This window comes from Columba livia, chromosome 3 (assembly GCF_036013475.1).
Source record: "Columba livia isolate bColLiv1 breed racing homer chromosome 3, bColLiv1.pat.W.v2, whole genome shotgun sequence".
Lineage (NCBI taxonomy): Eukaryota > Metazoa > Chordata > Aves > Columbiformes > Columbidae > Columba > Columba livia.
This window is the reverse complement of record NC_088604.1, coordinates 40037661-40109749: the sequence shown is the minus strand read 5'-3', so window position 1 is coordinate 40109749 and position 72089 is coordinate 40037661.

Here is a 72089-nt window from a genome sequence, read left to right as displayed (position 1 = left end):
AAATAGCCTAGAAGTTGTAGTAGAAGCTTTACTTCTTGTTAAGCTTACTGTGTGGAGGGTTTATTACTTTTTTCATATCAGGATGTAAAGTTACTATTGATTTGTCTAGAAATCTTCCTTCTGGCAAATTTTGAGGGATTTTTCAAGAAGTAAAGATTGCCAGGGAAGCCCAACTAACTAAAGTTTCTGACTTCTTAAGTTTCCTTTCCTTTGAATAAGGAGGCAATGTATATAGAGATACTAAACAGAAATGTCCTTGCTACTCTAAAGTTTTCTTCAGATTATTGTTAAATACTGAAGAGAAGGAAGGGGAGAAGAAATAAAGGAAACACTTATCCTTTATCTGAAATGTTTTGCACAGTGTAAGGTATTGTCTCCTACATAAATTCTGACAGTGTCCTTTTCTTTACCTCAAAATCTAATCTAACAGATCTACTCTATAGCATTGTCAGACAACAAACGTGTTTTCTGGCAGATCACAGAAAGCATCAAGCTGTTTGCCAACTCTGGAGAAGTCTTCCTTCAGCTGGAAATTGCCTGAGGGAGATATGGCTAAAATATTCGCTCCAGGAAAAAAATATACAGAACTGAAAAACTCACTATCCCCAACCTCATAGCAATCTGACACAGAGGACAGTTCCCTTCCTAAGCTCAAATCTTGCAGTCTGCCAGGCTCTGAGCTGTGAGGAACAGTTACTACCAAAGCATTTAGAAAAAATGTTTTCCATCACATCTCGGATCTGCCCCAGTCATTGTCTCATCTCTATTATTTCAGAAGGAAGAACTTGCAGGGATCCAGGAAGGGGTATATAATTAAAACAGAACTGGAACATATCCATCTAGTTGTGTCTTAGGGAAAGTATTGCTGAATTTGGATGGCTGAAATGTGAGATCTGATCAGTGTCATTATCCCAGTGCAGATCTGCATGTCCTGTGAATCTGTGTTAGCACTGGCATGAAGAGAGGACATGAACACAGGGACTCAAAACATTCACACATGCAAAAAGTAAACCATCATGTTTAAATTATTGCTTGCAGAGACTGTTTAACAACGCCGACAGAATCAGAATGAAGAACCTCTTCAGTCCTTGTGAAAAAAAAAAGAGTGATTACTGCACTTTACTGGTTTGGCACGAAGACCAGAAGATTGAAGATAATGTGCTAGAATAATCACAATAAAAAGAGATTGGCATTTGGAAACAGATCTGTAGGAAACAAAGGACTACTCATGCTCGATCTTATTTGCTTGTATTTATATTCCAAGTTCTGTGTATCACTCTTGTAGAAACACTCTCTCCTATCCAATCTGCATCAGAGATACTACAGAAAATATTTTAGTTAATTTGTGTTCACAAAGATGCTGGTATGAAAGTAGCTAATATTTGCTGTGGGAAAATACACTTGAACATGATTGCCATGAAAACTATGTTGAGATTGTAAACTATGAGGCTATTTACTATAACTCAATAATTATCACTAAGATTCAATGGAAATCAATACCTCTTTGAAGCAATGAAAAAAAATCACCAAGTTCTAGTTCTGCACTTCACTTCATTATGAGCAACTGACATCAATAAAAATTTTGAAAGCAAATTGAAGAATAACAAATCTATCTTTAATATGCACAAAAGGGGATAATTTAATTTCCATCATTTCTGTTACTTATCTATATTAACAATGTGTTTCTCCTATCTATAAGTATCTGCCTTTGTTGTATAAGTGTCTGCCTGTGTTTTATTAGTGCATTTTCTGAATGTACTTGAAGACACTGATATGTACATAAAAGCCTTGAAAGAGTTCTCCATCGCCAGAACAGGGTTTTCCTCTTAATATCTCAGCATCGTCCTCATTAGCATTAGTGGCAGTTAAAAGGGAAGAATAAACCCCAAAGTATTATCTAAATGAAGTCCAGCCAACATTATAGAGATCAACTCTCACAAAAACAAACCAAAAAAGGCACTCAACAGAAGAAGACAGACAGAGAAGGAATGAAGAAAAAAATTAAATTTATTTTATTTTTTGGTTAATATTAATACTCTGCACCCAAGGCACATGTGATCAATTTCAGCTTCGGTGTCCAGTGGTCTTTCAGAGTACACATACAATACACATACACACAGCTCACCAAGGCTTATTTTACATATGTCTTAACTTTAAAAAACTGAGGATTTTGCAGAATTCCAGGACATATGGTTCTCTATCACAGCAGGTTCCCACAAAGTCATGTTACCGAAAAAATACTTATTTTGCAAATGTGAGCCAAGTGTGTAGAAAGATACATATATCTTGTCACCTTTCCATATTAATACTAGACAAAATGATGTATTTTAAACATGGAGGGATTTCTCAGTGTTTTTGAGATTCCATATGAACAGACTAATTTTGCAAGGCTAAAACAATAATCTAGACATGCCTTCTCTATGTTTTGTGCAGTATATGTGGCTGTGCTTGACAGTATTTCCACCACAATCCCCATGCCAAGTCCTGAGCTCATTCACAGCAGATAATGCAGTCCTGCACTGACAGGAAGATTGTTGCCTTGTTAGTCTTCAATCCCACATAAACTTGCACACATGTTAACCCTGAGAATCAGCAGGGAACTCCAGTGAAACCACTGAAGTTGTTCTCTGAGCATAAAGATAAACAGATGGGTGAATATTTGTAAAACTGGGATCTTAAAAGTTATGCCAGTTTTGGATGACATGACAAGGTGATTTCTGTTCAGTCCCACAGAGGACGTGTCAGAGACTGTGTGCTTTATACAACATTGACTGATTCTGAATTTATCGTATGCTTGTAATTCTTTAAAAACATAGGGATAGTGTGGTGATGAATCAAAACTGAGTTTTATCTTACAAAGAAAATGACCTATTTATGCAAGCCTTCATCTTCTCATTAGCAGGAAGACTACTGTTCTCTGCCAACTTCCAGCGCTCTGTCCACCTGGGAGCTTTTGCCTAAAGTCTACACTTGATGTCACCAATGTGTGCTTAGTGCTTTAGGGGAAAAAAGAAATGCTTTTTTTGAGCTGATAAAAGAGGAAATACCTGTGAATGAGACTGAATTATTGGTAGGACTATTTAGGAACAAATTCTGGAATAAATATCAAGAGAATTTCTCAAGAGAGAACATGTTGGCAAATGGAAAAATGTAAAACTAGATAATACATGTGCAAGTGTCCTTGTGTAATCCCTGACAAGCTCCTAAATAACACAAGGAAAGAAATTTCCTTATACTTCAGAATTCAATAGTCATTGAATTCTGTTTGTTGTTAGGCATTTTTTTTGACCAAGGGAAAGAACACATCTAAGCTTCCAGAAAGATATGAGACAGATTAATGTCATCAGTGTCATCCAGTATAGTGATACCACTGACAACATTAGTATATCACAATATCTTGTGCCAGGAAATAAATAACATCACATGTGGAAAAATTACTTTAAAACCAAGTTGCATTACATTGTCTTTAAATTAGGAGACAAGAATAACAAAACCCTATAGCTCATTATTTTTTCAGTGTGAATTTTAATCTGACCAGATTTCTCCACACTATTTGAAACATTAAATGAACTGAAAATTATTTCTTGTCCTTCCTTGCACAATGCCACTAGTCATTCCTACTTCCTGTGCTTGAGAAGCTGTACAAAATATACACATTTTCATTGAAAAGTTTGATTTGTCAAAGATAAAACAATTGAGGAAGGAAAGAGTGTATTTCATTGTGTTGTCTCAAATTGTTTGAGAAAATGGCTGAATAACATATCCTAAGTTGCTGATTAGAAATATTTTTCCATTTCATTTAAAGAACAATTTATTTTAATGTTGACATCTGAAAACATTCTGAAAAATTATCTTAGTTTCACTAAAGATTTGTTTGGGTGCAGTTTGCTTTCATATTTAGACTCTTTTTCTACTTTTGCTTTTGGTTAAGAACAGGAAAGAATTTAAATCTCCACATAATTCATCAGATGAGGAGTATTAATTCAGGCCCAGCTCTGCCCACTCCAGCATATAATTTCTTTAGCTCTCTGGTACAAATAGAGGCACAAACTTGTCGCAAAAATTCCCAGAGCAATCATAGTTCAGACAAAACAAAAAAACCCCAACGTTTACTCTCAGATGGTGCAAAACAGTTTATCTCCTTGTATTTGTGAGGAACTACAGCAATACAACCAAATGCATTTCAAATGATTGGTGTTTATATCCTCCTCTGAGCTGCAGTTACATTTCTGAAATAAGAATTTGCCCCGAAGTACACAGTATTCCCTGTGTGGATTTCTATAATGTTTATTATTCACAACTTGTACAATAGCATAGGATGTGTCATATTATCCAATGTTAGGGATCTAACCCACAACACACATGAAAGTGAATCTCCCTGCTAAGAAATACCCTAGCTCTCAGAGGTGCATGTTGTCTTTCTTCTCTACTTCAAAAGCAAATAATGAGGTGGGCAAAAAGGCTGAGTGTTTCAGAGGCTGTGCATTCATCTGCATATTGAAGGGAAATCAGCTTAGTATCCATTTTCTTAGGTTGCTCACTACAAAGTGAAATCCTGTCATGTAAACTGAATTCTGACACAATAAAAAAGAACCTCTTATTATTTAAGCTCTGAAACCAGTGATTTTTTTTTTTTTTTGGGGGGGGGTGGATTGGGGGGGTACAGGGCTGGTATAGATAGGTTGCTGTTTAATTTTAGGCACAATTTAGCACTAAGAACATTTGGCACATACTGAACACAGGGAATCTCCTGTACAAAAATAGCAATGAAAACTAACATAGCTATAGGACACACTGAAACAGACCATGTTGTTTTTAACTATCAGGTGCGCCACCCTCATCTGGTGATCTGAAGAATTCAGATGAACTCAACCTAACCTGCAAAAATAGCTCCATGACCCCCCGTTTACAGGAAAGAAAGGTTGTGTGGGGAAGCCTCCTGTAATACTTGCATTATCCAAAACATATGTGACTCTTGTTTTAACACCTTTTTAAAACAATGCCCCTTTTAGGTGTCATGCTCAATAAAACACTTGTTCTCCAAAACTCAGAATGAATTAGAGAAAGGAGAAATAAAAGCCACACTTTTTATCATTACATTTTTATTGAAATTTAAACACCCAAGTAAAAGAGATTTACATAAAAGAATTTGACCTACACGATATACCAGACATGACTGAAAATTGCTTTGCTGTTCTTCATAAAGTCTCAGCTTGACTGGCAGATAGAATGTAAAAGCAATATGAGAGCTCTGCTTTCATTTAAATTTGCCCTCTCACGTGTCAAATAGTATTATATATTTTTGCTTAATATTTTGCAATGGCAAGGACATTAGTTCAGTATTCTTCTAAAGAATAACCCAATATATGCCAGAACAGACAGAATTTTGGATTTTTTACTTAAACCTTTATTTAGTCATGCTTTCAGAGACTTAAAATGTAAGAAGTCAATGGGGTTAATTTTGCTGAAAGTCAAACAGACTTTTATCATAATTTTAAATAGGGTTTTATTTATTTAAGATAACTTTTAAAGTATCAGTAAACTTACAAGAAGTTAGGAATCTAACTTCCCTAAGTAAATTTTGGAAACCCACTTTTCCTGAAACAGAGGCCCAAGACATAAAATCTGTTATATTCATGTAATACCAAGAGTGTGATTAATGAGATTTCATCCCATATTTATCCCACTACTGCTTTCAGTGTGATAAACAGATGACAAATAATCATTTTGAATTGCCTTCAAATTGGAAACTTAATTATTTTCTTTTAAATAAAATAGATAATTTTCTTCAAAATATCAATTCATAACAATTCCACTTAATTTACAATTTTTCAGTGAAAACTTTTCCAAACTTTTCCAAAGTTTTTCCAAAAAAATACCCAGGCTAACAAAATATTTGGTCCACTTTCTACATGTAGTAAAAATGACTGTCAGATGAAAGCTGAACTAAGCTACAAATCTTTCACTGCAATGTTCCAAGACTTCCCAGTATCTAACAACAGGATCACAATGCAGCAAGGAATGACTCAACAAACTGATATGTGTTGGAACTTCTTGTAGATCTGGATATGTGTAAAAGATGGCATGCCAGGTAAAACCAGAATAAAGTGAGAAGTATCTTGCAATGGTTGCAATGAATGAAGTACAGCATAAAGCTTCACTCAGTATCACAGAGAACCACAAAAGAATCCATAATTCTGTGGGAACTGTGCATGCAACCCTTACATCTTTGATGGTTTACTCAACACTATTTGACATGACAATAAGCATATTGAGTAAGTGGGCTAGCTCTTTTATCCAGTTCTGGGTAACAGTTTCACAAGCTATTGACAACAGTAAAGAGGCCCTTCTGAAAGACACCCTCAGTCAGTCAGTAAAAACAAAAATTGTTCCTAAAAGTGAGGGAGAGAAATTTGTATCAGAACAGTGATGAGAGAATATCCTTCAGTAAGACTAACAATAAACAACCTCACTAACTTGGGTGAAACAAAACAAAACAAAACAAAATTAGTCCTGTAAGAGAAGCTGGTATGAGCCACGAAAGTGCTAATAATAATTTCTATGGACAGGGCTGGAGAATGTGAGGATAGGGCCAAACAAAGGATACAAGAGTGAGCAGGCAGGACAGAGACCTACGTGTAAGCTGCCAAGCTTCAGTCATGAAGCTGCTTGGAGGAGAAGCAGCAACAGGGGGGACCAGAACTCACTGTAAGGAGCCTTCAAGGGTTGGGTCAATTAATGCATAGCCTTGGAAATAAAGTTAAAAATTAAAGTATCAATAGAGAGCAGAGAGAATAAGAAAGTCATTGGTGGACAATAAAGAAAAAGAAACATAGAAAGATATGTGGCATTTTCTGAAATATCAAAGTTGAATCATTATGTTTTGATCAGTGTGTTGCTAATGAAAGTATAATTATTTTCAGTTACAAAGTTTTGCATCTTAATTCTGATAAAATAATATACATATTAAAAAATGTACACCAGTAAACTACAAAAATTATAATATATGAAGAAAGTATAAATACCAAGTATATAATATATTAATAAAATGCATACATGTATGAATACAAAACAATAATTCCAAATGATAAAAACATGTATTTGGAAAGATTAATAAAAATATAATAATTTGTTTTAACATTTTCACATCCAATTTTAGTGCAAAATTGTCTTATTTGACCAAACATTCTAAAGCAAGCAATACTGCATTTTTTAATGGAAAATTGTTTCACTCTATGTTTTCAATCCCATTAATAATGTTTTTTCTTAAAGTGGTGTTCACTTAGGAGGCCAAATAGGGATTTAAATACATAATCATTCATTATGTACCTTGGCATTTAAAGTCAAAGTTATGAGAAATCTATTTACTGAAAGAGTGGAGTAGCTGCATCTCAGGGACCCTGAAATATTTATTTTTCAAAGTTTCAAGTTTACTGTTCATAAGTGCCCCTCCCCCCATCTTTGAATGGTTTGTGTGGGTTTTTTTTAAAGTAGGGGTAACAACAGTTTAGAGTAGACTATTGAAAAACAAATCCTAGCATCAATTCTACCATTCAGCAGTAAAAAAGCTGTCAAGAGAGTAGTTTCCTTGAATACCTCACATAACTGTCGTGATTATTTTTCTGTTGTGCTCACCACTACCATACTAAAGGGATAACCATACAAAGGTTAGATTCAACCTTCACAAGGTATTTTCTAAATAAATCTGAGATAGGAAAGTTTCACTGGGGTCTCTCTCTTTCATGGGTTTTTCATCAGTGAATCTTTCCTTTCAAATTGCCAAGCCTTTGTTTGCTCCTTTACTCTTTATAGTCATTGCTTGGAATATTTGTATGTGTGTGTCTCTGTGTGAAACATTGTAGGGTATTGGGAAAGCTTGTCTTAAAAAAAAAACAACTGTATTATGCTATCTTTTAGACAGTGAGTCTCTGTGTCTGTCCATCATAGCCAAACCCCTTTAAAAACCCCTATAATCCCTACTCTTTGTATGTGTATCTTTTCTCCTAACTTTGTTTTTTGTTAGTTGCCATGCTCCAGATGATCAAAGCTTTCTTGATGGATCGCAAATACAAAGATGCATCTAGGTTAAAAAGTTATAAAAAGCTACATGATGCAGGTCTAACCCACCCATTAGTGTCTCTAACAGGTTCTCCTGTGAGCTGTACCCCTAGAGGCTACCAGCTTGTCATGGTGTCAGCTGAAAAGCTGGGGATCAAGTTGCTGAGGCTTAGGCCTCTCTGAGATCCCCTGGTTTGTTTCCCAACGTGCCAGAGAATATTGTGGCCTTCACATAAAAGAAATAGATCTGAATTTGAATTACTCCGCACTTCACATGCTTGGATCTGGCTTCTTTTGGTTCTGGGAAATAAATAAATAATTGTTTAATAGGTACTAAAATCGGAGAGAATAATATGTTATACACTTCTTGTATCTTCATTTCCCGCATACCTTCATGAAATTCAGTTCATACTTTATGCAACTGTTTCCCACCAGTCCCCAGTACATTGCCCAAAATGGTGTCTAACGTCTCAGAAGATCAATAGTGCAGTGAGACTGAGTTTTGCGTATGCCAGAGGGGCAGTTGTTAAGGTTTGATCTTGATGCACTGCTAGGAGAAGCCTGTCCACTGCAAATGCCTAGGTTCATCCTATGCTAGTCCTATAGTTCTCTTACTATTCCTATATAATAATATAGTAATCCTGTACTTTCTGTACTACTACTGTTACTTCTTATACTATTAATGGAACTACAGAATCACAAAATGGCTGGGGTTGGAAGGGACCTCTGGAGATCACCTGCTCCAACCCCTCTTCTAAAACAGATACACCTGGAGCAGGTTGCACAGGATTGCATCCAGGTGGGTTTTGAATAAATTCCTGTACTATTTTTTCAGTACAGACAAATAACAAAAACTAGGATGCAAATATCATATTTTCCCTGGAGTGTACTTGATAGTGGTTTCTCTGCCATTTTGGAAGATGTACATAATGAAAAAAAATATAATACCTGGAGAGATCTGCTGAAATAAATGTTATATTTCTGAGGAATTATCAGACCTCTGCATCTTTTGATCCCTGTACAAAAAGTGTGAAAGGAGACTTACCAGAGGGAATCAGGGGGTTAATTTTTCTTCTCTCTCTTCATTCTCTCCTATTAACACCTGCTTGTTTCTTTCCCATGTCACTTCTGCTGCCTGCAACCACGTTACTGTGTAACTCCCTCATTTTAGGTCAAGGACTTCTCCGCCTTGACATAAATATTAATAATTTCAGTTCTTTACAAAGAATGGTGTATACAAAGAATGGTGTATACATTGGGTAATAATTTTTTAAAAGCCAAACACCTTAAAAGCTGATGATCCTATGGAGCAGAGCATCATCTAGTAAAAAGAGTGAAACTGGAATAGACGACTTCTAAGCTCTGCCATTTAATTCTTCTTTGACACAGAAGTAATTTAATTCCTGTGATGCAGTTTACCCACTTGCAGAATTAGTCTAATAATAATTACCTGGCTCACGGCATGTTCCAAGACTTCATTAGTGTTTATAGAGCACTTTGTTTATCAGGTTTGAGTTCTCTGCCTCAAAACTGCACAGTGGGAAAGCGAACTGTAAATTATTATTAAGCAACTGGTCAAGTAAAGCAGAGTTCTTCATTCATACTTTCTCTGTTTGTCTTTTGTGTATAAATGTGCTGTATTGTATCAGATTCTGAATTAAAAAAAAGAAAAAAAAAAAAGCCTTCAGCATGAGGAAGTGGAGCTGAAATTGCCTCAGAGACCTCAGTTTTGGGATGTGAGGGTGGCAGAGAAAGGATATGTGACAAGGAAGTTTGTGTCTTATAGAAGAAAGGAATGTATTCACTAAATTGGGTCCAAAAAATTACTCCTCTTATTATTTTGGCCAGAACCTGGGAATGATAATCTGAAAATAGTTCTAATATCATCCAGACCTTCTGTGGAGCTTTTCTTGCACTGCTGGATTTCTTTGGGGCAGCTTTTTGTTATCTCAGTGGACACTCTAATCTGAACTATGCTAAATATTCACAGCAACACAGGTACTCCAGCCTTTGTGTTCACAGCTGAAATCTCTCTCTCAGGGACCAAATAAACCAAGGGTCTTCCCTGCATACATTCTCAGCCGATTCTTACACTGAAAAATAAATTTGCACTTTAAAAGATAGATAACATGCACTAATCTGTCTCATGGCTGTCATTATATAATTTTTAATAAAATTCTGTTACATTTCAGCTCAAGAATCAATCTGTAGTTTCAGGGGTTATATGTTATCAAAAGACATAGTGAAAAACAAGCAATTCACAAAGCAAATCCAATGAACAAGGACAAAACCAGACAACAGATAATTTGAAAGACCTGGTTTTGTTCTCAGTTTCATCGGAACAAATTCTGTGAAGGGATTTTGCGCTGACAGATATCCTGCAAAAATACATTGAAAATACCCATTGGGATGTCTCCAGTAAGGCCAAGATTCTCCTTGCTCATTTTAGTGGGATAGCTACAATGATATATTTTATTACTGTAACTTTAATTCCCAGGATTCCAATTCTATCCCCATTTTATTTGAATTTCAAGAGTTATTATCAGTATTTTTGGTTAATATTGATTCATATCATTAAGGGTTTGGGGGGAAATTAGTGGGAAAAGACAGACAGTTAAACATTAATTTTCAAGAAACAGAAAAACTAGAACAACTTTTAAAATAGCTTATACATAAAAAGGGAAGAGGTAATGTTCAAAACCATTCACATACAGAAACTACATGAATCCTGCAAGTCTTTCTGGAAATACATCAATGCCACCATCCACAACAAGTAGGATGATACTGGTCTGAAAGGATTTTAGCAGAGATTCACCATAAACAGATAGTTTGTCAGCTGTTCAAGTTTTTCAGAATATGTGTGTAAGCTCAGATGTGGACAAGATTTTGAATTAGTTAATGTACTCACACCATAAAAAAAAAACTGTCTTACAAATGTACTCGTAATATAGACTTAATTCAAAGAGATGTATAATGCATACATATGCAGGTAGCTATGTAGACAAAAGGCAAGTAAAGCCATTTAGATCTAATACTGCTGTATCTGATTTTGGCAGGAGATTCCTGGATTTTTCTAGTGTCTCATCTACTGCAATTTCCAGCTGTCTCACAGTTTTGATATGTTTCCTCTAAGTAACATAACCATTTTTCAAGTCTCTAACCTCACAGCTTCCTATTATACTTGCAAATAGTCAGCTAAAGTACATCTGTTCTTTACAGAGAAATATGGGTTTACTTTTTTTTTTCCCTCCATGGCATTGACTGTGGCATACCAAAATATATACCAAATAAGTTGTATATATATTCTTTTACCTTAAACACTGTATATTCTAGCAAGAAAGCACATACACACAGACACGTATCTAATTTAGTCACTAAAATATTCTGCTAAACAGAAAATATTTAAGAATTAAGTGTATGATACTTTTATACTACACTAGGCTGCTTGTTTTAAATCCATGCAGGTATAAAACTGACATTGATGGAAAACCTCGGAGAAGGTTTTTTGCTCACTAAGCACAGATTTGCATGATGGCAAACAGTTTCTCCATTACTGCTGATATTAAGAGCCTGTATTAATCTACTTGATAATTTTGTTGCTTCCCTCTGCCCCCCTTCCTTGTTTCTCACTGTATCTTGCTGGACTGGATAGTCAAAACCCTTCATTTAGCTGTCATCCATACTCAGTGTTTCAGCCTGACACCCGAACATAATTTAGAAAAATAAGATTATTCAATGCAAAATAATTCTTAGTATCTGCATTTAAGGTATGCAAAATGTACTGCATTTTTAATGGCTTGGTTGTTCACATTTTTCTTCAGTTGCTGCAGAGCACACTTTAAAACATATGTTTTAAATTACATGAAAATATATTTTATGATGGTGCACTGAAAGCAAGGCAATCTGGAGGACAGAATTTCCCAGCAACAACAAATCTGACATAGTGTTATTATTATGTTCTTATATTCTGAAGTTTGTGTTTTGTTTTGCATTTGTATGTTTGATTTTGGAGTGGGAAAAGATAAGAAAGGAACACTTTCTATTAAAATAATGCATCAGACAAATTCAGGATTAAATCAGAATGAAAATGAATCACTATTTATTTTTACCGGCCAAAAAAAGTGGGGAAGTGCTAATACAGGGAGTGTTAAGTTTCTAATATACACTAGATTTAGTAGCTTTCTCTGTTTATACAGCTCCAGCACAATTAAACACTTTACCAATAAGTATCCACAAAATTTTGAACGGCCACATTGAAAATATTCTGATAATTGGTATTTCTGTGCATTCTTGAAATAGCAATTTACCTGTAGCTCTGCTGAACTATTTATTGTGTCATTACACAAAACCAGAGAGTTTCAGAACTATTCGTCTTATCCTTAGTTTCACATATTTGTGCTCAGTATGTAAAGGCAGGAGTTTAACAAACGAGGAGCTACTCATTCCCTGAAGAGAAGAGACCCAAGGGGAGGTCCAAACCCCTGTCAGAAGATGGGAGCTGAGACATATTCTTTTGTTATTTTGAGAGGAAAGCCTGGTGTCATTCACAGATGTTGTATTTGCCATTGACATCCAGCAAGATGTTCAGTATTAAGAAAACCTCAATGGCAAGAGCAAATGACTCAGATTACCATACTAAGCAATCTCCTGCAGTCAGAAATGGCCCAGCAGAGCCCTGCTGGGCTTGGAGGAATTTCACCTCTATTCCAGTTTAACGATGAGTCAGAAAGGAGATATTTGAAGCAATAAAGTGAGGAACAGATGGGTGAGCCAAAGGTTAGTCTTAATATGATCCTCTGAAAATTATCTCTATAGTCATCATTACCACAAACTGACACAACAAGAAATGTCATTGGAAGAAACATAGGAAAGTAGTAGGAGCAAAGAGGGATTTAAAAAACAAACAAACAAACAAACAAACAACAACAAAAAAAGTATTAACTCATGAAAATTATTTATTGCACTTTCAGAGGCCTAGATGGTCTCCAAAGTTATCTGTAACAGAGACATCTTTAGTAAGGATCCCCTAATTGGAATTCCCATTGAGTGAGAGTTGCTAAAACAGACTCATAGGTTTCAAAGGATATTAGTTGCCTTAGGTAGAAATGCATTTTGTTAGACAGCTCTCCCTGAGAATGTTTTCCCCAACTCAGGGTTGCTTTGCCTCAGGGTTGTGATATGCATCACCATAGACAAGCACAGTTGCCTCACTGATTCGTAGACTGCAGTGGGGGCATGATCCATTATCCTAATTACCATGTTGAAAGAAAAAAAAAAAATCTAAAAATATGTCTTTTTAAGCTTCATCCACAGAAATTCATGTTTAGCCAAGTGAATGAATGTACTGAAGTTTGCTGGGAACCTGATATTATACTCATTGGTACAGATTATAATTCCAGTGAAGCCTATGGAAAGATGTCAAATTACACTAGGTGCAAAAAACCCCATGGTCTAGCTGCACATTTCGTATTCTTTTGCTTTCTGCCACTTAAATGAATGTGTGCATTAATTACACGCACAAGCCTTATAATATAAATAAGAGTCTTTTTTCTTTTAAATAGATGACTGAATACAATGGTTCTTGGCAAAGGGCATAAAGAATAAATCCATACAACTCTCAAGAATACAACAGATTTTCACAAAAAGGGAGAAAAATAATTATTTACTTTCAGGTTATTTTGAAGGTCACTAAACTTCATGGTGAAAAGCTCCCAGAGACAGTCTCATTTAAGAGCCATGTTGGGCCTTAAAATAAAAAGAATTGGTATACCACTACCTGAAACCACGGTCTAGGAGTGAGAAAATGTCTTAGTTTCACCTAAAAAAAAACAAAAAGTAAAAGAAGTAGGAGGTGAAAAATAAGAAAGTCCACCTTAAAAAGAAGAAAAGGACACAGAAGGACAACTAGCTATGAACAGAAACAACCCCTTTGAAACTGTATATCTTCATTGACTTTTCTCTCACTGCATCTTATAAAGATATTGGCTTGAAACCTTTCAGAACTCTAAACTCAGTCTTGCTCTAAACTTGCTTGTAATCTTTGAGCAATCATAAAAATGCTTGCAGGTTTACGGCATTTGCGAACATTATCCAAAAATGCTATGCCAATTGGCCACCCAGCATCTTATTTGAAAAGTAATGCATATTTCGCTGTGGAGTGTCTGCGATAATAAAGACCCTTTGTTCACTGACTAAAAGAGCAGTGAAAGAGGCAGGAATGTCTCCAGTTTCTAATGCAGTTTCTATATTCTGTGAACAATTATCTTAATCAACACCCACACCCATGATTTCCCAATCTACTCAATCATTTATATATAGATACAAAGAGAAGAAACTATGTATACTGCTATTTTGGCTTTCAGAGAGACAGACCATTTTTTTTTTTTTTAACTTTCCTGTTAATTTGTTAAATAATCCAAATCTAGATGACAGTGAGACTGTTTTCGTCAGAGCATCATTTAGCAATATTAGAGGAACTGCAGCTGGGGAAAAAAAGACAAAACTGCTTAAGCCCTAAATGACTGTATTAGTTTCCAATCATGTTCTTAATTTATTTTAGCTTTATGATATAAACTTGTTTTCTTGAATAAGTCAGAAGAAATTCCTATGATTCTGGGACAATAAGGGGTGTATCAGCCTCTATAATCCGACACAACACAAACCCAACAGACGGTGACAGTCAGTCAAGTGCAAGAAAGGGACTCTTGCCTTGAATTTAAGATTGAGGATATAGAAGAATTTTGAGCAAATAAAAGATATCTGCCATTAAGTTATTTTATATCTCAGTGGAAAGACACACAGACATCCCTTCTGTTAGATAACGTGGATCCTCCCACTCCATAAAGCCAAGGTTGTCCAAACAGCCAAGCCATAAATGCACGCAAAAATGTGCCTTTCAGAAGACACGGGTTCCCAAGGTGGATGTCTCTCTCCCAGAGGTTATATCTATATACGGGATACAATTTCTCCAGTGTGCCTGTCCTTTCATATGATTTCAAGACTCACGGGTATATATGAAATACAGCCCACTGACTATTTGTCATCTGAGATGAATCCTATGTTGCCCCTCCAACCCCTGCCCCTGTGATCTGAGATAATATTTCACCAAAATATTCCCCTCAGTACCTCTGTTGTTAAATGTTGTCTGGAAAGGGAAAAGGCCTCCACTCAAAATCATAAAAACATAGCAGTTTGATTCTGTGTTCACCCAAAAATTCTTGAAAGTCTGCTTGAACTTCACATTTTAAATATACAATCAAGCCATTTAAACCTTCTGATGGCAATTTGTGTAACACCAGCCAGTTTTGGTTATTATATAGTACTTTAACCTCACATGGTTCTTCTACCATAGGTATAGGAGTTCCCCTCTTCACAGGTGAGAAAACTGAGGAATGGGAAATAAATGATTAATCTCTTTACAGAAGAACAGGGACCAGACCTGAAGCTGACCTTGCTTGTAGTCTATATGTTGACCTGAATGTTCATGATGTAAAACTAAAATCTGTGTGCTACAAAGTTTTATATATATCAAACATATTTTTTTTTTAAGTGAAATAGAGCTGAATTTGGGAAAGCTCCTGGGGCATTTAATATACCAGAAAATTCATGTCAGTCTCTGTAAACCATGCTTTCCAGTGCTAGTCATATTTACAAAGTAGCACAGATGCAATGAGTCTTGTTGAAAGGGATAATGTCAGACAGTTGTTTCAGCCAAGCCTCAGTGTTGTTTTCTCCCTTGCCATTTTCAGTTTGGCCTTTCTAGTCTCTGAACTTTGGCTCAGTTCTTGTGTTATCCGTAACACTTTTACTACTAAGTCTGTCTCTGGAAGCAGCCAGCAAAACTAACAGTGAATCAAATCTCGCTTGCACTGCATTTTTGCATTTTATTCCTCTGCACCCACACACAGACTCCGGTTATTCCTGAAAAAAGTATGTGGAAAGCAAATTATGTATGCGTGCATGCATGTTTCATAGACATGGATAAATACATACTATCATGTAATTATTTTTAAAAATAAGTGATATGTTACAGTTGAAATACATCACTCTCTTATATCATCTTCAGTGAAGGAGAAACATATGTGAAAGCTACCAAAAATTATGGCATCTATTTTCTGGAGCTATCAGCATACACTGTTTAATTAAATTATTTCAGAACCAGTTTTAACTCTGGGCTGGGACCGTAGAGAATGATACATACATCTGAACCACAGACTAAAGAGGAAAAATAAAGTAGTAGAAACTCAAATGAGCAGAATTCCAGACTCATAGGAGTTGGGCAAATTGTCTCATCAGCTTCCTTTTCTGAGATTGCCTATAAAGAGACTATTTATGCAAAAGGGAAAATTCTCAAAGGGAGAAAAAACTAAGCATGTAAATGCTTCACTTTTTATTCTCAGAGCTCAAATTAAAGGCATGTATAAGAAGAATAATACTAATTTAAAAAAAATATATATATAATAAAAAAGCTTTAGAAACAAGACATGCCTATAAATGTGCTATTATTTTACTTGGTGTGTTCCACACACCTCCCCCTTTGCAATGCCCATAACTATTTCTGTGGCTAGCAGAAAATATCTAAAATTATCCTGATAAAAAATGAGTTCCTACAAGCCAGCCCAGGCAAGTACTTTCTTTTCCTTGCACAAACCAAGGATGGACCCTCAACAATAATTCCCTATTTAACATGCACATTAAAAGCACGAGATGAGCAATGATGTTTACAACTTAACATTGGTGATTCTGGAAAGGATGGCTGTGGGCACTTCATAGCTATGTTGTTACTGCCTTGCAATATAATCACAGCTTATGAGAACTTGTGGATCAAGAAAAAAGATGAATGTTGTTAATTATTTAGTACTTCTATACAGTACTATATTGTTTTATTTTGAGTTGTATATGTGTACTATTTTTCTAGTTTCATATGCCCAAAAATTTGAATAAGAGGCACACAATTGCTTTACATATATTTGGAGAGTTATAAGGGAAGATAGTAAAATATTTAACAAACAAAGGACTATACACTCTAAGTATGAAGTGAAAATGAGCCAATTCTTTCTTAAAAGGGTCCTTGAAACATAATTCTCAAACTCAACTTGCAACAAAGAAAGATGAACAAAGGTCTGTGTAGTGATCCAGGCTAGGTTTTGGCCTGTATGAATATGAAAAAAAGGAAAAAAAAGTGGCAAGAATTTTAATGAGCTCTAATGAACTGAGAAAGTTTCTTTCAAATCTTGCAGTCATTGTAGGAAATACCCTGTTCTCAGCTCCTAATGATACTGCCATTTGCATCTTCTCCTCCACATCTCTCTCACTCTCTTTCAAGTTAAAGAAATGGTTTCACTTGAAGATGAGGGATAATTTTGCTATATTTCATGATTTTCAGGCTTAGCTGAACTGGAGAGCCAAATAAAAGGAAGATTACCAACTTATACCATTAACTACATTTTTTTAAATAATACTTATAATATTTTGACTTAGACTCCCTGATTTTAAGAGAAGAGCATGGCAAAAGAAGCAATAACCTGCACGAATACTTTTTTTTTCCCAACCTATTTTAAAATTTGCTACATTTTCCTGTGTTCTGTTAAAACTGACTCCCTTATTCCTTACCCTCAAATCTATTTCATTTTAATTATTTTGAATCACTGGTCAAGCTATTATTTTAAAATACATATGCTCTTATAAGCTAAATTCATGCTTACAGTAACTAACAAATTACCATTTAGAGACACTGCATATCAACTTTAACTGACACACTGCTTTAAATTAATACATATTAATTGAAACTTGCATTTTTTGCAAAAAGTACCGAAACTAAAAGCAATTACCTTAATTTTAAAGTAAGTGATACTGTTACCATTGCAGTCAATATAGTGAGTTATGATTTTAGGAATCACCACACATGAAATTTATTATTCTGTTCAGTTCCTTTTTAAAAAGTTTTCTTCTTACCCACGAATTCTCTGAAAATGTTCCATCATCCAAAAAAAAAAAAAAAGAACATACTTAACTGTCAGAGTTTTGCACTGCATTTCATTAGCCTTAGAAGATAAGCTATAGTAGCCTCAAGGCTAGCATACAACCGGTAGCTCATTTTTATATTAACACATTTTATGTCCAAATAGATGAAGACATCTCCTTATCATGTATGAACACTGCTCAGAAATGCATTTTTATGTGCCTAAGACCTTCAGAGAAAGAAGTAAAGCAATGGTAGAGTATGATACACTAGAGACGATCGCAGCAGCGTGAAAACTGGCTGTGAATGAACTGGCTCTGGCATTGGATGTGGTGTCATACAGCATTAGATTGGTGGTTTGTAGTTGACTCTCTTCTCCCGCCTGCATTGCTTTGACACTCATAGGCTTTGACACTCATAGGTTCATCTTGTGAAAGCTGATGTTCCTTTACCATATCTTCTTGTTTGCCAGATTTACAGATGCTATCTATACAACAGTTAAGGCCTGTTCGCACATTAATCTTTCTGATTTCTGAACATCACAGAGCAATTATCTCTTCCTTTCACTGTACTGTGTGCAGTAGAGCTATGGAGGCTGAAGGAGGGAAATAGGTTGGGAAATTACATATTAGAGAGCAGTGTAGGGGAAAGGGACCTGGGGTTCCTGGTGGACAACAGGATGACCATAAACCAGCACTGTGCCCTTGTGGCCAGGAAGGCCAATGACATCCTGGGGTGTATTACAAAGGGGGTGGTTAGTAGATTGAGAGAGGTCCTCCTTCCCCTCTACTCTGCCCTGGTGAGACCCCATCTGGAATATTGTGTCCAGTTCTGGGCCCCTCAGTTCCAGAACGACAGGGAACTGCTGGAGAGGGTCCAGCGTAGGGCAACGAAGATGATTAAGGGAGTGGAGCACCTCCCTTATGAAGAAAGGCTGAGGGAGCTGGGTCTCTTTAGTTTGGAGAAGAGGAGACTAAGGGGGGACCTTATTAATGTTTATAAATATATAAAGGGTGAGTGCCATGAGGATGGAGCCAGGCTCTTCTCGGTGGCAAACAATGATAGGACAAGGGGTAATGGGATCAAGCTGGAACACAAGAGGTTCCACTTAAATTTGAGAAAGAACTTCTTCTCAGTAAGGGTGACAGAGCACTGGAACAGGCTGCCCAGGGAGGTTGTGGAGTCTCCTTCTCTGGAGACATTCAAAACCCGCCTGGACATGTTCCTGTGCGACCTCACCTAGGCGTTCCTGCTCCAGCAGGGGGATTGGACTAGATGATCTTTTGAGGTCCCTTCCAATCCCAAACATACTGTGATACTGTGATACTGTGAGACGCTGTGATCCCTGCCACTGAAATATGACATAATACAACAGTTTTGAAATTTAAGCTTTTACTTTGTATCCTAATACTGGCCATACAGAATGAGCAAATCTACATTTTCTCTAAGATCTGGTAAGTTCTCAGTGCTGTTGTGTCGAGTTAGTTTTAGGCCTTGTCTTAAAACATTAACTTTCTGAAAGTTAGAGAAAAAGCTGCCATGTTGCTAAACAAGAGTGTCTTCCACTGATGGCAATTTCTTTATAAACAGCACTGGAGGTCTGCAATATTCTCACTCTTTACAGTTCAGACATGTCTAGATAGCTTGTATTTCCAAGAATTAATAACTAAGCATCAAATCAAATGACTGGGTAATTACGTATGTGGTGAGCTGGACACACATGTGCCTACACTATTTTTAATTTAAAACCCTTTTAACTGTATATATATTAATAAGTCCTAAATGTATGCACTTTCACCCAAACTAATATAACTTAATACCAATGCATATTTATTGCTATTAGATTTTTATAACATTTTTCCTGTATAGCACCTCATAGGCGTTAAGTTAGCTGAATTCTCTAAAATCCAGGTTGTTTAGAGAACAATAGGTTCATTCACAGCAACATTAACTGCTTAACAATTTATAGCTCTTATTTACACTTACCTTGTGCAATATAGGTAGCATAAATCTTCGTTGAAACCAAGAAATTAATGTATTTGGATGTAATAAAACAAGAAAATATCTGAGATGCTTTCTTGCATTTAATAAAAATGGTCTTTGGGGTTGGGCATAAGCAAAAATATTCCTATTAGATATAAAATGCAATTTCTGAAAATAGTTTTCTATAATAAGGTTTCATTTAACTTTTTGTTCTCTTTGCTCCTTCCACCTACCTCATTTACTATGTTTAACGGTGAAAGCCTCCAGTGAAGATAAGCTAGGAACAGAAGAGGAAAATCAACCTATTACACTGTAGCACTGACTCTGACAGTGTTATAAATGATGGCAAGGCTCCAATTTTTAAAATTGTTTCATTTAAAATCTAAACATTGAATCCCTGTACAGTGTTTAGAGGCTTCTCAGTCTTCCCTGATTCAATTTAGAGGAAACATTTATGAGGTTTAAATTGTTCCTGGCACTTCTGAGCTCTGTTGCATTTTAAACAAATATATTATACGAAGTTGTGCCACATATAGTCCTGAGAAATCTAAAAATATCAATCAAATTTCATTTGCAAACCAGTTTTAGTAATAGTCAGTGGTTCAATTGTTCTTCCCTCTTGGAATAAAAGGTAGTTTAAAACTGATAACTGTGAAATACACATTTCCAACAACACTCTCATATGAAATGACTGAAAGACTTCTACAATCAAATCAAATAGAGGCTTCAAAACAGCATGTAGATTTCTTGTTCAGTTATTATACATAAGTCAAATACATTAATCAAACATCAGATAAGTTCAGCATGCAGTATTTGGATACTAAAATTCTGGGGTTGTTTACTCCTTTTTTTCTTTTAATTTCCATAACTGTGCCTTTCTGTTTTAGAAATGCTATAATTAGATATGAGATAGATATTCTCACTGTGCCAGCTATTCTTTTTTCTAGGATTTCTTTTTCTTCTCTTGGCAGTTGCTGTACTATTCCTATTCTATATCTGCCTATAGCTGCAGTGTCAAAGTTGTGGTGAGTTTATGCCATTTATTCTACTTTTTCTGAGTTTTATGAAGAGGATAGATCTGTTCTAACTCAAGATATAAAATGTATACACAGATTAAAAGAACACCTAAAGTTTGAATATAGAGTAACTTGGTCCTATTCTCAATGTTTTATTGGCAAGTCTTGCACTTATGTCAATTCTAGTTAGGTACTATGTCAATACCTGTACAATATTCTTAAACTTCCATTAGCTCTTTTAAGTCTTCATTTACTTTGCCATTTTAGTATTTTGCTTGTACTTTCAAAAATTTTCTTTCACTTTTCTGACAATTCCTGCCTGCTCACTTTTTCCTTTTTAATGAACTCATTCTTACAAAATCCAACTTTAATTCTATCTTGTATTTCCTGTCTAACTTTTATAATATTATTTTTCTTTCTTCTTACTACTTTGAATTCTCATACTTGGAAAATCTAATAAGTAGCCTCTCTCTGAAATTTTTCCCTTTTTCTTCCTTCTTTTTTTTTCATTAAGACGATATAATTGCCTATTACTTTGTGTTAACCCATTGAAGGTTCAGATTGTTTGTCACGTTTGTTAGTTGCAGCCTGATTTTCAAAGCTGATAGATGCTTTCAAAATCCACTAACTTCACTCAGACTGAATATTTCAATGCCTTTCTGGAAATCAAGTTCAGAGTTATGTTTTATCTTAATTTACATTTTCTGTTAACCAAAAGTATTTTAAGTACTTACTTTCCACCTTCCTCATTGTGTTAGAGCTTGGTGATTCTTTCAGTTCAAACCCTACTATTCAAATGATTGGCAGTACCTCCAATTAGCATAACTTCAACTAGTCAGGTGAAGAGTTAGAATATTTTTTTTAACTTTATAAACTGATTAAAGTTAAACCAGTATATCATTTCTCTTTCTAGAAATCTAAAAGATTTACACCAAGTGTTTAGAGCAAGCACATTTTTGCTTGCAGCTGTCAAAACAGCCTGTCAGTTCAATTATCTGGAATGCCTATTAGTCAATTTTTAATAAAGCTTCAAGTACTTTTCTCTGCTGTTTAATGAATAAGGTCCTTCTGCACACCTTTTAAATATGTGTTTCATGGCCCCTATGGAATTCAGAAATTATAAAGAAAAAGTGATTTGATTTACTCATACGATGCATTATAATTTCAAGTGTTGCATGCAACTGCCATTATTTTCTGCTTATTGGACCTCCTGTGCTCTTTTGACATTATTAGGCTTTCTGCTGGAAAAAGCATCTTGTGTTGGTAGCAACACTTTAAACAATACGTCATTGGTAACATGTTTTGTTTTAACATCTTCCCATACTCACTAAGTAAAAGAGAGAAAAATAAACTGAGTGCTTACTTACATAGTAATAGTATGAAAGGGCTGGGACATTTTATTTTTCTTAAAAAAAATAATTATTACTAGTAGAGCAGGGGAGGGAAAATGGGGAGGGATAGAACCCTACACACAACTCATATTTGGTTTATGTCCAGTGGGTTCATTTCATCTGACCCACGTGTGGGTCAGGCCTTCTGCCAGAGGGCTGGCCAACTCAGGTTTTTGGTTTCCCGTGCATACATGTAAGGAAAAGACTCTTTACTGATAAGTGCCCTCTATTTGAGAGTATTGTTCAAGGGAACACAGCACTCTTTCTTCCTCCGGTGAAAGATTATCACAAACTCTTTGCCAGAAAGCATGTCCTTTGCCATTTGGCCATGGTATAAATGTGGCTGTAGCACTTGCTCACGGGGTTGCCCTTTGATGATGGTCCTGTCATTCAGCAGCAACAGCCTCCAGGCTTCCTTACTTGCAGGGTTTAGGGGAATTTAGTTGCAAAGTTGTTGCAGTTTTGAGGAGCTGAAATGACCATTGCTTGGCTGGCCTTTCCTGGCAGCTGCTTTCTTGACACAGCTTTCCATGGGATGATTGTCTTTCAGGCTGCCTTCTTCTCAGGCAACAGGGTAAGAGTTTACTCACATTTCTAATGCGAATGAATTTTCTTTCTGTTCCACCTTACACTGCTAATCTCTATGTGAAATGGCACTGATGACTTCACTGATGACAGTGCACCTTATTGCCTGGGTTAAGCAGATAATCCAGCTGTTCAGTTATTAGTTTTGTTTTTGTTTGGTTTGCTTTACTTTACTTTGCTTAGTTTGGGGAGTGGGGTGGGTGGTGTCACTGTTTTCCCCAGTATGAAAGTCATTTCAGTACATGTGAAGTTTGATGAGACTTTCTCATGTAGCCTTTTCTGAACCACTGAGACACAGCAAGTCAAAATCCTTCCCGTAAGTGAATAGCCACAAAAGTTTTAAAATCATACTGAGTTACTGACTAGGTGATATTTCTTCAAAAAGGAAGAAGAGTTTGTATAATAAACATGTCTAATTGTGATAAGGCTGCCAGTGAACATGAGATTTGTGATTAAATAGTATGAATCTTTTGTTTAAAGTGAGCATACCAAGACATCATCAGGACTTTAAAAGCAAAGTTTTGTTTCAGCATTACCATAAACAACAAATCCTAAATCTTCTCCTTGTGGAAAGAAAAAATAAAAATCTTATCCTTCCTCCCATGTGTACTGTCCTCTATTGTCCTCTAAAAGTAGATATCCTTCCAGTCCTGATCTTTGTGCCGAAACTTTCAGCAGTTTCTCAGCTTCCAGCAGCTTCTGCCCCTTCCCTGTTCTAAGAAAAATCTTTTTATTCTTCTGTCCTCTGGGAGGCCTGGCTGCCTGCCTGCTCTCTGATCCTCTCTGGGGCTGCCCAGTCTCTGTTCCTGCTGAGGACCCTCTGCTTGCTCTGTGTCCTTCACACTCTGCTACACAGGTCCTGCTCTCCAGAAGCTTCTCCCAGCTGAGCAAGGTCAACTGCTGTCAGGGAAAGCAGCATATCCTCTTCTTCCAGAGGTTTTCTTCTAAACAAGGCTAGACCTTCTGAACAATGCAAAGTAAACAGCTTTTCTCTCTGTTGCCTGTCTATATGCCTAAAAAAGGTACGGAATTTAAAAAAAAAATAAAAAAATCATAGTTGCAAGTGGAACAGATAAACATCTGTTACACTGATACACTAACGTAAAGTCTAACTCCACAAGCAGCCTGTAACCTTGGATGCTTGGAAGCCTAAGAACTTGAAAAGAAATGCTGGTTTTAAAATTACAGCCCATGTCAGAGATAAACAGGGTCATTTGAACAGAAGATTAGTGTAACCTGTTGAGAATAAAACAAGTCATGAGCATCAAAATGTGTCTCTAATAGATTGCAACATTTTAAGTGGTAATATGTCATATTATTTTTATCTATCTTCTTAGATGCTACTATCATCATCACATTAGCTCTGTATATCAGTCATCTTCGTAACAGCTGCATACCACCGAGATAAATTATTGATGCTATACATGGGGAAATCGAAACACTAAAAGACTAGGGGTGAGATCCAATACAGTGCATATGTATCTAAAATAGCATTGTACTGGAACTTGGGTTTTTAAACCCAAATCTGTAATCAAAATCAATTCTCTGTGGTGCTTAGCCCTGGAGGTGTCTAAATTTCATGAACTTCCTAGTCCTTCACCTGTAGGCTGTTCGGTACTTAGAGAGCCGAACTACTCAAGCACAGAATGATTCCAATGTAGGTGTCTTGTAAGTGTCCAGTTAGGATGCCAAAAACCCTGCCTTAGCCTGTTGCAGGGTTTTATCCAACAGCAACTGTCAGGAACTGTGTCAAACAGTTGAAATAAAAAGGTAGCCTATACTTTCTTTAACAATGAAAGAAGAGTGCTGCCACCCTTTGCTGGCATTTTCTCCCCTTTCTTGTTTAGTAGGAGATGAAACGTTTGCCTAGAATGCAGAAGTTCATTAATTCCCTTCTCTGTCTCTTTGAATTTAAATACACACTTTCCTGTTTTCCAGATAAATGCCCTTATCATCAAGCTCATGCTTCACCCCCAGCCCTCAAGAGCTTCTCTCTCTCTACACAATGACTTTAATGGAAGGTCTAAACAGCCATTTTCCCTGGAGAGCTGGTCAGCCAAGCCAGTTACATAAAAGTCAGTTTAAAAAGAGCTTAAAATTCAAGGTTTTAGTTTTCTGGGGCTTGCTCTAACCTAGAGCATGCTGCAGAAGGTGCACTGTGGAAACACTACAATCAGCACAACGACAATTGCAATTTGTGAAAGTTTTGATGGGTACTTATCCACAGCTAGGCCACACATATTTGATCAAATTCCTCACAACTGAAGTCATGGTGTAGGCTTATGTAGAAATAGGGTGCAGAATGTACAGAAATATATAAATGGATATGAAACCTTCAGGGTGAATGAAGAGGCAGATAAAGACACATAAATGGCTGCTCAGTGGCTGCTGAGATCACAGTTTTGGACTACATGCCTAACATCTACATTTGATATTTATATTTTCTTTTTGATAGTTTTGTAGATTTGGAACTTTAATTCTTTATTTTAGCAGGCCCAAAGTCCATGGCAAAACTTAATTTACTGCATTGAATTTTAACTGTGGGGCACAGGACTTTTCCAGAATGCACATTGCATATAATTAAAAATATACATATTCAAAATATGTGCATGAAAGACATACAGCTGCCTGTTGAACTGAATATTGTCATATCTTGCACTTTGATCCCCTAACTGATATGTTTTTTGAATGGAATACTCTTTTTACGTCCTTCTGTAGCATCTCACTGTGATGTTCCTTGTTCCTGAAGTAACAGTAACCTCTTTCAGCTGAAGACAGAAATGATTGCAAAAGATGTATGAAAATAACTTATTCTGGTATTGTTTATTGCTTTACTTATGATTCAGCATTTGCTGAGAAAAAGAAGTGCAATAAAACCAGGATTCCTTATTCACAATCTTCACACCCTGTGCTTTTTATTGTTTGTAAAATACTGCTGTCACTTTCATTTGCAAAAGATGTGACACTAGGGGGAAAAAGTGATTGTTCATTTAAGTAAAATGCTCACAGGACAGAATAATATTTCAGATCCATTGGTTACCAGGTAAATTGAGATAATTCTAGTTCAAACAGAACCTGTTCTTCCTTATTTTAAATTTGCATTACAAAAATATGAAAGAATCCTTTGGGGAAAAGGAGAGTTGTAAGGGAACAGTTTTTGGACAGCTGAAGGAAAAGATGGGCACCTGCTGTTCAGCAAGTTGAGGGAATTGTTGCATATTGCAAATTTTCCATGTGTTACCAGGACAAGCAGATGGCCAGAGACAGAGTTTTCTCCTTGTGTGCAGTTTATCTCCTTACGTCTTCTAATGGCCTATATTAAAGTTTCCCAGCGTTTCATTCAGTTCAGTTTAACACAGTTAATAGATGTTCAGGCAGTACCAGTTGCTGTCAAAATTGCCTACTAGACAACTCTTTCAAATACTTCAGCAAGGATGGCAGTATAAGGTGCAACACCATTCGCATGTTATTTCAGGGTGCTCACTCAAGACCACTAGAGATGAAGCTGCTGTCTCACATAATATGAGTCACTTGTGATTTTCAAAAAATTACTTTGCCTTCCTGAAGCTTCACAGGGGAAAGGATATAACAGCTTCCATCTCCTGAGAACTGTCGCAAGGTCTAATTTGTGCTGGCGGTATGCAGAAATAGTCAATACTGGTTTTCTTCTTTAATGCTACACCACCTTTTTGATTTTTGAAAATGTTTTTTGTTCATAAAACTGCAGACTATAAAAATATCTGTGTGGAAAACCTATTCAGGCCTTTATCAGTTTTCTTTTTTGTTGTTGTTAGAAACTACTGAATATTAGCGATATGCATATTTAAATTATTAAGTTGCATTTAAAAACTAGGGGATGCTCTTAAGCAGAGAAAGCAAGAAGTATGGATCTACATTCAGTACTGCCTAAGTATCTTCATGTGGACAAATAAGGGATTGTTTTGTTGTTTTTTTCCCTGATATTTGCTCCTGCTTAGACTGTCTCTTTTCTAACAGCTGCTAAAATTAAATACAACAAAAATGATCTGTGAAAATAGAGGCTGGACTACATAATTTCTTTATAGTTCACATTTTTACTTTCACTTTGTCTCTTGTTCTTGTTAGTGAATCCTATATTCTTGTTTCTACAGTAATGCATTTGAAACAATAGAGTGAGATTTAGGTATCTGTACGATTAAGTGGTCTCTGAGTTGTTGTATTTTCAGTTTCATTTTAGGACAGAAACCACGTAACATCTGTTTTGGACAACTATGTCTCTTTTTGAAAGTAACTTTTAGTGTGTGGTCATAACCACAACCACAAACAAGGTGAACTGAAAATAGACTCCATTATTTCTCCCTTTGTGGGATTTCACACATGAAATATTTGCTGCTCCAGTGTCCAATTGCATATTCTAGTTTTTAGTTTTAGTTATTTTTTTCATCTGTTAATCAACATTTACAGTAAGATCTGATAACTAGATCAGATTGAAAAAAAAAAAAAGATTGGCGAATAAAAGGAAGGATGTCTGAGAAATAGAAATGTGGTGTGGTTTGGTTTGGTTTGGTTTGGTTTGGTTTGGTTTGGTTTGATTTGGTTTCTTAATGGCAATGTCACCTACTCAAGGCAACATGATACCCGAGGCTTTTCAAATTGTTGTTGGAGTTTGGAGGTTTAGTATCTTATCCAAAGGAAACTTAGTCCCCTGGTCAGTTCAAGTGACTTTCTCGAGAAGTGGGTACAGAGCAGATCTATGTGAAACTTTGCCGATGAATCCCACAATCAACTGAGATTTGAATCGGGGATGTATGAATCATTTAGGAAACCAGGGAAGAGTTTCTAGCAGAACATTTCCTTCTTTGTCAGTTACAGGGTGGGCTGACCTTTTTGATTTGATTGCCAAGCATCAGACCTTTCAAAATTAATCTAAATGATGGCTAAGCCATTCCCTAGCTACAGGAGCTCACAGATCATCCTCACAAAACAGGTAGTTCACATAGTTTGGGAGTGCCTGGCAGAAGTCAACAGGCTGTAGGTGAGATGTAGTTTGATTTATGGGGTGAAAGTAACCGAAATGAGTATCTGGGGGTAGGAGAGTAGTCACTGAAATTTGTATGCTAGAGCTGCGGATGGGGGCTGAAAAAGTCAGTGTCTGCCTGTAGTCAGAAGGGTTGCAAGCAGAGATAAACGCAAAAGGGCTTTCCTGTTTTGTAAGGCTGTTTTCTCCTTGTTCATATTGGGGTGATACAAAACACTTTAATCTTCTAATTTTAATAGCAGAATACTACAGGTGAAAATACTTCATAGTGACGAAGGCACTGGCTGCCAGCTGGGACACCAGAAACCAAACTCTCTCTGCCCAGCCAGGCTGCAAACACAATTCCAAACCCATATTTCCCTTTCTTTAGAAGGATGCTCAGCTGCTAGGCCATTGGCTACCCCACAGTTATTTTTTCTGATTTTTCTTTTTAGTAATTACTCCACACTCTCTGAATAAATGAAAATACTTGGTTAGCCAGGGAATCCAACAGTATGAGGTGTTCTTCCTGTCATGGGATGAGAAACTATCAGTTCAAACCCCAGATATAAACAACTCTTACGTCCCAAGTAAGTCTATTGTAAGAATTAACATTTTCATCATTTGTGATTTAAGTCTTTTTTTGGTCATGTCAGAGGCTAAGGAAATTCTCTAACACTTTAACTAAATATTTCACTAATCTGTGAAGAGTCTTATATTGGCCTTCTCCCATGAAATCCTGTTTTGCTTATCATCCACTCCCATAAGGAAGGCTATGAGGGAAATAAGTGAGTGTTATGAAGGTGGAGTTAAAGAAACAGCACGTGAAGGCTGATATTGGTTTGGGGACAGTAAATTAGATTTGTGGGTTTTTGTTAGAGAGAAGTGATGTCTCCTTGAATGATGAAGTCTTCAGTGTTTTGTTTGATGCTTTTGCTTAGCAGTAAAACACTAGATGCAATGACAGAGATAACAGAAGTGATATGCTATTGACAATATCTACAGTTCATTTAATATATTATGTTACCCTTTGAGCTTGATCTTGGGAGGATGAATCACTATTTATTTTTATTAAAAGTATGTGTTTTTAACATTATTTTAATTTGTTTCTCTATATAAATAATGTCATGTAAAATGCACTATAGTTCTGGATATAGGAATTAATTATTACTTGAAATGAGAAACTAAGTTGCTTATGGACTGTTGCCAAAAAACAGACTCTTACGAAAAAACTCTCAACCTCTTATCTCTGCTTTTTATCATGTAAATTAGTAATACCTCAGTCTTTTTGTTTCTTGTCCATCTCTTATGATGCATGTATAAGAGTGTTGTGAATTATAATAAAATGTAAGTATAGTTTGGAATTAAAAGAATCTTCATGTGAAAATAGGATTTTAATTATTTTTGCCTCCAGTTCCGAGGTTCACTGAAATGCAAAATATTTTTAATTTTTATTTAAGTTGCCATAAAAATGAAACATAAATAGGACTTCAAGGAACAGTTGTATTTGATATGCAAAAGTACCACCTGTACAGCACTGAGTACAATGACATTTTTATCCCAATTGACTCTTTCAGAGATTTGTTACAGTACAGTTTCAGTTGTCAGAAATTAATTGTATTTGCAAAAAAAAAAAAAAAAAGCATCAACCAACCCCATTGCTCCACACTGAGGCTAAATTTAATTTAGGCAGTTCACAAATATTACATAAACATACTGAGTTGTGACTGTGTACAATTATGGCAACCACGTATGCAAATGCTCATTGAACTAAGTGATTCTTTGCTTATACCAGTCACTGTGCTTGAAGGTGGTTATTGTCAGGTGTGTAAACAAGCAAAGTACATACACTTCTGCATAAAGCAAAAGCTATTATAGACCAGTAGAGTGCTACAAAAGTCAGCTTGAACCACAGAAACCCTTTCACATAATAGTGCTTGAGATGGAAAAACAAAACAAAACATAGAAAATAAAACAAATCCTCACAAAACTAAACCAACTACTAAACTGTTACATTATTAGTTGGCTTGGTTTTGATAATCATCCAAAAATCCCACTGCTCATTTAAATTTTGAGCCTGCAAAATTGCTTTCATTGCATTCTGTCATTTTTCATTGATTTTTTTTTTTCCTTTTTCTTTTTCTTTGGAGAAGGTCTGAGAATATCCTTGTTGTCAGAAGGGTCAAAAGAGAGTAAAATATGCTGAAAATGTCAAAACGTGGAAGAGGTTAAATGACAGAATTGAATTCTATACAAACTTCAACAAATAGACTGTATTTTACAGTATCTTCATTTCTGGAATTTGAGGAAGTTCAGACAAGTTTTTTTTTCCATTAATTGTTTTGTTTTATCACTAAATTATTTTTAACAGAAATGCTGACTTTCAGGTAAGCAATTATTTTTATCACTTCAACTTTAGTGATTATTTTTAAGTTATGCAGAGTACTAGTGCTGGCTGAAAAGTATTTCAAAATGTTTTATTCCTTGTCAAATGCCAGTTTTCAAAATATTTTTTTCACATAAAGGAACTGGCTTTGTTATAAGGTGTTAGGTGTAGGATTGCATTTCTGCTGGAAATTAAAATGGTACAGTTGGCACAGGTTATTAATATCACTTCAAGCTTTCACCTAAGGGATGGGAACAAATTCAGATCACAGTATGCAGGCAGGATAAAGACCTATGACATCCCAGACAATTTTTCTGATGCAATATAACATGGAACATTTTAGACTTTGAACAAGGGTGGGTATGTTAGAACAAGGTCTTAGTTTCATCCTGATACAGAGTAAAAGCTGCCGGTCCAAATTTACATACAAGCATTCATTTATTTTTATTTTTCCTGGACAAATCTAATGAAGTCTTGAGTTCCAAATGACACTAGTAATTTAGTCGTTTATCCTCTGAAATTTTTAAACAAATACAGATTTCAGTATGTTTTAGTGTCAATGCAAAAAAAAAAAAAAAAAGGACTAGTGAAGGTTAAGTTTGGGAAGATTCAAAGACTTTGTTTATAATATACTCACCAACTGAGATTCTTCTTATAAGCTCTGTAATTACCAATCCATTCAGAAGTCTCACTGAGATGATATTTCTCACTAAACAATGGTAATTTTACTTTCAAGCATGGTGGCATGCAAGTGGAAATCGATGTAGTGGACTAGCAGCATGCTCACATTCCATGCTTATTTGGGCTTGAAGTATGTCTGTTTGTTGTCTGGCTTAGATTTCATATCACCCATGATTCTTCATCAGGATATCTAAACGGTGTCTTATTTTTCCTTTTCATTAATCTGAAGGTCAACTACACGAGACTCTGTGCACCTCTTCACTGCCCCTACTACAAGCCTTTCTGTCTGCCAAGTCATTTATTTAGGGTATGAATCTACTAACTTCTCTTGTAAGTCTGGGTATTGTTATACTAGATGGCATTAATTGAGTTTTATCAACTAATTCTTGAATCTTGCATAGTTTCAGGAGCAGTTAAGCCACCAGATGAAAGAGTCCCCCCTTACTCCTCCCTTTATATTTTAAAAATGCAGGCTATCCCTGAAGGTGAGTTTTTTTTTTCTGCTGACATCACAAACAGACACTGATCAGTTCCAGTGTTTCAGGGAATATCTCATTAAAATGCAAAAATAAAAAAGTGCTGATGAATGTATGGCCTCAGCCATCTCATCCAGTGAGTTAAAAGATGCTGGTATAGTCACTTTTTTAACATAGTGTAGCACCAATACGTTGTTGTACACTGCCTGCAGGGACGGACAGTTTCTTCTTTGGAAGTATTTTTGTTTGTTTTTGCTTTTTTGTAAAGCCTGGTCTGAGCAGCTGTCTAACCACAGTTGTTACACAAATTGATACCTCTTGCATTCCACATTACTCCAAAGGATTAGGATTTTCTTTTTCTCACTGTATTCATCCATATTTCTCTAAAAATGAGTACTACTACTACTGTGCTATAGGTGGGAAAAAAACCCAAAAACTTTTCAAGACAGAGGCAACTGAAATAATTATTAAGAGACAGATTAACTATGCTTTACTTTACATCCATTTATTCCTTCTGTGGTAGGTACACCGCTCTACTGAAAACCTTAGCCAATTCATTTGTGGCAGTTTTTTCTAATTCTTCAGTCAACAAAAACAGCCCATGCTCCTGAGCCCTAACTGGAGAACAGGAGAGGTGCTTGAGGATTGGAAGAAAGCCAGTGTCATTCCAGTCTTCAAAAAGGACAAGAAGGATGACCCAGGAAACTATAGGACAGTCAGCCTCACCTCCATCCCTGGAAAGGTGATGGAACAGCTCATTCTGGATGTCATCTCTAAGAATGTGGAGGAAAAGAAGGTCATCAGGAGTAGTCATCATGCATTCACCAAAGGGAAATCATGTTTGACCAACCCGATAGCCTTCTATGATGATATGACTAAATGGGTAGACGAGGGAAGAGCCGTGGACATTGTCTACCTTGACATCAGCAAGGCTTTTGTCACCATCTCTCACAACATCCTAACAGGCACTCTCAGGAAGTGTGGGCTGGATGAATGCACAGTGAGATGGATCATGAACCAGCTGGATGACAGAGCTCAAAGGGCTGTGATCAATGGTGCAAAGTCTGGTTGGAGGCCTGTGGTTAGTAGGACTCCTCAGGGCTCAGTATTAGGTCCAGTCCTGTTCAACCTGTTAATCAATGACCAGGATGAAGAGACTGAGTGCATCCTCAGCAAGTTTGCTGATGATACCAAACTGTGTGGAAAGGCTGACATACCAGAAGGCTGTGCTGCCATTCAGTGAGACCTGGATAGGCTGGAGGACTGGGCAGAGAAGAACCTAATGGAGTTCAGCAAGGACAAGTGTAGGGTCCCTCACCTGGGGAGGAACAACCCCATGCACCAGTACAGGCTAGGGGCAGACCTGCTGGAAGGCAGCACTGCAGAGATGGACTTGGGAGTTCTGGTTGACAACAGGTTGACCATGAGTCAACAATGTGCCCTTGTGTCCAAGAGGGCAAACAATATCCTGGGATGCATCAAGAAAATTGTGACCAGTGGGTTGAGGGAGGTTACCCTCCCCCTCTACTCTGCCCTGGTAAGGTTGCGTCTGAAGTACTGTGTCCAGTTCTAGGCTCCCCAGTTTAAGAAGGACCAGGAATTACTGGAGGGAGTGCAGCAGTGGGCTACAAAGATGATTAGGTGGCTGGAGCACCTTCCTTATGAGGAGAGACTGAGAGAGCTCTGTCTGTTCAGCCTGGAGAAGAAAAGGCTGAGAGGGGATCTTGTCAATATTTATAAATATCTGAAGGGTGGGTGTCAAGAGGATGGGACCAGACTCCTTTCAGTGGTGCTCAACAATAGGATGAGGGGCAATGGTCACAGACTGAAGCACAGGAGGTTCCATCTGAATATGAGGAGAAACTTCTTTACTTTGAGGGTGACAGAGCACTAGAACAGGCTGCCCAGAGAGGTTGTGGAGTCTCCTTCTCTGGAGACATTCAAGACCCGCCTGGACACATTCCTGTTGTAGGTGAACCTGCTTTAGCAGGTGGGTTGGTCTAGATGATCTCCAGAGGTCCCTTCCAACCCTAACCATTCTGTGATTCTGTGGAATATGACTTTGTAAGGCAGTGTTAACAACTTTATCAGCTCTGTGGTTAAGACAAGACTCTAATCCTCAACATCAATTTAGAACTAAGTTCTTCATTCCTATTTTTTTCATATGTTACTTAACACAGAACTCTTGAGAAGAGATTACAAAGCTTAAGTAACCAAAGGAATAGATAAATGAACATAAATTCTTCAAAACTGTTGAAATGGCCACCAATCATTAACAGTAATACGTTGGTGCTCTTGAACATCTTGCTATAAAGCAGGGTTTCAGCATTCACTGTTTGGTCACCACAACATACCTGCAGTAAATGAGCTCTTCATACAAGTGTGAAGGAGATTTACTAGGTTATTTCATCATGTTCATGCCAGCATGGGAGTGCTTCAACCTATGACTTCTGGACTGGACTGCAGAGCCCAGACTTGAGCATGTATACTTCCTGTGAAATATATGTACTCCATAGGGTCATTGAGACACCTCTGAAAGGTGTCCTGAAGGAACGGAGAGCAGAGGTGTTTTTGAAATGCCATCTATCCTCTAAGTGGGGGAACACTTGTGTGGAGAAATGTAACAGGGTTTTCTCACACAATAGTCCCCATTGCTTTCAGTACTGAGCAAGGGTACTGCTGTAGAATGGATGAGCATACATGTCCTTTCCTTATTGCCCTTCTTGCTACAACTCCAATTTTTTTTTGTTAGCCTGTTATTTGCAATCAGACTGCATCTGAATTACTAATGTGTAGCCAATAACCCTTCTGAGTTTGTGCTTGATGAGAAACAGATTTAGATGTTGCTTTCTCTGCTTCTGTGGTACATGAATTCTTCCTCTGAGAACAGAAGATTTACTGCATTATCTCATTCACTCCTTTACCAGGACAAGATAGCCTCTATCTCTTAATTCCAAGTGACTTATCCACTACACTAAAAAATATACAGATGAAAGGTAATAAACAACACAGCCAGTTTCAGTCATGCCTAAATTTGGACCATTAAAAATATAAAATTAAAAATAGTAATATACCAATTGTTGGCTATTTTAATGGATCACACTGCTTCAGAATTCTAATCCTTTATAGAATATTTTTAATATAGACCTAGAAGAAATAGCACCAGCACAATTTTTCTGACCATTTCAACAAAAGCAGGGTTCTGGAAATGCTAAGATCTTAAGGTCATAGCATTGTCTGGCTGGCTGTCCTAAAATATCACAAAAAATTATCTGTAGATTTGGACCGCATTTATCTAGGGGATGAAAAATACCCATATGTTCACCAGACAACTACAGAGCTGGGTTGATTGAATCAAAGTTCAAGGCCGCAACAAAGGATAACTTGTTTCTTCAAGACTGGCTTTGATTAGATTGCTGTTTACAAACAATTTTTTAAAATAATGAATATTCCAAAATATGTGGGAAGATTATTATTCCTCGCTCTCTTTTTATTTATTTTTTAGATATGTTATTTTAAATGTAATGGTTTTATGGGCTATTTTTGTTAAGCATTTATTCCCGTTGGAATAACTCACAGTTGGAATTATAGCATGTGTAGTTCTCTTAATTCAGAAGCCAAAAAACTGAAAAATAATTTTGAATAAAAATGCAAGGGAATATGCATGTTCACTCTCATAATCTCACTCTGTATACATATACACCTTCATATGCACACAGGTATAAAGTAAAAAGAATCTTTTTATTAGTTAATCAATGCTTGCATGCACATACACACATATAATTGTGCATATGCAAGTAGTGTGCATACATAAGTAGTGATATTTAGAGATATAGTACTGATATTTAGATGTATAAATATGTGTGTGTGTGTGTGTAAAATTACAATCTTTTGTTCTTCATCCATTAAGTTACTTACATTTTGAAAGGAAAAGACAGAAGGATCTGGGGTTTGTTTCCGGTTTTGTTTATTTGTGTTTTTTTGTTTTTGTTGTTGTTGTTTGAGTTGGGTTGGGTTGTTCTTTGTTTTTTGGGATTTGTTGTTTGGTTTGCTTTTTTTTTTTTATCTGAAATGAATGGGGTGGGAATGTTCTGCATCATAACATTCTTGTGCAAAATGTTAAGATTCTTTTTTGTTCCCAAGTGTTTTTCTAAGACATAAATATTATCTATATCAAAAACATTAGAGACTTTTAACAATTTTCCTTTGATTAATGTGTCCTACGTACTTCCTAAAAATAGTAATAACCTGGACTCTGAACATATTTCTTTTATGTTTATGTAAATGGAAATAATGCAAATTAAAAGTGTCTTTATTCTTTTTGCAGGCCACTTACACCTTGAGTATAATGGAGCTACATTGCACCTTGAACAGGAAACAAATGACAAGAGGTAGGCAGGGAATTGATCCAAAATTTTTGCTCTTGATCTGCAGAGTATTACAGGCTGAGAAACATCTTTTCCCACAGAGGTGGAAGGATGCAGCATAGACTCCTGTGTTTCCATGGATCAAATGACTTCCAAGGTCTGCACCTGGAGTGACTTGCTGAAGGAAAAATCTTTCCCAAAGAGAACAATAACCTTGCAGAAACTGGAAGAGAGGCTTGCTGTAACATTGGTACACATTGGTAAGTTTGCTTAATCATTACCAAAGGTTTAATTAAAAAATTGTTTTTCTTTGGAGTAGAATAATTTAATTTATTAAAATAATGTTTATTTAATTAAAAATGAAATTATAACGCATTATCTAATACAAATATTCTAAAAAGCTGGCTAGAAGGGAGATGAGAAAGCCCTGTAAGTTTGAGAAAGCTACTTTCATGACACTCACAAAATACTCAGATGCTTTTACAAGGTCATAACATGTTACTAGGTAAGTGTCTAGATGTCTGAGTCATGAACAGATCAAAGTATTTTCCATTACCAATGTTGTATTTATGTATCTCAGTTGGTGTGAGAGGGACATATTCCAATTCAGTGGAGCTACAAATATCAAAACAATGCATGATTTTCTAACATCATAACAGCAAAAAGCCCACCACAAAATAGTGTAGAACTACTCCTACATTTATACAGTCCTAAAATTACATTCAGCCATTTGAAGGCAAACACAAAGCTGATGTGCCCCCTGGTGAAAATGAGTTTGACACCCCTGGTGTAGAATAAAAGAACACAATCCAAGTCACATAAAAATCGTTATTTCTTGGAATATCGGAATTTTAGTCAGACATTAGGATTTTTTTTATTATTATTAGTATTCTTTAACCATGAGAGTGAGAAAAACCTGTAGCAGGCTGCCCAAGGAGGTAGTGAGATCTCTGTCTTCGGAGATGTTGGGCAATCTGCTCTGATTAGACCTGTTTTGAGCAGGGAGTTGAACTAGATAACCTCTGGAGGCCCCTTCCAGCCTGAGCTAATCTGTGATTCTACGATGGCATGATTCGGACCAACCATCAAAAGGTTTTCGAACCAAGCAAAAATAGTGAAGATATAATCTCGCTTCTCTTGTGTTGTTCAGGCTGTTGATTTACAGTGGAATTTTTAATATTTTTATGCACAAGGGTGACATAGGCTTTGTTGCCTTCTCTATTTAGCTGCACCCCTCTGCTCTATTTGGATATCACCACATTAGTCCCATGCATCTTTTTGTGTACTGGTGTCTCAGGCGACCTCTGTTTATCATCAGTTAAGGGTTTGTCAGCTATTACTTCATGCACAGAAGACCCCACATTGATCAATCCTGAAATATGTTGACTTTATTATAAATAAATAGTTCTGTCTGTTACAGGACATCAGTTTTTCTACAGTTATTTATATATATATTGCAGAAAATATTTGAATACCAATAGTTACTTGAAGTAATATGAAAAAAATCATTAGGAGGAAAAAATACCATCAGGACAGTAAGAGGAAACCATGAGGGAAAAAAAAAAAAAAAAGCCAACAACAAGTTATTCTGGAGACAAATCCTACTACTGACAAAACACCCAAACAATGAGATGCATATGATACTTATCTGTCATACTAACACATATAATCCATTGAGTTTCTTTGGTCTAGTTACATGTTTTTCCTCATTCAGTGCTTTCGATGTTAGGAGTTTTATCAAATAAAGAAGCAGAAGTCCAATCTTGCAACAGGAACTTCCGTGTAATATATTTCTCATGTTACACCAAAATTCTGCCTTTTCTTATATTTGGAATCCAATGGAGTACACAAAAAATATCAGCTGAATGATAATGGAGAAACTGAAATCATGGTAATGGATTAGCCAATATTGGTATACATATACAGAACAATATTGAATGATAACTTTTAACATATTCAAAATATTTACTAAGTCAGTTAAAATTTGACTTAGAACTAGCCTTCAGTTTTATTAAGGCTATATAAAATACGTGAAAAAAAATGACATCCAAAATTTTTTAATATATTTTTATCTTCTGCTGCTTCAAGCAAATGTTTCTAAAAAGTACAGAAAGATGCGAAGTCACCTAAATCTTGTGTATCTTAATAGACACACACAAAGCAGTGAACTCATGTCATCACGCATAACTATGGCTAATGTTTTGGAAGATGATGTCATATGGCTACTATACATTTGCTTTATCAAACAGTGACAGAATTAAAAAAAAAAAAAAAATTTCAAAAGCTTTTTTATCCTGTGATTTTATTTTCTGATGCATTATAATAGCCAGACAGCGATTTTAAACAAAACAAACAAACAAACAAGTAAACAAAGAATTTAAAGCAGTTGAAACAGGTATTGCATTTAACCTGTTTATTTTCTTTTCTCTCTTCTGAAACAAATAATTTCAACAGCCTGAACAAAATTTCCAGTTTTCTGTTTTAAATGAAGGTTGCTTTCATTGAAGCTTATCCAATATGCATGCTCATAAACCTACAGTTTAAACTCAAATCCAAAGGAAAGTAGTTTCCAGGCCCCCTTTCTTCTATCTTTGTGTCATCCATTTGAAACACCACACTTTGTTAGGAGCTAGCCACCCTAGTCTTCCCTTATAACCAGTGCATCATGTCATCTGAATAAGAGATTCTTTCCATGTGTTACTTTAGAGAAACAGTTTCAGGAATGTTATTTTAGGCCTAGGACTGAGGTGGGGGTCACCTTACCTAATAGGAGAGCTACAGTATAGGTTTATACATCCTAGGTCCTCCTTGTAGCTGATGGAAAGATGCAAACAGGTTCAGCATATTTCAGCATGGAAAATAAATTGCTGTGTCTTTAGCTGAAGCTCCTGTAAAGACTGGCGAGTAGAAGCTTCAAAACCCAACCACTTGCATTGTAATTCTAATAAAATAAATATTTAAATCAAGTGCAAGATAATACTAGAGTGCAACATCATTTTGCAATAATATGTGCTTTCTTTCCTTGCATCCTGCTTAATTAATATGAATTATACGTTTGGCTTATGAAAAGATTGAAATGACGTTCCCACAATCTGCTTTCAATTCTTATGCTACACCTACAAGTCTACTTAACTTCAGTATATGTTTTATTATTGAAACATACTTTTGATATTTTCATTATTATTAAAGTCATATTTATGTGTATATATTAATTATTATAAGATGAATAGAACTTTGAGAAATAATTCTGTCATTCTGATTGTTTAACACTAAGGCAATAATTTTTCAGACCTGTTCTGTACATACCAATTAAATTCTATACTTCAAACAGAAAAATCCACATGCATATTTTATTTTATTTTTCCAGTTTTCAGTTCTTAATGACCTTAGGACAGAGTATTTTGAGGGTATTAATGACCTGCTAGAAGATGTTCATTGCCCAAGGTATAGAGATTTAGGCTAGTCATTAATAATGGGGAAATATGTTGTACTTAGAACATTGCTGTCAAGTTTCATATTAAATTCAGAGTTTAAAAAAGCTCTTAAAGAGTGTGATAAATAAAATTTCAAACTTGAAGCATTTGACAAGGTTCACGTTAAAACAACGTATTCAGAAAAAAATATCTTCTATGATATATATCACTTTAGCACCTTAACTATTTTTTTTTCCTTTCTTTGTGACCTACTTTCCTTCTGCAGTTGTCCTCTGAAGTCCTTCAGTAATCCGTCTGTACATCTATCTAAAGCCCATAAGCAAAGTTTTTGGCCTTTGGCTGAAAAACTTTAAATAGCAGTACTGTCATATAGCCCACTGAAAGACAGATGGGCATTCATGTGAACTGAACAAGTCTCTTTAGATATATGTATACACACACACTGGTGTACATAAGTTCATGAAAATACACAAGCACACACATTAACTTTTTACTGAGACTGCTGACACAAGATATTCAGACTAGGACTTTATTGAGGGTAAAGAACAGAAAATTTTACCTTGTAGCTCTGATTTACATTAATCTGCATGTAATAATTTTACAAGAAAATGTATATGAAATTTTAAAAATGGTTTTCACTAAGGTTTTCTTGTCATGTTAAGTAAAACAAATGGAGTATAATAAGAATTTGCCATTCAACTTCTTCTCAGTAAGGGTGACAGAACACTGGAACAGGATGCCCAGGGAATCTCCTGTGGAATCTCCTTCTCTGGAGACATTCAAAACCCGTCTGGACGCCTTCCTGTGTAACCTCATCTAGGTGTTCCTGCTCCAGCAGGGGGATTGGACTAGATGATCTTTTGAGGTCACTTCCAATCCCTAACATCCTGTGATTCTGTGAAGGCCCAGCTCATGGATAAGCCTCTGACTCAGATCAGGACTGGGCTGTCCTGATACATCCTGTTCCTTCTGCAGTTTATAGTCTGACCTGATGCCTTTCAACACATCAGTCTCACATCTTAAAGCAGGAAGACAGTATAACATCCTGGCTTGAGAGTATGCTAGAGTCTAAGTCAGTGGAAGTTTAATTTTTACCAAAGTCTATCACTGTCCAGCTGCTCTGACATCAAAACTGCTCACAAGCATTTTAGATCAACTGCATGGGATGGCTTTCTTGTTAGATAAACATAGTACCCTTTCCAGACACTTTCAAACCATGCCACAGTACCAAATTTAATCTGCATGTGTAATCATGAGAACAGCAGCATTATGATCATAGTCATAATCTGTTGAATAAGAAAATACCAACCAACTTGAAGGCTGCTAGTGGCCACCCTGGTGATTCAATTGTCTAATTCAGGATGATGAGTAAGGAGGAGAAAGGTGAATCACAGTCTAGAATTTAAGTGCTTTATTTATGTAATAAACTTTCTTTGACAACTTGATTAAATATTTGCTGATCTTGCAAGTGCATGAGGTTTAAATATATATAGCCTATGCTAAATGTATACTATTGTTACCAGCATTTAGCAGTTTTAAAGTATTTACTCAACTGCTAACTTGAAGTTTGTCATCTTGTCAAGTGTACCTGGAAAAATGACAGTGTGGGCCTTCATATTTGTGCCTTAGACCCTGCCTGGATGTGCTGAGCTTACAAGTAGAAGTGTATTTAATACTAATTTTTTAGTTAACTTTTTGTAATTCATCTTTAAATTTGAGGACAAGCTGAGTCTGTCCTCAGTATCACCATAAGTAACACATTTTCTGCTGGTCACTATCTGCACTCCAGTACCTTCATAGAACACTTTCAAATTACATTTGAAACCAGGTAATTCTAAGAAAGTAAGACTTAGCAACTCAAGTCATGATTTGTGAGTCAGAAGTATTTTTTAAATGAGTCAGGTGTCAAGTAGACACCTATAGTACCGAGTGCACATCAGGAGCACATCTGTGTTTAAAAATACCACATCTGTCAGAGAGCTTATTTATGTAGGTAAGTCTTAAAACCTACTCTGAGATAAGGTTCTGCACACCAAAAGCAGTAGTTCCCTACAGGGCAAGAGTGGAAAAGGAGGTTCCCTACTTGTAGCAGGGAGATCTTTTTACATGTGGGTCATATGTATCTTATTGGGCCATATTCTTCCTTGAATAGCAGCCTGAGATAATCATATTAAAGTAATAGCCCTTGTATCACTTAACACATCTTAGCCTAAAGGCTGAGAAAATGTTAATATTTTTATGCAAGGATTTTGCTGGAAGCTTAGAGTTTGCCTAAACTTACGAATCTAACATTAGGTATTCCAGAAAAAATAGGAAAAAAAGCCTACAACAGCCTATAAAGCTTAGGACCCCATCCAGACATTGAGAGTGGGATTCGGTTTATTTGACTTTCAAAAGATACTTGTGTAATAGAGGTATGTTGTCCAAATTAGCTAGTACTATTATTTACAGAAGAAAGCTAAAAAAGCCTTGAGAACAATGCACACTCAGTTAGACATTTAAATAGGTGGGATGAATAACACTTGAAGAGTTCCTTTTTCTCCATTGACTGAATACTATACTAGGTTACACTAGATATCTAGGACAATTTTACACTGGAAGGAAACTTTTTATTTTTTTTTTCCTAAAATCTGAGGATAAATGCCTTCTTTCTGAATAAAACTAATGACCCTAACTAATTTAAAAGGAAATTAAGATAATTCAGAAAACTATGTGCTTATCATAGAATAAGAATGATGATTACAAACCAAACAGGAATTTAGGTACATATACTAGTCTTTTTGGTCACAAACAAATGTTGAGATATAGTAATTTTTGCTTCTTTATATGGATTTTCATATTCTGATATTAATTACTAAGTAGATTCGTATGGCCTACTTAGTCGTCAGTGTCTTTATTTCAACACAGTCTTTTTCATGTTTGGCACTGTGGCTTCATTGATGTTTAGAGCTCTTATTTTTGCTGTTGTTATTGTTGGTGGGGTTGTTTGATTGTTTATTGTCTGGGGCTTTTCTGTTTTTTTTTTTTTTTAAACCACCATAAAGTGGTTAAATGAGTAGTTTTATTTAAGTTGTGAGGGACTTCACTGGACAGCATACCGAAACACTGATTTAATTTACCAGCATATGAAAATGGAGAGTTAATCTGTATCACAGAGGATCCAGAAAAGGCAAATATTTCCCAGTATAATCCTGAATACTGTCTGAACTGATGATTTACCAGAAAATCTTCCACCTGTTTTCTGAGATGATGTATTTCAGAGATCATAATTTCCTGTGTGAAAAAAGGTGTTCTGCTGTTGTTGTTTATGTATGCATGTAGCATTCACGTTTCAGTCTAACCAACTGAATGTTCATGTAGCACACATACCTGATGCCTGCCAGTCACCATCAGCAAACAGTAACAGAAGAAACAGCAGATGTGAATGAACCAAATATCCCTCACTTTTTTTATCTCGTTTTAAATATTCTCAGCTGTGTGAATTTGAGGAAAATACGCAACTTGGCTCAGAATTTTCTTTTGCTGCCAGAGTCCCTGCTTAGTGGTTGTGGTGGTAGTGATGATGATAGCAGGCCCAGAAGCAAGGTTTTGAATATGTATGCCCCCTCCTCATCACAGACTCAAAGAAAGGTCTGTGTGCTGTGAGCGAAAGATATGCAGTTGATTTAGCTCCTTGCAAGACTATTTGCTTCTCTGAAGACATTCCTTGCTTTGATCAACAAGTTATCATAAATAAAAAACATAGCAATGGCATAAAAGAGTCTCTTTCTTAGGAAGGAATAATGTATCTTAAAAACTCTGCAGACCCATAATCTTTACAATGTGGTATGGCTCTAGATCAAGGGCAATCTGTCCCGCTATTTCCTGGTGTATAGATAGTGCGGTTGGATGATTTGTGAGATGTTTTGTCTTCTAGGAACAGCCTGCATAGTAAAGTTTTGGTTGATTTTTTTTTTTTCCCCAACTAAATTTAACCTCTTCCTTCACCACAATAATAATTGTTCCAGTGTTCAAAGTAAATTATTTAATAAGTAAAATGTTACATTTGAGGCAGAAAAAAAAAAAAATCCTAATTTATATAAAAATAGTTTGAAGGATCTCTCTAAGAACAGTTAAAATAAATGACAACAGTCCAGATAATTAAAGTGTTTTCAGCTGTACGAGATGGGAAGTAGAGATGACCTGTCTTCTCACTAGTCCCCTAAGTAAAACATAGATAGACAAGAAACTGTCTCACATATCTTGGAATTATGCAGAAGTAGATTTTTCCATCATTGTCCATGCTATCCTTCCTCTACGGGAAAGAGTCAAATTTTCTCTCATGGTTTATAATCCTTCTGTGCACATAGAACACCTGTCATGAGTGTAGCAACTTGAAGAATGTAAAAATGTGTAAGTAGTTTACTTGTAGGGCTGTTTCTGCTGAACCACTTGGGCTTTTCTGCCTCCCAGCCACAACTAGGGTGTTCACTTCCAAGGATTCTTACTTCCTCTCTACACTCTGCAAAGGTCTCTTAGACCCTCTTGGAGTCAGGGAAATAAATCTGAACCTCTAGTCACTAGGGAAGAAAGGTCTTAAGGTGCTCAAATGGAGAGTTCAAACAAGAATTAGACCTTGCTTGCTGGATTGCACAGTTCTTTAACATTTGAGAAATCATTTAAGGACTTCCCCTAGATTTTATACAATGAGCAAAACACATATTAAAATGCATATAATTATAGTTTGGGCTGGCTTTCAGCAGGACAGGGCTTACATAAGCAAAACCAAAGTAAGTTGGAAGGAGAAGAATAATTCAGGGTTTACATAGCAACAACCTTAGTCTCCTATGGCACTGAGTAGTACAAGTTCTGCAGGATGTAATCTAGTATGCGGAGTAGAAATATAATTTCATCTTGCAAGACAGTTCCCCCCTTAAAGAGCTATACTTTCTGCAATTATCAAAGCATGCTGTCTGTACACAGCAAAGTGACGGAAATAATTGCTGAGTCACATCACAGAGAACAATGTCCTTCATCCTGCAGCTGTGAGAATTCCCATTACATAAGATGTATATAACTTCCAAAAAATGTTATACAACGATGCTATCTATGAATTGTTTTGTCATAGATGATGCAAATATCCTGTAGGGAATTAAATCAAATATACACAGGAGGTGCGATAAATTTGTTAATCAAAGGTTATTGCAACAACATTGGCGTTAGGATTTCCAGGAACTGTGAACCAATGGCACTTCTGTCTTAGTTTACCTTCACCTGAAGCAAATGAAGAATAAACAAATATATATTTTTTTCTTTTTATGAGTGACTTAAGGTAGTGTGTCTTTCCATGTGAAGTACAGCATATTCTGAATACTTTGGGTTTAAATTACATTGCGACTGTGGTTGTTTGATAGGCACTGTCTTAGTCCCCCAGCAGTTTTAGTTATAACTCCACTGGGATTTATTATTATTCCCCCTTCATTTCATAATACCCAAAGACTGGAAACAACTTGTTTAAATATAATTAATTTCCTTCAACATATTCCATTAGTAGTTAGTCTTTGCAAACCGACATAATCGGGCACTTGAGGAAACAAGCACCTTGATTAAAGATGTAGATTCTTTGTGAATTGCCACTTGAGATATGTTAAAGAAAGATACCTAAAACAGTCCTTAACTGTATGACTTTCTCACACAGAAATTTAAATTGCTGAGAAACAGATGATTAATTAGAATAGTAGGCTATTCAAATGAGACAAAAAATACAATAAATATGAAGTTTTTATTCTTGAAAATAGTTTGGATATTGATTATTCCGTTATGCTCCAGAAACATTCATTTTTGACAGTTTAATTAAAAGTCTGAATTCATATGGTTTGTTTAACTCTGTCAAGCAGAACAGCACACAAGTAGACCATGGTTCCCATAATCAGTTAGTTTAATCTGTTAATTTCTTCAAAATAAATGGGAAGCAAGAATTATTTGCAGCAACTCTATCAGGATACCCCCTTTACAAAAATTATGTAAAAAAATCAATGTAGGGTTTGTTTTTGTTTGTTTGTTTGTGTTTTTTTCCTTTGTAGAGATGTCAGATTTTCTACATGTATGCTAAATTAAATTGGTCTTTCTATTCGCAGGAATTTCCTGAAATCATTTCAGATTCCTAGTGCTATCAGGAATCTAAAATCAGGAAGTTATCTTCTGGAAAAATATTTAAACTAACCAATTTATTTTGAAAGGAAATTCTAAACTTCCAGCACTTCTCTTTTCACAATAAAAATGTTACAGTTTGGTACTTTTTGAAAAGGAGAAGGATAAATGGGGGAAGGGAGGAAAGAGAATGGATAGCTACAGCAGAATTGTCTTGTGAAGCAAAGGTCTAGAAACAAGCAGCTGAGCACATAAAGACTGGTTGACAAAACAATTTAGAAAAACAACTATTTCAGCAAAACAGTAGAAGAAAAGCTGACTGCATATTTTGAGGCTAATGAAGAGAAACAGAAAAGAGAGACTGCTGCTAAACTTAAGGATTTACCAGTGAAAGACTAGTTATATGACATCTGAAAGAACAGAACTTTCAAAGGCACTAGCAGAAGCTGAAAGGACCCTGAAAACTTGTTAGTTGACTTTTCTATCCTCTCCCAAGTGTTGAAGAATTATCTGACAAACTTATCATCTGTATTTTACATTTTCTTTAGAAATACTCTTGTTTCTCAGATAGAGCTTCCCATCCCACTACAATTACCCTTGGCAAAGGGACATTCATGCACCGCTTTATTTTCTCTACTCATGATGCACATATAAAAAGGAAACCATTTACATCAGAAAAATAGATACAATACAAAACTCACCCAATATTTATTTAAAGCATAATCAAAAGGTGTATTATTTCCTCCACATATTTCAGACTTGCTTTTTTTTTTCTTTCCCACTTTGGCAGCTGCTTTTTGTACTTTATTATTATTATTAAAGTTAAAATTATTTCTGTAAATCTTTTTTGTTTACTCAATTATTGAGATATATATGAGACATATATTCATTTTTTTATACCATTTGTGAAGTGTTCAGTAAATTAAAATGGTCTGCAATTTGTAAAAATATTAAATCCCTTGGTTTTCAAGGCCTCTTAGCCATTGTATTGGTCATCTGGCATATATCAAATACAATGAAAAATAAGTTAAATATTTGCATATTGAAGGTAGTTTATTAGGAAGAAACATTCCTCTCATTTTACTTGCTATTTTGTTGCTATTTTCTTTTTGTTTTGATTTGGTTGCCTTCATTTTTGGTTTTTGTTTTTGTTTTTTTCTTCATTTGGGGTCAGAGTAATTAAGTTAGAATAAATTATTTTTTAATTTGGAATATTTTTTCAGAAGTTATTTTTTTCTCTTGAGTTCTTTCTGGAAGGCATGAAATAGACTTTCATGTTTCCATGGATCAGTAATAAAAGCTTACTCTGATGATGGCTCAATGCAACATGCTGGAGGAATACACACTTGATGAATGCAGTTATTTGATCCCGTTTAATTTCAGTGAAGTAATCACATTTTATCTTATATCTCCTTCTCCTCCAAGCAACGTTCACAATAATCTTCCACTTTTTCTTTGAACAACTATTTCCACAGTTTTTCAATAAAGTAGTCACAGTGGGAGACGCGCCATCCATGGAAAAAATTCAATGTGAGTCACCCAGCTGAACAGAAGCTATTATTTTACGCTTGATAATGACCTTGCTTAATTACAACTGAAAGTACAACCTGGCTTCACGGAGCAAGCCGGTGAAAAAGCTAAGTATCAGCTGTCTACCATGCCACCTGGTATCCTAAATCCTTCTAAGGCAGTTCTTTAATCTGGGGAATAGTAGGGAGTGTTTTCTGCTTTGGCTCCTAACCTCCTCCTATCCAGAAACAGCCAAGTGTGTCATTTCTTATAATACTGAATTTCCCTGTGGTACTTGCTGCAGCAAAACATCTAACGCTGCTGTCCTGCCTTCAAGAGATGACAAGGACAAATTAACATGCCCTTCCAGTCAAGCTGAACTCAGATAGCTGTTGCCAAGGAAATGTCCCCTTGTCATTAGAACTTGCACATGCAGAGGAGGATGGGGCTCAGTCACACTTCCCACCTACTCCAAGGCCACAGAAAACTGATGTGGGAAATGGAGAATGCCAACAAGCAAGAAAATTGGTGGGGGAAATGGTGAATGCCATCATGAAAGACCAAACTTTGCACCACCTTATGTTCTCAGCCATACCATTTGTAAGATTGTCCTACTGTAAATCATTCCTAGATGCTCTTTTCTGTAATAATTAAAACAACTGTCTTTGCTGTGCCCCTGGGTTAACATAATTTGTTTTCTTCACAGCCTAAGTCATTTGCCTCCCTGCAGCACACTGCTGTATTATGCCTACCCAGCAGTGTTGAGAGAGCAAGTAGAGTACATTTCAAGGTGTACATAAATCCTGTTCAGGTTACTTCAAATGAAAAAATAACTTAAGTGCTATGTTTGACTCCCATAGGGAAAATTCATAGGAAGATAAAGAAGGATTCAGAAAAATCAAAGCTTTGCCTCAGATTCCTTCATTTAAAGAGTGAGAGAAATACAGAGACAGACACAAAAGAGCTGCGGACTCTGGAAATGTCATAACAGACAGTCATAGCTACCTTGTGAACACCAGCCCCAGTTGGCACTGATATCACACTCTTCTCTCCAAGCGGACTGAAGCCATGAGGTCCAGTTATTAGCACCGACACTTGTGAAAACCAGAGGAAATTTTTAAAGAACTCTAAAAGGTCTTATCTTTGAAATCAAACATTAAAGAAAAAGCCACAAACTGTCTAGTCCAGTTCATCTACAGAAGTATAAGAATAGGGCAACTATATATAATGCTAACATCCTCTCAGCTTCTGATAGCTTTCTATTTAGAGGGTTTCCTATGTATGTTATGGTTCATTTAGTAATATGGAGATAACACATCTTCCAAATATTTCAAGTAGTTTACAGACCTTCCTGTGCAATGAACTTCATCTCTTGGTTTTGGACTTGGCTTTCAACGGTTTACTTTGATGATCACTTGATCTTCTAGTGGAAGAGGCATCAAGCAGTCATTCCTTGTCATCCTCCTTTATGCCACTAATGATTTCTCTAGAATTCCCAGTGACCTCTTTCCTAAACTGAAAAGTCCCAGCCTGCTTAATCAGCCATCATAAAGAAGCTGTCATTAAAGACCTTTAATCATCTTTGTTGATCATGAATTTATACAGATGCATAGTAATATTTTCTGACTTGTTCTTTGTTCCTTTCCCAACTATTTGTAACATTTGATTTTATTTTTTTCAAAGCTGCCAAGCACTGGCCTATTTTCATGAACTCATTTGTTATGACTCCACATACTATGTGTTTGTCAGTGTAGAGTTCATTATTTTATATATGAAAACAGAACGGCTTCTCCCCACATCTTTAAATATATTTACACTGAACTTCATCTGCCATTTTATTGCCAAGTCATTCAGTCTGATAAGGTCTTTTTGAAATTTTTCACAGGTGTCTCTCAACTTTAGCACCTTGAGAAGCCTTGTTTAACCAGATTTAATTTGGCTACAATAAATTTTCATGGGACCTTTTAAGCAATGGAGTTTAGAGCTGAGTGGACACTGAAGACTGTAGGAAAGCCAAGAATCAAACAATAATGGAGCCTGTTGTGGTCATAAGATACATAAACTAGTGGAAAAGACAGTCTTGGGAGCTGAGAAGACAAAGCTTGTCCCTTTTGTTTGATTCGTTTTGTGTTCCAAGAAACTGGGCTCTTCAGTTAGCAAAATAATTAACTGGTGCGCTGTATCCTGGGAATAACTTGTTAGGCTATAGTCTGAAAATTGGACAAGAGCTTAGTGACAGCACTGCAATGGACTCAGGAAAAGTCAATATGCTTATTTTTCCTCAGGAAGACTGAGAACTCAGACCTTTTGTCAGCAAGAAGCTAAAGGATATATCTATCTCTAGCTTAAGAGCCATGTTGAATAAAATAATTTTAAAAATAGATGGTAATAATTTACTCAAGACTACATGTGTTCTGAGTATTAATCAAATTGTTCCAGTGTTTTCATCTGAGCTTTTCTGGGGTAAAATACTGCCCCATGATAATTTATCTTCTGAACAGAATCCCATGATTACAAGTATCAGAAGAGGTCTCTGGATTAGTCAATATAATATATCATTTTTGCAGTACTGAGCTGTTTTATTTTTCTACTTTCAATCAGTGAATAGTCTTTGTAACTCAGTTGTGAGCAGGATAATGATAGTTATAAAATAATTTACTTTATGATGAACTAGTATATTCCCTGTTGTTTCTTTATGAAGAATAAGACATCTAAGGAAGTAATTAAACAGATGTTTATTGACATGAGTTTTAGTACTTTGGAGAAATGTAAATAACAATGTTTAACTCAGGAGAGGATTCACTAATGGCAATAGAGATTAAGTTACATATCTAGATCAACATGGCCCTAGAAGCTTTATGAGGAAATGTTTCATTGTACTTCTGTAGTATACGTTTATTTAAAGATTTTTATGCTATAGTGACACTGTCACTTCATTGTCTTGGAAAAGTGATGGAAAACAACCACAATTAACATCAAGAAAACATTTCTTCCCAGGAAGCATAGAGAGAATTACCTGTGACATATGACTCACCATTCCCCATATCTTTTCAAACAGTGCCTCTTTGTTATTGACTAATTGGAAGAACAAGAGTGGGCATACAAAATATTCTGAGAAAGATAATGAAAACACTGGATTCTGATTGTTCTATTAAAAATGTAGCAATTCATCATTTAGCATCATTAGTGGCTGATAACTGTGACTGTGTCTATAATACCTGTTTGAGGTTTTATTGTGTTTCAGTCAACATAAAGCATAGGTTGACTGTAATAGCTGTCTGTATTAAAATTTATATACTGCCTGTTGAAAATTGATAGTAATTTGGTGATTATTCATATTTTTAAACATTCTGCATTACTCTAATTTATTATGCAAAATTAAATTAGAGTGCATGGAGCATATGGATTTTTTGCTTTTTTTGTACTTATTTGTGGCAGTGATGAATGGCAGATAATTTATAACACTGAAGTTTAATAATTAAAATGACTTTTATTATTCTGTTTACTAGTTTCTTCCTTCTGCAGTCTCATGTAATTTTACCACATGATTAGCAACAAATTTTGCACAGCAGCACCTTCTAATAGAACACAGCATGGACAATTTTCCATGCAGATTCAATCTCCGTCTATATTCCACTAATCCCTTGATTGTTCCTGGGGAAAATAATCGAATCCCTGTTGTGTTCCTGATGCAGTGAGCATTTGTAAAGATAATAACAAGATTCAGTACAACCAAAGACTCAGGATATGCATCTGCTCTCTGGCCTAACTGAAAAGGGCTACACAAGGAGCCCGACTGATCATTCACTGAAGCTTTGTTATGATTTAATACAGCTTCATTTGTAGCCTGTATCTACTTGCAGTGGAAATATAGTTTGTTGGTGAGTTAAACTTTCCTGGCTGCCAGGTGCCCACGAAGCTGCTCTCTCACTCCCCCTCCTCAGCAGAACAAGGAGAGCAAATAAGGTGAAAAATCTTGTGGTTTGAGATAAGGATAGGGATATTGCTCAGCAAGTACCATTAGGATCAAATAGTCTTGACTTCAGGAAAATTTATTTTACTTATTGTCAATTAATAACAAAGTAAGATAGTGAGAAATAAAAACAAACATAAAAATACTTTTCCCTACCACCTCTTCTTCCCAGGCTCAAATTCACTCTTAACTCTTCTGCCTTCTCCCCTCCAAGTGGGGGATAGAGATAGAGTTCATTTTCTTCATAGTAGCTAGTACGGGTCTATATTTGGGACTTGTGCTGGAAACAGTGTTGATAATACAGGGATGTTTTAGTTATTGCTGAGCAGTGCTTGTACAGAGTCAAGGCCTTTTCTGCTTCTCACTCCACCCTGCCAGCGAGTGGGCTGGGGGTGCACAAGGGGCTGAGAGGAGACACAGCTGGGACAACTGACCCCGGCTGACCCATACCCCATACCATATGAAGTCATGCTCAGTATATAAACTAAGGGGAAAGCTGACCAGGGGACCACTGCTCTGGGACAGGTTAGGCATTGGTCGACAGATGGTGAGCAATTGCATTTTGCATAACTTCTTTTGTATATTCTATTTTTATTATTACTGTTATTGTTATTATTATTTCCCCTTCCTTTTCTGTCCTATTAAGTTGTCTTTATCTCAGTCCACAACTTTTACTTTTTATTCCCAATTGTCTCCCCCATATCACTGTGGGGGTACTGAACAGCTGTGTGGTGTTTAGCTTCCTGCTGGGATAAACCATAACAGGTCAGTTCATAATGCTTAGTCTTATCTGCTCCTTCCTCCTCACACTGTTCCCCTGCTTCAGTGTGGGTCCTTCCCACAAACTGCAGTTCTTCAAGAACTGTTCTGGTGTACACCCCTTCCATAGGGTGTAACCCTTCAGGAACGGGCTGCTGCAGTGTGGGTCCCCCACAGGCTATATTCATTCTAGGAAGCCTGCTCCAGCATGGGCTCTCCAAGGGTTTCCTCTTTCTTCAGGTTACATCCCCCTGCTCCAACATAAGGTCTTCCATGAGCTGTGGTGTGGATATCTGTTCCACCATGGTCCTTCATGTGCTGCAGGGGGACAACACCTGTGGAGTCTTCTTCCCTGGAAACGTTCAAAACTCACCTGGACATGGTCCTGTGTGACCTCATTTAGGCGCTCCTGCTCTGGCAGGGGGATTGGACTAGATGATCTTCTGAGGTCCCTTCCAATCCCAAACATACTGTGACGCTGTGAACACCATGGTATTCTCCGTGGGCTGCAGGAGAATCTCTGCTCCAGTTCCTCCCCCTCCTTCTTCTCTGACCTTAGTGTCTTCAGGGCATTTTCTCCCAGAATTGTTGTTCAGCACTTCTCACCCTTTCTTAAACATGACAGAAACACCACCCTTGTAACTGATTGGCTTGGCTTTGGGCAGTGACAGGTTGTTTTCGGAGCCACATGGATCTGGATCTGGCTCTGTCCAACATGGAGACAGCTCCAGGTTTCTTCTCCCAAAGGCTATCCCTGCAGCCACTCTCCTACCAAAATCTTGCCAAGACACCAGTGCCTTTTCACTGACTGCTCATTTGACAGTCACTGGACCCAGCTGACCTCTCAGCACATATAGGTTATTAAAGCACTGGGGAAATGTCAAGTCCTTTATGATTTCCTAATAATACACAACACTGATAAGGGAGTTCTACCCAAGCTTAGATGGTTTAGTACAGTTCAGTTTTTTGTTATCCATAGCTGTAATCACAGAAAACAAGGACTTGTCTAGGCATCTCCCATCTGCTTTAGCTGATGGCTAGAACCAGATTATAGGGATTTATCTGCTCACACAGGAACAGCTACAGGTAGCAGTCCACAGCAAGTGCACACTCCTTGGTCTTGCTCTGAAATGACATACCTGAACTGTCCTGTTTCTGTGACTCTCAGGGAGATGAGCATAGCCTTAAATTTAAACATATACTTTGAGACTCTTCTGAACTGGATTTTACAGAGTAGTAATTTCAGATTGTATTGAACTAAAAATGGAGTTAATGTGGCTCAGAGTTTCATTTGCCTTAAGCCTCCTTTTTGCAGTACAATCTGCACAGGGAAATAGAAGGAAAGGGGATTTAAAGAACTTGTAAATCATATTTTTACATGTTCAGGAGTATTTTATATTGCTAGCCTGATATAGACGTTAGTTTAAACAAGATTCTGCTTTGCCATATTTTTCGTTTGACATAGAAAAATACCTACAGGATAGGTTTTGAAAAGCTTTTAGGGATGGAGTCCTTCTGTTCTTGTTGATGGTAAAACTCCCATTGACATAAATAAAAAACTGATTAGACTAGTGCAGAAGAGTTTTGAAAATGCCTTCTAAATGCTACAATATGCTATTTTGCATTTAATTACACAAATGAGTTCCTTAAAATTCTTGAATCTGGAATACTAGCTTCCCTTAGGGGAAATGGAAAAACAAACAAACAAACAAACAAACAAAACCCACAATATTACATGCATTCTGTAGTCAGAGAACACCAGAAACATGGATCAAGTGAAGAACTAGAAAACCATCATTGAGTTGTTAAGAAGACAAAATTTTCATTGATGTCAGCAAGCTTTTCTGCCTGAGGATAAGATGGGCATCTATAGCCTGATTCAAGACCACTTTAAATCATTATAGATATTTCAGTAGTTGCAGCAGGTGTTAATCACAGTATCACAGTATGTTTGGGAATGGAAGGGACCTCAGAAGATCATCTAGTCCAATCCCCCTGCTGGAGCATGAACGCCTAGGTGAGGTAGCACAGGAACATGTCCAGGCGGGTTTTGAATGTCTCCAGAGAAGAAGACTCCACAACCTCCCTGGGCATCCTGTTCCAGTGCTCTGTCACCCTCACTGAGAAGAAGTTTTTTCTCAAATTTAAGCTGAACTTCTTGTGTTACAGCTTGATCCCATTACCCCTTGTCCTATCATTGTTTGCCACCGAGAAGAGCCTGGCTCCATCCTCATGGCACTCACCCTTTATATATTTATAAACATTAATAAGGTCCCCCCTTAGTCTCCTCTTCTCCAAACTAAAGAGACCCAGCTCCCTCAGCCTTTCTTCATAAGGGAGCTGATCCACTCCCTTCATCATCTTCGTTGCCCTATGCTGGACCCTCTCCAGCAGTTCCCTGTCCTTCTTGAACTGAGGGGCCCAAAACTGGACACAATATTCCAGATGTGGTCTCACCAGGGCGGAGTAGAGGGGAAGGAGGACCTCTCTCAATCTACTAACCACCCCCCTTGTAATACACCCCAGGATGCCATTGGCCTTCCTGGACACAAGGGCACAGTGCTGGCTCATGGTCATCCTGTTGTCCACCAGAACCCCCAGGTCCCTTTCCCCTACACTGCTCTCTAATATGTAATTTCCCAACCTATACTGGAACCTGGGGTTGTTCCTGCCCAGATGCAGGACTCTACGCTTTCTCTTGTTAAATTTCATTAGGTTATTCCCCGCCCAACTCTCCAGCCTGTCCAGGTCCCGCTGGATAGCAGCACAGCCTTCTGGCGTGTCAGCCACCCCTCCCAGCTTAGTGTCATCAGCACTTAATTAATGAGGTCAACTGTTAATGAGGTCAACTGTGAATCTACACTTTATATATCTGACTCTTACCTCCTGGAATGACCATTTATATTCAGTATTTTGGGAGGTATGAAGGCTAAGTAATTTGGTCCCTGATCTTAAACATCAGCTAAACCTTACACAGCTGTCTCCTGCCGCATGCCCACTCTGAGTGTATAACTAGGAGTAGATAGAACATTTCTTATGCAATGCACCACCATAGTCTCTCTTACTCTGTAACCAGTCCCATGTTGTCAATAATTCAAAGAAGTAAACATATGGAATGAATGATTTAAGCAGTAAATTTTAAAAACAGTTTTCTCTTGTGATCCTTTCCTTCCCCATCCTGAATCCTGTACTCACAGGGATCCCATTAGCCAGCATCTCCCCTGGCCTCAGTATAGAAGTAAAACTTTAATTCTCTTGTTGGTAACCTCACATAACACACACATCCCTTTATACATGATGCTATTTCATTCTCTTCTTCACCAAAAAGAAAGCATTCTGATATTAGCCTTCTTTCTGATCTCTTTATAGCATAAAAAAGAACAATATCCCTAAGAACTTCTGCTCTGTCCTAGAGTTGTTCTTAGTGCTTTTCCTCTATCTACTATGAGGCACTTCACTCTGATTCTTTCACTTCAGCCATCTGAAACAATTATAAATTTGTAACATAAAATCTATTTTATTTTTATATCTTCAAAAAGTAACAGTTTCCTCTTTCTAAGTGTTGCAAATGGTACAGACATAAAAAAGATTGATGTATTACAGACTAACATGATTCTGCTAAAGATATTTTACATATATCTGCTTGTTAAATTAAAAGTAAATTGCACAGTGTTGAAATATAGGATTTTCTTTTACAGTATAATTAAACCCAGATATCAAATATTTGTAGGGAGGATATTAGAAACACAAGTAGAAATTGAAATGTATACTATTCCCTATAAAGAGAAATGTCTTACCAAAATGTGCTTTGCAAGCTATTAGTATTTTAAATAACTTCAAATAAAGTGGTCATTTTCTCTTCTGGAAGATTAGGTATTGTCCTGACATATGGTAAAAATAAATGGAAAATTCCAATTGAAAACACAGTAAAGGCAAATTACAGCTCACTTTATCTTTTCCACAGAAAGAAGAAATAACATATTTCTACACTGTGACAAGTTTTTTTGTGTATCGAGGTGCTAAATCACAATGATTAAAACAATAATTCAGGAAATTAAAAAAAAAATTTTACTGACTTCAAGTACACAAGAAATTTGTGACAGCAATTTAATACATAGATTTAGATAATTTTTTTTTCTATATGTATCTTACATGGAGGAGAATACTGAACATCTGAAATTGAAAATGTCTTGTTACATATCCTCAGGAAAACCTTCCTTGATTTAGAAAGACATGTCACCTTCATTTCAATACTGTGCGAAAAAACAGCATATGAAATGTGTACTTGGAGAAACATTGTTAATGTCAGCATTTTGGTTTTCTTACAAATAGTAGTTCAGTAATAGCAGTAACAGCATTTAAAAGTTGGGTTTTTTGTGAACAACTTTTTATAATATTGAATTTTTATGAAAATTCTGACATTAGCATGTAAAAGAAGGGTGAATTTGCATGCTACCTGTTGCATAAACTAGAATATCAATTATCTCCACTCTGCTTAGTTGTGGATTCACTAAGAGTGTACATTGCATTCAGTTTTGTTCACCAGGTTTGTTTCCTAATGCAACTCTTTCCTCCAATATTCAGGTTTTTAGTATATTAAAATAACTTTATTAGAAAGAAGTACTGGTGCACTTTAAAACAAAATGCTGAATTTAAAATATTTATGATTAGATACAACAAGGCACATGTATTATGTTGATTTAAGGCTTTCAAATATACATTAAAAAGGGCAAATCTCACACCATCCAGAGGTCTGCTGCCAGGAATTTTGTGGCAGTCTAATTCAGTATGGAGAACCCAACTAGCGCTGCTATAATGAATATACACTGAGATGAGCTGAAATATATGGTGTATACAGATAATATTGAAAATAATGAAAGACAAATTCTTTGTCCAAAAATTATTAATGTACCTAACACTGGAGTAAATGAAAACTCCAAGTGAAAATCTTAGATCAGAATATAGCCATAGATCTTCCAGATAAATGGTTCTGTGGTATACTGAGTGCCTTACACACTTCACCACGCAATGGCCACTCAGTCTATATATTTTCTCAAAAAATAAATCCAGTTTACCACGGAAAACCAAGTCTTCTTTTCTTCTTAAATCATCTTTTTACTTGTTTGAAAATGCATAGACTTTCTCTTAGGAAGCAGCTATGTACCCTTGTGGCTCAGCAAATGGCACAGTGCTGTTTGCTCACATAGGTATATGGGTAGTTGTCTGGGCAATTCCTCCTAAGCTTGAAAAGAAGAAAAGAAAGAACATATTGTGATTCTCACTAAGGAGGACTTCCTCAAAGATTCGCACAAGTTGGATTTTGCCCTCATACACACAGATGAGTATTTTCTAGATTTTCGATAAACATTCAGAAAATAATGTCCTGGTGTAAATTACCGCATGTGCTAACACTGATGTTTTATTCTGAGGTCACATTTTTGCCTCTTTCAAAACAAATAATCAAACAAACACCAAAACTAAAAATCAAACCATCAAAATAAAACTAAAAAAAAAAAAAAAAAAAAAACAAAACAAACAAACAAACAAACAAAAACACACAAAAAAAAACAAAAAACAACACTCTATTTTGAACAGAAATGAGGTAATGAGGTGTATACTCAGAAATTAAAAATCAAAGAAAATGTATTTGTTTTCAAGTTAACATCAATAAAACTTTGTGAAACATCTGACAAAGCTACCAATAAATACACTTTATTTTAAAGCCTAGTAGCCAATAGACTAGTGCTAACATGAATGTTAGATATTTATAAGTTTTAACCTTTTCTGATAATAGTATTTTTGCATTTGAGACTTACCTGTATTAAAAAAAAACAACAAACTCGTAATTTAAGTGATTTTCCTTTTCAAGAGTAGTGAGGACTGCAAAAAGTATGCCACTGGAAACAACAGCAATCCTTCATAAGCCTTCATAAGCAGCATTTCTCGGGCTAGGCTGCCTTGATGTTCTATTATGTCATTCATATCCTAAAAAGTCAAATTACTTTCATCATCAGTTGATTTCTGTGCATCTCTTATGAAAATGTGCACAGGTATTAGTTTAGTAGTTATGACTACAGCTGTTCCTCAATTTTTTCAACAGTAGTGGGTTTTTTGGGGTTTGTTTTGGCAAAGAATCTAAGTACTTATAAATATAGAGACTCAGCATTGGCTTCTGTAGGTGTTTTTTCTTCATGATGTTAAATTATCAGGTGCTGGAGCAGAATTGCCTGTGTGCTTCAAGTAGTCGTAAGGAAAATACATCTTAAATAGCAGATCTGTGTTGGGAACTACTTAGAATGCATATTTATGAATATAAGTTTATTCATATGTTAAAACGCTGTTCTGAACCAAAAGTGCATGAATGTATTAAGAACTTGGTAAATAGGGTGCATAGCTATGATACACTACTTGACAAGATTGTGAAAAAAAAATTAAGCAATAATTTTATCATCTACTGACCTGAATTAAGGTATAAAATATACCAATAATAGAGCATTTGGATGATATATGTGAGTGATAACGTTGAGAGGTAGTTTAAGATACCTTTCTCATATTAGTTACCAGAAGGCCACATGTGCAATACATTTTTTTTTGTGTGTGTGAGAGATGAATAATTTTCTGTTAAAACAGACACTTTGTCATTAGATAGTACCAGAACACCCATAAGGAAAAGGAATGTTGTGTCGTCCTTCTGAAAAGAAGCACTAGAAAAAAAAAATAGGCAAACAGAAATGCAAATTATAACTTTGCAGAGGAAAACAGGAATTATACAACAGCAGTTTTCAATCAACACAAAACCAGAATTCTATTTCTGTTCACTCTATTCCTTTGGGCTTAATTTTAAAATTCTTGGTTGAGAACCACATTTTAAATGCTGTATTGAGATATATTTTTTCAGATATGCAGGACTGAAAAAATCCCAAAATGCACAGTATAATATTGGGAAATAAAAGCAGAGAAAGATAAGTATAAGAATTGTCTAAGGAAATAATGACACACCAGATGAACATTTTAGCTCTGCAGTAGCCTGAATATCGACTATACAGTATAGTAGGTGTTACTGTACATACAGCAGCATGAGACTGGCAGCCATTCATTAGACATGTGGCATATTCAATCTTCACTCCGAAGAGGGTTGTTCTTTAGGTCCTACATGTAGTTATTTGTTACCTTTAAAAGGGCTGAACTTGCATGTGAGATGTTGTATCAGCATTAAACCCGTGAGGAAAATCTTTCATGCTGAGAAAAGTAGATGACCTTGTTCAGGAGTAACAATCAGTACTGAAGGAGAAATAAACACAGGGGAGGTAGTTGTTTCCTGATGTCCAGGTGTCTGTAGTGTCTTCAATGTATTTGGAAAAAGGGCATTTTTGTTATTGCCTAACTTATCTAGGAGGTTCTGTGAAAAATTATAATGTCAGATATTTAAAAAATAATGTTAACAAATACCAAGAAATTATTCAGGTTCATCAGTCTCACAGATCAAGTGCAGGATTACTCAGATTGTTTAAGTGTCACAGTGCCTTCAGAACAAGTATCTAGGCCCAACTGCACAAGTCAGGCGGAGTATACGAGGCATATAGACTCCTTTTTCAATTAATAGGGTTAGACAACCAACAAAGTGTACATGACAAGTGAGGAACCACCTAAAAAGAAAAATAAGGATGTACTCACAGTACAATAATAAATTGATTTCTTCTTCTATAATCTGGAACTTTGCTATATGATTCTGGACTGCATGTTAAGGCACATTGCTCATTCAGTTTTCAGAATCCTGAGGTTTTTGTTGCTGTTGTGTTGAGTTTTTTTCCTGAATGTAGTATCTAACTGAGCAGTGATTGTTCTTTAGAGACTAATAGAGACAAGTTGCCCACAAAGTGAGAAATCTACATTCCCAAACTGTTTTTACCTGAGTTTACAGTTTTTGTACTCTCCTAAAAAGCAGTAAACACATTGGCCAAGGCAGGGTTGCCTTTGTTGTGCAAATAATACAGATCAAATAAGATCACATATTTTTATAAGACTTAAATTCAGGAAAGATAGGTAGTGCCTGTGTTTACATTGAAAGTATTATTACCTTCTTTTCTTGTGAAACTAAACCACTGTGAACTCAAGAAAATAAGAGGCATGAGGCCAGACAGAGAACAGACATTTAAACAGGTCTTCAGGGAGAGGACTAGAGAGGTCTGTTACTATCTTTTATCCAATAACAGACTAATAGACAAATATTACATTGGACAAGTCATCTTTCAGAAATTTGTGCATTTGCTTATACAAGTATCCGCTAGTTTAGAGACATAAGAAAAGCTGAAGGCTATCACGTAACTGTATAGGTCACCAGATTCTCAGATACATAAGATTTTGGGCAGTTGCATACTGATTTAGAGAGCATTCAGAAGACTGTGATGTATTCATAAGCAAATGATTTTCAGACAGTAGTAGATATTTTCCTTTATATACATCAGCTATAAAGCTGAGCAGCTATATATCAGCCCCCCCCCAAATAAGAATAGAATTATGCCAGATGATAACACCTATTTCTGAAGATTCCAAAGGAGACTTGTAATATTTTGCACCTACAAAGATACCTAACCAAAACCAAGTGAAAAGTGCAGTTGCTGGGTAACATCAGAACAGACAAATAATTTCTCATACAAGCTAAAAGAGGCCAATAGGTTCGCTATGGGGAATATGTTCACTCTGCTCAAAGTGACAAAGAAGCACTATGGTCTATTAAAGGAATCACATGCTAGTTTCTTCCTACTCCTGTTTGCTGAGGAAAGCAGTTTTGTGTAACACTCCTCAATGCCTGCCAAACCGTTTTTCTCTAGTAACATCTGAGAGAGAAATTTTAAGATAAATAGAGGATAGCAACATCCTACATGAAGCCAACAAAGCACATTGCTTGGGAATTGTATCTTTTATTTGGTCTTTCAGACAACAGGATGTTACATGTTCTGCTTGTCTCACACTGCAGAAAGATGCAACCATACACTAATCAGCTCATGCATGTTTGCCGGCCGCTCAGATTCTGTATTGCCAAACAAACCAACCCATCACTATGCATTCTACAAAACTTCATCCCTTGTACGAAGATTTATCAAAACTATTTATTCAGAAGTTAGAGTCAGGTCCCTGATCTAAATTATTCAAATACAATAGTGATGCTCAAGGTTATTTAAAATGTTTCTTTTAAAATTAGCACAACAGCATCCTACAGCAGCATGTAGATAGAGTCAGAGTACCTTGCAGGGAGATATCGTGTCTGGAGGATCTCACCTTTGAACAAAATGAGGGGAAATTGTGCTGTTCAGAGCCCTTCCTCTCCCATTCCCCCACAACGGAGGGAGTGATACCAGAAAGGACAGGACAGACTGAGCAAAATAGACAGATGGGTATCAAGCTGACATAAGGCCTGGAATATGCAAGTATTTTTCAGGCAGTCCCAGAGGATTTACAAGGGCACTTTTTTGACATTGAGGAAGTTACAGTGAGCTCGGTGACTTATTTTTAATCTTCATTGCACACATCCCTCTGCCTATGTTGTATTCATATTGTAATTTGAACCAGATCACACCCTTTGGTAACACAAAGGAAAAACAAAACAAAACCAGGAAATGGATGAAAGGATTTTGCTCACACTGAATATGTAGCCTTGCTATGTGATACAAGATTATGTGTTGGAATGATGAGAAGCAAATCAAGATCAAAATGATTACAGCATGACTAAGAGGCAAAATTTAAGTCTCTTTAACAAAATAAAACATTATTGGCTGTTGAAGAAAAATGGAAGCTTATGCAAACCATATGAATGCATGAGCAAGACAAATAGCATATGGAAAAGTTGAATTTGAATAAAGGCATACAAAAGTTTCAGAAATTATTCTCTGGTCAAATAGTAAACAAATGCTTTAGAGTTCGTTGTAAGTTGGATTTATGTGAGATCCAGACTGGAAAAATACATCGAACTTGCAGCCCAGGGGATATGCAATACTGATAAGTTTCCAACCTGAGAGGAATAGTTGGAAATATTAATGTAACTCTTCAGGGTCAGCTTCTACATACCAAAGCCTTTCATTAACCACGTATTTGTGAGATGCTTAAAATATTTTTTTCATTAAAATATTTCTGCATTTAACTCCAAGTGTATTTAAAACATATTTCTGGTCTGAAATAAAAGGACCAATGCTATTTTATGTTACCCTGCACTAATTTCCACCTTTGCCATTTTAGATTTGTCCAAGTATCTTCAGAAGGCCAAGTACTTTCTGTACAAAATAGGCAAAGAATATCTGTTCTTTTCAAATAACAAGAAAGATTTTTTTATTTGCAATCTCAATTGTGTATACTTCTAAGATATTTTGTGCATTAATATAACAACCTGTGCATTGAACAATAAATATTCTGTATAAAACCTAACTCATTTTTATAGAAATATTTCTTAATTTGTATCTCAAATTATGGATACATAACCAAGTAGATTCTGATTGCACTAACAAAGATGTAAATCAAATGCAATTCTATTGAAGTAGGTGGAAATAAACTAAGGTAGTATTGGTTATTTGGTAGGCTGAGTCTCAAGCTATTAATACCGCTTAGACTTTTGTGCCCTTCACATGCATCAAGATAGCACGAGGCATGTTGTGTGTTGTGTTTCCTCTTCCTTCCTTCTCTCTTTTTTCTCACTGTGCAGAGAACAGCAAAATCTGTATGTTCCTTTCAGATGTCACTCCATATTAAGGGCCAGGTCATGCCATCAATTTTTAAGCACAACTACCCACTGAGATCAATGTAGAGTGCTACTTAAAACTTGACAGTAGGGTGTGACCCTATAATACCAAGAAATGTCTCTTTACTTGACTAAAAGCCTGATTCTAGTCACAACAGCAGTCTGCCAGAATTAAACACCGCATTTGTAGCATTGCAATGCTGATATGCTGTATCCTACTATGTTTCCAAATGTGAACAAAACCAAAAACCACTACAATTTTAAAATTAGATAGAGTGTGTAGGCCCAGACACACATGCATCCTTGTGCTGTACAAAGTTTTATTGGTCTCTACAGGACCAAGAAGGCAGAGGGTAACTTGTATCCCATCCTTTAATCTAAGCTGCAGGCCCTTACCCTAAAAAGATTCATGTGCATCTTTAGGTACATAATAAATAGTCTAATTAGGGCCCATAGGGTTATTTAGAATTCAGAGCACGAAGCAAATGAATAAAGTCTTTGCAAAACTGAAGTCACATCATTTGTTTTCCAAGTTTTACTCTCTTCTTTAAAGCTGTCATGTATTCTGCAGAAACAATGATAGTTTATTAATGGTAATAGTCTCTCTCATATTCCAGCACAAGTAATTTCAGGTGAGGTGAATATTACAGAGGTATCATACACACACACAAAAAGGTAGAATGGTATAGCTGCAATTGTAGTGAAATCATTACAGATAAACCAGTCAAATCTATCATGCCAGCAACTGTATTCATCCTCTGCATTTTGCAAACTCAGTTTTGGTTTCAGCAAGCCGGTCAAAAGCACTAATGTACCTAATATCCATTCCACTCTTCTGCTTCATCCTCATGCATTTCCACCCACACATCATACTGTATACAGGTAAAAAATGTTTTGATTCATTTTCCTGGTACAGGCATGGCATTGCATTTCCATGAAAGAACAGATGAAAAACATTTGGCCAGATATTGCTTTAACATGGACAGAAAGAACAAGGTAATGTACCCCAGGCATGCACTGAAAGCTTCTAACTCCCACAGTTTAGAAGTATCCTTACAAGTGTGACATTTTCAAAAAGGATTTAAAACCAGTTTTTCCAAGGTGCCTAAAGATTGCATGAAGTGAAAGATATGATTTTCAAAAGGGCAGAAACAGATGACATGTGACTTCCAAGTTGCTTTCAAAGTAGGGCTGACTTATTAAATGCTAAAGTCACCTCTAAAATGTGATTTAGGCTGTTAAATCAGGCAATGGGTTTTGAAAAATTTACTTTCCATTAATAGAAGGACAGGGTTCTATATGAAAGAGGATTTTTTACACCATTTCATGAGTTCCAACACTTTAGGGTATAGGAAGACTTGGTCGGACAACTATAATTTTCGGAGAATTAACAACACTTTTTGAATCCTCTTCTGGTAAAATTCAGCCTGGTGATCTTCTTCTTCCGCCAAATAATGGGTGAAATCCCCTAGAGTTCAGGAACTGTCTTAGAGTTAGTGGCTACAAGTTCTACTCTGTGAAACACTATATTAGGAATTTGGGGTCTGCATTATTGTTTTAAGCATGAAGGATTTTTAAATGGCTCCATTTCAATGCAGAAAGGAGTCTGACAATCAGTATATGTGGGGCATGCATTCCATAAAAACTAAACTCCCTCTGTATCTAACCTCCAAATCAGGGTCACTATTGCTTTTTAAAAACTGAAGTACTATTTTTGTTAGAAAATAATTACTTCTGTATCAGATCTGAAACCTTTCTTTTCCAAGAAGTACAATTTCACTCTGTCAAAATTCCCTATTCTTTCTGTTGTAAAAAGCATTATGTACAGTCACAGGAAAATATGATATCTGTTCCAACGACTTTAAACTTCTCTCATTAAGCTATCACCTTTGACCTATGACAGTGATCCTTCACAATACAAAATACAAGACAGAAAAAAAATTATGCCACAGATGACAGTATTTCTGAAGACAGACGCTTCATGGGAAAAATATTTATTATATTGTCATAGACAGAGCTTGGATCTGCTCCAATTTTCCTGGATACAAAAATAAATGTTTTTACAAAGTACCACAACTGTTGCTATTTTTAATGTGACATAAATTGAGGCATATACCTAGGAATCATTGGAGAATTGATTCAGCTTCTTTTGTATATTTTGGATGTTCCATTTGTAACTCTGAAAATTACATACCAACAGAAGGATATAAATAATACTAGTAGAAGCTTGTGGAAGACATTATGCCAACCAGTTTTCTGTACAACACTTGACTTTCTACTTGGTAGCAGAACTCCAGTTTGTAAAGCATAAGAGAGATTATATCTTCTCTATTGCCTGTGACATTGCTAAATATTTCCATCAGTTACTGTTCATGCATTGAAAGTTACTTAAATTACGTATCAAGGTCAGAGCTCCACGGTACCACGTAGTACACACCGCAATTGCATAGTTTGGCTTTTTAAAGCTGCAAATGCTACAAGACCCAGACACCCATAATTTACTGTGACATAGAATTAGATGAGGTGCAATCTGACACCATGAAAATACCAACTTGTGATACAGCACTCTGGCTTCTGAGGCCACACGAATATGCAACAAGGGAACTGTATGTAGAATTGAGCCTAAAGCAGATCATTTGCATAGTAAAGGCACTTCAAAGGAAGACCAAAACATTCTTTCATTGTGTTGTTATTTATGATATTTAACATCATCCATCTATTTGTAAATGCATTCAACTGTGGTGCTGCCACTGGAAGTGTGTGATCTCAGCTGAATTCTCTGGTTTGACCATAATTCCATATTAGAAGTTTCCTTTATTGCCCTGGCAGCAGAACTGATGTATAGTGGCAGCTACTGACAGAAGTTTGTAAGTATGAACATACAAATTCTGAGAGGAAGGGACACCATGGGTACTTTCTTTTAACTTTTAAAGGAAGTTACTACAAAAGAAGCCAGACATCTGGAGGATCAGTTTCAAAAAGCAGTCCAAAAGTAGTTGAACTGGGGTAGGTCTATGTAGATAGCAAGTCTGTGCATTAAGAGAGAACATTACATGTATCCTATTAGCAGGCTCTTAACAGTCAGGGTTATGCTGAATAAACATGGACTGCTACTTTTTCTGTAAAATAGTAATCTTGTGAAATTACATCAGCAGGGTAGATATTTGGACCCTTCTGTGTATGTTTGGTTTAGCTGGGATCTTCACTGACATTATTTCAGTTAGAAGGAATGTTTTAACACTGCTGATGATGATTATAAGTGGGCCAGCAGACATGAAAAACATTTAATGATTAATAGAAATCTAGTTTTCAGTATAAGCAGGTAACTTTGATTAGCCTCTCTTGTTCTTGCTTACAACAGGGGTAGCATAGCACATAAAAAAACCCCAAACCTTCCCATGCTGAGAAACACAGGTATTTTGAAGACTGAAATTTCTTTCTTTTATAAAAAGCACAGCCTTGAATTCTTGCCTTGTGAAAGTGCTGAGGAAAGACTCCACTTTTCTGGAAAGAAAAATAGGGCACTGATGTTCTTGGTTCTCTCTGAACTTTGTGAGGAATAATCTTACAAAGATGTTACCAGACCTCTTTTTCCTAGGATGTGAATTAAGTAATTATCTCAGCTTCTGGCCCATATAATAATGTCACCTGCTACGTTTATTCTCTCTGGCTGCAATCTGTTTGGAGAACATCTGAAATGTGCACAGCAGTCAGAGAACCTTGCTATGTTAAGAAATTACATCTGTACATTTAAACTTGCTGTACTTAAAATTGTTCAAGTGCTGGCAGAGATAAAAGAAAACTGTTTTCAGAATGATTCACTTATGTGTGAATTAGTCTTCCGAAAATGCCTTTAGCTATCAACACTATCACATAATCAATCTTCGGAACTAATGAGACACTAATGTTAAGATGAACAGCATTTTTAGTCGGACTGCATCACAGTCTGCAGTTGAGGGTTTATACAGTGGTGGCTATTATCTACACCACTACCAGCAATGGGTGAAAGAATCTAAACTCAGTAGAAATACCTACAATATATAAAAATGTAATATCAACATGTATTTTTGCGTAGTCAGAACCTTCATAGATTTCAGAAGAGCACTCACACACATAACACACAAGCCCCCTTTGAAACTATCAAGTCTACTCATATGAGTAACTGCTCAAAGGAGAGTAAAGGCTCATGTATTTGGCCTTTGGGACCAGCTTTCAGGAAAGGCCTACTAAGTATTTCAATAACATTAACATGTAGAATGTGTAAAAAGCTTTGAATATGAGCTTACTTCAATTGCCTGGATGTTTTTAGACTTACACATGCTGCATAGCTAGACATTCCCCTCTTCTTCTTGCTGCTTCTTATCTTCTACTCCCTTTTCCTGCCATATGCACTAATGTAGTCAGAGGCCATTAGGGCAACTAACTCCCAGGCTCAGATATTAGAAAGTGTAGTAAATGATCAAAGCTCAGGGTCAGTGTGAGCACCTGGTTGGCTTTGATCATCATCATTAGTTATGACACGCAGGAATCCCTCTTGTCCTCTCAGAAAACTGTTCACGCTGTTGGTATATTTATTTTGGTCCCGTACTGAGTATAAAAGTAGCCTTGTGATGAAAACCTGCAACATTCTGCTCAAAAGCAAAACTGCCTCAAAGTGATGGGGATGAAGTGCATGTACCTTAAAAATGAAAAATATGGTATGATGCTTTTAGTTCACAATGTCCTTGCCAAAATAAATGCCCAGAATGAATACATGTAGCTGTCTGATAGAAGGATAAAATGCAAAAGCTTTAATCAAAAAGAAAATAGACAGATCACAGTCTGTTTTTCAATCCTGTTGTCCTGTTAGTTCATAGTTTTTTTTGTGATTAGAAACATCTTCTCATATTCCTTTATGTCTTCTTTTCATAAGTGTAAAAATAAATTAATACACCAACACAGACTGATTTTTAAAATGGTGAATTTCTCCTCAGATTTCACCTGTGATGCATTGACTCATTCCTTTTAGACTTAGTATTTAATTATCTTCCAGACATATTTTGAAATTCTGGTTATCGTGTGTCTTCTACATGTAAGTGTCTGCATTAGTCTAGTTTCCAAGCTTTTTTTATTTAATGTATTCTTGTATCAATTATTTCCATAGGTTAATTATTATCACGTGAAGAAAGTAGAAATCATTGAACAGTTTTATTTTTCTACTTTTGAATTTTAATTTACTCTTTCATGTTCTGTTGTATCAGAATGGATCGGGCAGAAGTGTCTTGTAGTTTTAAACATTTCACTTGTTCATTTGATTTTTTTTTTCTTTGACTGTAATTTATTTTCCTCTCTTTAATGTTTTATGTTTCAAATTCAATTGTATGCAACTCCATGAAAATAATAAATGGTGTGGAAATGAGGAACAGTAGATAATAAGAGGAAAAATCACAACAAGGATAGGTGGTAAATTATCCATGAACAATAAAAAAACTGGACTGTTCTGGTCTAGTGATTTTCTAACTGTTCTGTGATATTCTGTGAAATACTTACATCATTTTAGGAACCCATTAAATAGACATTCTGAATTACCCTTTGCAAGAATCTCTCTATCCCCTTCTTCCACCCTTCTCTCACTGCCTTTATACACACGTCTATATGTGTGTATGCAATAGCAGAAAAAAAAAACCTAACCTCCAGACTTTAACATTTAAAATGGTAGTTAAAGATATTGTCTTCGTATTCCAAAGTACAATTTCAAATCTTTCAGATGGGGACTGTTCACCAATGTGTTAGTTTCATTAAGAGTTTATCAGACCTGTGAACAATGATGTTTAACTTTACATCCTGCTGACAGCAGACTTCAATGCCCACATGACTCTTGGCCAGCTCTGGAAGCCAGAGTTTGAAATTTAGATTCCTAGACATTTTCTAATCACCTCGCCATTATATTTCACAAAATATCTTGGTGTGAATTAGCAATGGCAGGCCAGTGCACACAGTCTGCTCAGCTTGCTTTCACACAGCCCTATTGTTTGCTGGAAATCACTTCTGCTAGGATCATGTTGAAAAACTTGATGTTTCCTCCTGATACTCTCTTTCCATACAGTACTTAAAAAGAGATTTCTTGAGCCTCTTCCACTGTAACCAGTTATCCTTTCCAATTTGTTCCTCCCATGGTATGTTACAATCTGCTCCTCTCTTGCTAAGTGATTTTCCCTAAATCCTTCAAAAAACATGTTTTCCAGTCTGGAAACTCAGCAGTTCTGGTTTTGTCTATCAGTTGACTCCTTAATGAAAAAAAAAAAAAAAAAAAGGAGAATTATCAGAGTTAGAAAAAAAATCACAGAAGAACCTTCTTTTTTAGCAAGGAAAACCTTGTTTTATATCTTTTGGATTTATAAAAGAGAATTTGAATGATGCTGTCTATTTCCAAGTTAGCTATTCATATGTTGTGCTATGAATCATGACAGAAAGTACCAGGCAGTAAATAGATTTGAATTTAGGACCATTTATAATAACTTAGAGAGAGATTAGTTGCCTTTATAGATCATCTTATGTAGTAAGAGGGCTAAAGATACTTATTTCTGAATAAATTCCAGCTTTCTCTTGTGTAATAAATATCACTTTCATCTAGAATATACAACCCAGTTTAACTCCTCAGAAACTCACTTTCCTGACATAATGTTTAACTCAATCGTGTTTCTTGGATGTTCTTTGATAGTTCTTATTTGTATTGTAGTGCCACTAAATATAATGTAGACACTGCCCAAAAATATGGTAAGACCACGCTAGATAAACACAGCCTAAATGGAAAAAACATGTTAAACATCAGTAGGGAAACAAACATGACTTTCTCATAGCCAGCCTGCAAAGCAGAGATAGTGCTGAAATAAGAATCCAGCTTAGCTGCCCTCTACATAATTGCATTTAGCATTCAATCTTGTCATCTACTCCAAATGATCTACACTGTAGGCTTTGCCAAAGTTGGTTATGTATTTGGGAACATTGTAGGTAGTCTGACTTTGTTAAAAGAGCTTTCCCAACACTTGTCTGGATTTTTAATATGCATGCAGAGCATAAATTAGTGATCCTTGTTCTCATAAATGACCGTGCATTTGCCAAAATGCGCTGAAAAAGTACTGGAGATAAAATGCCTGCTTTTTACAAATCGATCTGCTGCCACTTCAAGCTACCCTTCTTTTTTAAATTCTTTGTTGGTTGAGATCTCATTTAGTTGAAACAACATGAGCCTAATTCTGCAGACATATGGATGTTTAGGGCAGCATGTTATTGACAAATTATCTAGACTCATGATTTATTATGTACATCAATGGACAACACTTGTTCTGTGTATGAAGCCTGTTTTCTCAACCCTGCTCATCTGGGAGAGACATGCTGTGCACAAATGGATACATGGTTTAGTTTATCCAATTAAGCCTTCTACAGAGCCATATATTTCATTCTGATTTATGTCTGTTTTAACCCCTTCAGTCTATTCATTGACCTACAGGTATGCCATTCCAAACTAGAGTGGCACTTAAATGCCACTCAGGGGGGGAGGGGAATGCCAAGGAGAAAAGCTGTTTCTTAACTACTATAATACTTATTGAGAGATCAGGTCTCAAAAACAATCCATTGAACACTGTTGGTGGCATTCTTTCATGCAAATGAACACTTACAAATTCAGAGGGGCTGAATATCTAAATGCTGATCAAGTGGCTCACCTGAACTTGACCTGCTGATGGTATTGGAGTCAGATCTGCTGAATTCAGTAGGATCAGATCCCAGTCTGTTAAAATATAAAGGGTCAAAACGTTTGCAAATGTTGTATACTGCTGGCATGTTAAATAACATTTTCCAAGATGACTGGTATTTATAATCACCCCCAAAATTTCAGGTTCATCAGAGGCTACACATCTTGAATTCCCAGAAAACAAAACACACTGTCATTACTTGGAAAGAATCAGCTAATATTCTGATAACAACTGAAACACATGTACTATACAGGTGCTCTAGCTGAAAGCAAAATGCTTCATTCACTTTTTATAATGTACTTATTTTTAGAACTGACATATTTTTTCTTTCTTTTCTTCCATAGCTATTTCTTTCTGTATTTCAGTGTAAAGGAGTAAAATTCTTGAGTGACATGAGATCAGACGCAGTAAGTCCTCAGGGATAATTCTTGTGAAGTCTTCTGGAATCGTATGCTGGCGAGTGCAAGAGAAATCTCACCGCATAAACACGAGTGAAATTACTCTCACTGCAAGCATAATTTAACATATTGGATGAACTACCTTGACAGCTGCCATTATGAATAATTAAATAATATAAATAAATACTCAGGTTGCACTGCACAGCACTGCTTAAAGTATAACCTTTTAGGTAAGTTCGTAGCATGGTCTTGGCTGGATTTTTTTAATATATGGTGCTGCCCAATCTGATATTCACATGATTCTTCATGTCCAAAGCAGGGCTTTTTTTTCACTTTGTTTCTGTACACATTTGCAAATCTGAAGATAAAACCTTTGGCTTCAGCTAGAACCTACTTACTTTGGAACTGGGACATGTGGCAAATCCACTAGTTCATTGTAGAGCTTCCAGCCTACCCCAGGATTCCTCCTGGAACACATCCTGGTTTGACTCCTGCAATCAACATAGTGAAAATTTAAAAATGTTGCTGTTTCTTTACACAGAGGGTAAACGAATATGTTTCCAGGAATACATGGGTAAGTACAGGAAGCAGTCAGGTCACAGCATACCTTATGTCTGCAAATCAGAAACATGATTAAAATCTTCTGGTTCAGAATTTCTATACTCTGGTTACAATCATAGTAATTCAAAATAATGGGATTATTTTTTATTAAGTCATCTTTACAAGGCATCTTTAATTGCAGAAGTGTTATTTTCAGGTTTTTTGTGGATGTTTTCATCATTTATTTGCTTTCCGCTCTGTCTATAACATTTGTAATCTATGGAATGAAAAAAAAAACTCATCAAACTACGAAGAATTCAGTTTGGAGTGCTTTAGTACCAGAAGTTCCAAAATTTTAAAACTTTCTGCTATTTCCATTCTTGTTTCTTCAATAGTAGATCTTGTGAAAAATATCATTTTTACTGTCAGAACAAGCCTCTTGCCTTGCAACTGAAACAATTGTCCAGTCAGCTGAACAAAGGAGGCTTGAATTTATCTACAAATTCAATCATCAATGTCCAAGTTGTGATTTACTTTAGGCAGTTTTATGGTGGGATTTATGCTATATAGCTCTGGAAAGTGGGATGTCCAAGACTATCATCTGTTCTGCATATCTAAGCTAGTCTTTATATTGGGATTCACCACATCCTAAAGCTAGTATTAATTAAATTTTACTGGATACTTTCCCCCTACATTGACAGCACACAGAACCCACAGCTCAGTTTAGTTGACTGACTTTTAGATTACTCAAAATAAATGAAATGTGTCCATTCCTAAAAAGACATCTCCAGGACTTTGAAAGGGAATAGGATTAATATCTGATTACAGGACCAGGACCAGGACCCAGAAATTATAATGACAATATCTTTTTGCTATCTTTGTGACAGCTTTTGTATAAAAGTTATGAAGTGAGAGAAAGAGAGGTCATTCTGTCAGAATCTTAAAACGTGCAAGATGAAGGCCTTATTTGTTGGAGGGGGTGGAG